Source organism: Natrix helvetica (genome assembly GCF_964273705.1).
Source record: "Natrix helvetica genome assembly, chromosome: 7".
Classification (NCBI taxonomy): domain Eukaryota; kingdom Metazoa; phylum Chordata; class Lepidosauria; order Squamata; family Natricidae; genus Natrix; species Natrix helvetica.
The window spans coordinates 27,269,333-27,336,865 of NC_138558.1; the positions used below are offsets into that span (position 1 = coordinate 27,269,333).

The following is a 67,533-nucleotide window of genomic DNA, read 5'->3' on the forward strand; positions in this document are numbered from 1 at the left end:
TGGCCATTTGTTTTGTAGTTCTTTCCTGTCAAAATGCTACAATACCAATGAACTCTAACCGTCACAACCTGCTGCTGTAGGATTGTTAAAAGGACTTTCTCAATATTCTCTCATCTCATCTCCTAGGATTATAAGAGGAAAATTACTTATCGGATTTGAAATTTGAAGATCTGGCTATACTAATTTTTTTTTTAAAAATGAAGAGCAACCAACTATGTTGGGAGAGCAGAGGGGAAACAACATTCCAATACGAACAAAACGAGAGAGAACAAATTATAGTATAGGTTGTTAGGATAGGGTGGAGAAAAGATAATATATGGAATGGGAGTGGAAGGAAATTACTGCAGACAAAATTAAAGGAAGGGTTGGAATGGAGAAAAGTAAATGAAAATATCAGAGGGGAAAAATATAACCTAAAATATAGCTGTAGGATTTCTGAATTTGAGAATGGAAATAGAACATGTAGCAATTTTATATTTGAGAAGCTCATATTCAGGCCTACAGACGGACAGATGATGATAGCTGCCAGTTAGTTGCTGGGTTAGTATCTTCTCACACTACAGTTTAAACCGGTGTTTCTCATCCTTGACAACCTGAAAATATAACTTCAATTCCTAGAATTCTCTAGCCAGCACATTCACAGTCATCCAAAAGCCAAAGGAATAATATGAAGTTATTTCATGTTTATGGATTTAGCTTTATTTCCTGTAGAGGGAATGACCTAATTTGTTATGCAAGGATAGATTAGGATTTGAAGCAAGAGGTAACATAATCAATTAGTAGCATCATCAGGAATGAGCAGCACAAAGGAAGAAAAGAAAAAAGAAACAGTATATTTAGGCTACCTGATTCAGTCCTTGGCTCATAGGTGATCCCATGTAAATACTACAGCTATTTTATTATTTCACTAATTTACAAATTACTCTGCCATCCCATGTCTGCTAAAAATCCTATTTATATTTTATTTCTGTTCTTCATTAAGCAGACATCCACATTTTTCACACAATGTACATTTGCAGTTACTCCTATCTCTTTAACAGGAAGAGGAAATTAATACGAGAACATTTGCCAGCTTTGTTAACATGGGTGTGGATATGTAGGAAAATCACCGTGAATCTTCTCATACCAGCCAGCCCATTTATAAGTATCTAGTGGGGGAACACCTTTTCCTGGTTGAAGGAGGAGAAATATTTAGGAAGTTAGACAGGTCATGAAATATCTTGTTCCATAAGTCTTGAATGCCTTAATTGACTTTATTCACTTGGGAAGCCTTGTTTACTTTGAGAAATGGTCAGTATGTTAAATTGGCCTGAGAAATCTCACCAAATGATTTTATTTAGATGGCTGAATAAAAATCCATTGGGATGTGATTAGTTCATGGTATTCTTTCCCATAATCTATTTAACCTGACTGGCCATTAACCCAGTGAAATTGCCTTACCACTGGTTGTGGCAGTGCATATGGCAATGCTCACCATATTTGAGAATACTCACTCAATTTCCCTGAAAATCCATCAGCTTCTTTGTAGCAGGATTGCGTGTCCTGAACTTCTTAATATAATTAGATGCTGGGAATTGTGGATTCTTCAGAGTCTCTGTAAATATCCTTTGCTGTTGGATTTGGTGAGATGATTAGACACAACTAAATAGATGGTTCTGCAAATAACCTGACTCTTTAGAGCTTTAGGGGTGACCTTAAATTGACCCAGGAGTGAGTGGGAGTGAGTGTAGCTCATGTAGTGACAGAATAGGACAACTGGCCACAGCCAACCCGCCATGGGACAAATCAACAATTCAATTGAATTATTTAAAATAATTTTAAAAAGTTCTTTTAACTTTTGTTGTTCACATTTCATTTTGTCCTTCCTTTGGAATCATTTCTTTATTGATTCTATTCCACTATTTTTATGATATTAGTGTAACTCTTGTCCCTTGGTGAGCTGTCCTGTGGCAAGTTGGCTGTGGCAAGTTGTCTTAGACCAGGGGTGTCCAAACTTGGCAACTTTAAGACTTGTGGACTTCAACTCACAGAATTCCCCAGCCAGCTGGCTGGGGAATTCTGTGAGTTGAAGTCCACAAGTCTTAAAGTTGCCAAGTTTGGACACCCCTGTCTTAGACATTTGTAGTGATTGACCTGTCCGTGACACTACATCCTAGACAAGCAGCAACTTCTAAAGCTCTTCAAGGGTTGACCACTGAAGAGTCACTGACGTAATCCAGTGAGGTAGTGCTGTGACCAGAAGTTCCAGAATGGGATAATTGATTCACTAGACAATTTGTGTAAAGGCCTTGCTGGTTACACCTATCACTTGATCTTGGAGAATGAGTCACCAATCCAGAAGGATAACCCCCCTCCCCATTATGTATCAACAATATCTGAGACTAATCTCATGCAGAGTCTTCTTCCCCATCTAGAACCTCACAGCCTTCAGGCACTGACAAAGAATCCTGACCACATGACTTAGGCAGCCTTGGGCAGAAATGTATCGCTCAAAATCATCAGCATACTGATGGTACTTAACTCTGCACTAATGAATGACCTCACCTAGTAGCTTCCTGTGGGTAGATGTTAAATAGGAGTGGGGAAAGAATGAAGCCCGGAGGCATTCTGTAATGAAGGAGTCTAGGGCAGGACTTCCTTACCAATGATAGGAACCAGTCCCTGAGTAAGGAAAAAAACACCATAATAGTGTTCAACACTCCCTTCCACCCTAGGAGGACACCATAATTAATGGTATTGAAAGCTATTGAGAGATCAAGGAGGGCACACTACCCCATCCAAGCTATCAGAGGCTATCTGTAAATGTGATCAATGCTATTTTAAGACTAAAATCCAGCAGAAATATTTCCAGATAATCTGCTTCTTTAAGCAGCTGTATGCCTACTATCTTCTCAACAAGCTTTTCCAAGAATAAAAAAAAAATAGAGATTGGATGAAAATTGTCAAAGTCAATTGGATTCAGCTATGGCCTTTTGAGGTGAGGGCACATCATCACTTCTGTCAAATCAGAGACCTATTCATCACTACCTGCTTTCAACCACATATCTCCCAAGTGACTTTGATCAGTCAGGTGCGACCTGGATCTAAGACACAAGAGGCAGAACATAGAGCCCAAGGACCATTAATCAAGACTAATAGGCGTGAATTCCTTCCAGATAATCAAGATAGGACCCGCACAACAAGAATCCAACTCCATGAGGATCCAAGCAACATAAAAAAGTTCTCACAATGGTTTGCAAGGGTTTCCCCAGCCTGCTGTATCTAGAAGGGATTGAATAATCCAAAACAAAGTCCACTATCTGAATATCCCTGAGTGCAACAAGAGCAGAAAAACAAGTAAATGAAACTTCCTTCCTTCACAAGAAAGCCCTCCATACATCCTTGCTAGCTTTCTCCAGCAGCTTTCTGGGCATCTCTTGTGCCACTTCATCTCTTGAGGTTCCTTTGGAAATGAGGGGAACCTCTGGGATCCAGAAACAAAGACAGTCTGCACAGATGATTTCATATAACCACGAACTTATTCGCATGCTCATCCCAAGCAGCAACAGGCTTTGGTGCTTGGGATGAGCACTATGCCACAATTTCAAGAATATCCCAGATTCCCTCTGAAATCCTATTGGGTTAGGGTGTTGATTTGTAGCTAGTTTTGCTAATCGGAGAGGTGAAAAAAACAAAAAACAAGTTCTAATTTGCTTAATTGGAAATTGGAATGGGAAACTGATGAAAAACCTGGGTTGTAGGCTTGAGACTGGAAAAGAACATTTGGGAAAGAGGTAATGGCATGTAACTCTGCAAAGAAAACTATATGGAAAACTATGTAGTCCTTAGCAGTTGGATAACGCTCAGATGAATTTACCTTTAAGTACTCCTGTAACAGGACAATTTTATCATATGTGGAAAAGGGTCAGACTAAATTTAGTTTGTTTGGTTCTCCCACAATATATTAAAATCTTCCTCCCATCCAATTAAAAGTATTGTGGTGAAAGAGTCAGCATGTCATGCAAATTCAGGCCTCACATAAAGTCAGTGTGGGTTGCTTTTTCCATTTCTATAATCTTCTTTCTCTTTCTTTATTGAAAATGAGTTGAAAGCTAGAAGTGATTGTCAGTGTCACTGTTAGATACTTGTTCTAACTAGTGGTTTCCACCAAGGTCCTCTGCTATGGCGGGAACAAAGGTTTAATCCTATTGGTCGAAGGGTCTGACAGCTCCCTATAAAAGGGCTGATGTCAGACTCCACCTTCGCTGGATTGTTCTCACTTGCTGTACTTAATAAAGAGCTGTTGTTACCCTTAAGCCTGTGTGTGCCTATCCATTACCCAATCTAACAGTCACCTTTGTTTCAAAGCATCCTATCACCAATACAGAATAGATTATATTCTGGCCAAAAGTATATTCTCCCTTATGTTTTTATTTCACAATTAGTTCATCTTACCATTATCATGAAGCTTTGAATTTGGTTTTTATTTTCTCCCAATATTTGCAAATGCAGAGTTTGAGTTAGCTCGGATTCAAAAGTACCTTTAAAATTGACAAATGGTAGTCCTCAATTCAATAATCATTGTATAGTGATGGTTTGTAATTACAACAGCACTGAAAAAACAGCACTGATCGTTTTTCACAAGATTGTTGCAGCATCCCCTGGTCACATAATTAAAATTCAAATGGTTGGCAACTGGCTCATATTTATGACGGTTGCCATATCCCGGGTCACCTTTGTGACCTTCTGACAAGCAAAGTCAATGGGCAAGCCAGATTTACCTAACAACAATGTTACTACCTTGACAACTGTAGTGATTCACGTATCAGTGGCAGGAAAGATCATAAATGGCATCATCTTGCTTAGCAGTTGAAAATTCGGCTCAATTGTATTCGTAAATTGAGGACTACCTGTACTTTAACATCTATCTTGCTTAACTCAGATTACTTGAAAATAACCTTAAAACAGGTATGACGACCAATATTAGGAGCCTATGCAATACTCAAAGGATGAATATGCAGCTGTGTTTCTTCTAAGAATGCATTAGCAATGAAGTGGAATTTTCCCACACTCTTTACTATGAAGTAAATCTTAGCTAACAAGCTGACACAACTGCTATCCATCTGAAAACTCTACCCTTGCTAAAAGATGATTCTGCATCGGCAAGGCCTCTCCCAAAATGAAGTCATTATGCTAATGGCTATCTTATCTTTGAAGTAAAATCAATAAGCTAAGTGCATGAAAGGAAGTTAACAGATCACAGAAACATTTTTGCTTCTTCTTTTTTTTGGTGGAATGTTTCCTAAGGTGAGTGACAGCTGACTTTTATATTTTCTCATATAGCCAAAGCTAAGAATGCTAGTGTGAGAAATCAGACCAATAGGACTAATTTTGTTGCATTTTTGGCCTATGTTTCTGCATACTAAGAAGATTACATTTTAGTGTTTCCTTTCTTGTCTAGTTTTTTGTTAACTTTTAACATTTTAATTTCTAATCTTTTAAATGTTTTATTTTATATTGCTGTCTTATGATTTGTAAACTGCCCACAGTTGCTCGTCTGTGAGATGGAGAGCATATAAATTTAATAAATAAATAAAATACTCAAAGAAGAATATGAACGCATGCATTTATGTTTATATCTATCTGTATTTGTGTAGGAGTATAAAATGTTATCTAAGAACCAGAAAATAATTAGGCAATTAGTAAAAATTGGTAATTGGGGCTTCCCCCCCCAAAGAGCAACATTTAAAAATATATATAATTATTATGGTATTCAGTCATCATATGGGAGATGCTAGTTAAGCATTTCAAGAAATCTTCTGAGGCAGACTTTTGAGGATGGAATACGTGAAATTTCCAAAAATATATTAATAACATCTGAAACCTTTAGAGAGTTAAATGACTTAAGAAAATAATACAAAACTCGTTAAAATGTGATCACTATTATGCAGCAGGCTAGCAATAAGAATACTGACATGTCTCCAAACCAAAACCAGGAATGACAAGGAAAATATCTGAGACTATCATAGATTTTAAAGTTTTCTACATAAATTCTACATAGTTATTCTATAGAATTATTTATTATTGTAAAATTTGTAACTTAAAAACCCTGTTAAATTTCTGTAACAATTTAAGTGACAAAGTAATTTGTTGGGCTGACATACTGTATTAAACCATGATTTCTTAAAACAATTTATAAAACAAATCACAATGGGCTGAGTCCGTGCAACACTCTAGGGTCAAAAACTTTTTGGCATTAACAAAGTGGATGTACCACACCAGGATGTTTAGTAGAAAGGCAGGCTTGAAACACAACTCTACCTTCTTTAAAAGAGCCTTTGGCAGTTTTGACTTTGTTCATCGGTTGTTGCCGTTTCCAATTGTAGTGTTTTTGTGCTGTATCCTCTGGATTCGGCTGTTGTTACTTTGTGTTACCATTTTTGTGTGTGCTTGTTTATAAGGCAATTGTGTTTTTAACTTGTATTTCAGATGATTTGTCTTTATGAAACAGCAACCTAATCTGTGTCATATGCTGCTTCCAATCCTGTCTAAACAAGTGTGTAATTCCCCTTCTTGAAATTATGTAGCAATAGATAAAATATTCCAAGTGAATACAAACAAATGCAAAGGCAAATTCAGACTCGTCAATTTTTACATATTCATAAGGCAACCAAGCCTAAAACTAGAAGGGAAAATACCTCATCCAGACTATAATTTCCCTAAAAGAATATGCTATCTTGAATAGTATTTGCACCCTAAACTTAGTTAAAGGTAAAGGTTCCCCTCGCACATATGTGCTAGTCGTTCCCGACTGTAGGGGGTGGTGTTCATTTCCGTTTCAAAGCCAAAGAGCCAGCACTGTCCGAAGAGGTCTCCATGGTCATCTCCGTGGCTGGCATGACTAAACACCGAAGGCACATGGAACGCTGCAAAGGTGGTCCCTATTTTTACTACTTGCATTTTTACATGCTTTCAAACTGCTAGGTTGGCAGAAGCTGGGGCAAGTAACAGGAGCTCACTCTGTTACATGGCACTAGGGATTTGAACCGCCGAACTGCCAACCTTTCTGATTGACAAGCTCAGAGTCTTAGCCACTGAGCCAACGTATCCCTCAAACCCTAAGCTTAAACACCTCTTAAATTTTCTTTCTGTTTTCAGTTATATCCTGCCAGGGACTCTTCCACAAGAAGTGGTTTGCAAGAAGCAGGAACATTGGATAATCCAAGATGGCTATTCCTTATGATCAAAAGACAGGCATTGGGCACTCTTCCCTTGGGCATCTCTTATCTAGTTTCAGAATAGCTTAAATGCTGAATGTACAATGGTCAATTTATCACTTAAACTTATTAATTTTTTTCAAGGCAATTCTTTCCACCAAGGGTCTTAACTAGAATGCCAACCAAAATGCTAAGCAAAATTACAGTGGAAGAATGGAAACATATAGCACAAATCCCATAAATGGGAACTTTATTAAACTAGCAAGATAAACTCAGAAATGTATAAATGGTCCATTAAATACATCCAGTTCATTTGTACATATACTTTTATATAGAAATTTACTTACAGTTTCCAAACAAGTAACATTTACATTATTTTCTCTTTTTAAGATCACTACCATCAAAAGGTAATAAAAATCCACCACCTGCTTTTGCAGATGAGTATAAAATGAATGTAAGTAAAGCCAAAGGGACAGATTACTGCATTTTATCTATGGAGGAGGAAGGAGAACTCAAGAACCTGCTAAAATCAAAAGCAGTGATACCATTCAAAGAGCATTTACCATAAGGAAGTTTGGCCAGACATGCTACTGAAGTGATGGCTCAACTATACACTTGATGGCATTTTGGCAAACAAGCTGGGGAGAAAAAAATAATTCAGTCACAGAAAAACACAATCTCATCAGCTGAAATTGCAAAATTATTCATTTCAATCGTTCAGTGTCTGGGAAAATTACATAGGACTGATGTACATATAGGAGAAAGAGTGGGAATGTTAAAAATGCTAAAAACATGGCTTGATAACTAACATTACTTGCCCAAATATTAATAATTATTTGCGTTTTCACAATATTTCATCAATGAATAAAATGGCAGCTGCTTAAATGAAGAGGCTGAACAGCCACTTTCCCTATAAACCTCACCGCCCAATATTTATTTGGAAAGGGACCAAGGAGAATGCAAAATATACATTAACAGGTTTTTCCTCATTCTCTGTATCTTAGCCTGACCTGGTGTTGTCTCTCATGCAGTGAACTATTTCTCTAACAATAACATACTAACACACACACACACACACACCTATAAGTGAAGTTTAAAAAGGAATGTTAAAACCCACACTTGAGGCAAAAGAGCCTTTTGTCATACTTAAAAGAAAATTTGCACATTTCAAGCCTACTTGTTTTTTGTTTTTTTAAAAGAAAGTGGCATCAGGAAACCGAAGGATTTTCCTAACTGGAGCAGCAATTCAAGTAAGTGGCATAGTTAAAAATCAATGGAAACCAGAACTGGTAGGAAAAGTGCTCTGCAAAAGATTACATCCCTTGCAGGTTTCAAGCTGCAGCATTTGTGATAGGTATCATAAATATGGCACTTATGTATACCTAAAGCTGGCAAGTTTGCACATGACGGAGACAAGCCAAATCAACCATAAACATTTCTCTAACTACTACTTGTGGTTTCTGAGCACCATGGCTTCCAGCTAACCAACTAATTTCAACACCAATCATTCCTTTTTAGTATTCTATTTGTACATGCAAGGCAGCTCTGCTACAGTCACGGATAATAAAAATTCTGCCCAGCAGAGTTTTCCCTCCTTTCAAAAGACACACACACACACACAACCGAAGACATGCTGTACATTCTTTAGATGAAGTTATGTGAAGTTGTGAAGTCACAACCCTTCCAAAGCCAGCAGTGTTCCATTTTTATCGCTTAGTAGGCCAGAAATTCCATGTGTCCAATTGCCAGCAATGGACTCTGCAATAGACACCATTATTCTTGAACTCAAGTGTTTAAAATGACCTATGTGTATTTTTCGTACTTTTTGCAAAAAAAAAAAAAAAAGTTTCAGGACTGCATTCTCAGAAAAGCAGTGACAATACAACAACTGGCCATAATTCTAATTCTGAATTCCCTGCCTTTCATTGCATGAAAGAATTTGTTAGCATAACCGTCCCCAACTTTGCAATATTTTTTACGTGTAATTAACTCTAGTTCATCTCATCTCAAGCCAGCTAACTTGGAGATGAGGTCTTGTCAGGCAGAACACTGAGGAAATCAGTTTTAGCATGCTAAATTCCTGAAGAGCTACTATCTCCCTATGACGAGGGATCTTAGTTACAGCTAATCCATCACAGTAGTTTTGAAATACATTCAATTCAGGCATCCCTCAGGATTCGCACAAGGTACCTTAGTTTCTACCGAATAACAAAATACAGCATGATTGTTTAGAATCTTTTCATAACAAAAATAGTTAGCATTGAGAAACTTGGTTTTCACATTCCATATTGCCAAACGATACAAATGCGTTTATGCTTTAGAAGTGATTGAATAGTTTCCCAATTGTAGTTTGACTCCCATCTTTGAATTTAAAGGATCCTGATTTTTCCATTATTTGTTCCCTCGGCGCAGGGTCTGCTTTAACACTAAGAAGGTCACTGTTGTCAGTGTTTCTTTTGATAATTTTAGCACTGTTGGCTCTTTTCAGTGTGCTCCCACCGTTTTCCTTTGGGTTAAAATCATCAGAGGCGGCTGTTACTTTCATTCGAGGTAGCCTTTGAGACAAAGACCTTGTGAGAGGTGGGGCTCTGGAAGGAGAGGGCAAATCCACCTTTGCGCATTTTGACGAAGAGGCCACTGTGTTTCTTGCAAAACTCGGAACAGGAGCTGGTGCCTTGGGAGCTGTGGCAGATGTGCTTTTGTTAGCATCCACAGGGCCCTGAGATTTGTTCAAAGAACGGCACATTTTTGTTTCATCAGTTTTGGACTTGGGAACATATCTGACTGGTTTGCAGCTGGGCTTTTTGAAAGAGCCTTTATGCTGAAGCTGCTCCTTCTCACAATGGCCACTGCTTGAAGGTGAAGTTCCATGCTGAAATTTTGGCTCTTCTACTGATACACTCTGCCGATAGGGAGGTTTTGGCGCTGCGTCTACAATACCCCGGATGGAGTTACGACGCGACAGACGTGCTTCAGCTACAGCCGTGTCTCGAGATGCAGGCTTAGCCTCTGGTTTTTTGGGGCAACTAGGAGATGCTGGTTTAGTGGACCTAGAAATGGGTACAACTTTTCTCATGCTTGCATTTTCTGATGAATTCAGAGTTCTCACAGGTCTGGGATGATTTGGAGAGGCAGTGCTGGATTTTGTGGTACCTGAAGTTTTGTCTTTCAAGGAATTTCTCTTTGGTCCTACTGTGTCTTTGCTCCTTATTGATTTCTCCTTTGGAAAACTAGACTTATTGCTGCAGTCAGATTTATCATTAGAAAAGATGGCATTATCACCAGTTTGCAGTTCATTCATGTAAGAGGAGTTAGCACCATTTTTGTTATCCATTTTATTGCCACCTAGCTTCGAACTTTGATCTTCTGAGAGATCAAGTGTCAATGAACATTCAAAATCTGATTCAAAGAAAACTGGTCCTTGAGTTTTAGTTCCTGAAATGCTACCATCTGAAGAGATGGGGCTATCGCTATCAGGTTCCAGTGCTTCATTAACGTAACTCATCGTTTTGGCAGAATGTTCAATTGTGTAATGAGTCTTTTCTCTATTGGATGGATCTCCTGTAATGCCAGGAGAGTGTAATGGACCATCTTGAGCATCTAAGCCTTGCATTCCAGCCACAAAATGAACTGGAGACGAATCCTCTACATCATTTGTTTCATGAGAGTCAAACTTATGCAGTCTTGGAATATGTTCATGTTCTTCCACTGATAGATCCCAAGGAACTGCATCCCCGGATTCTACACAAGGCACATTGAACCCATACTTGTCATTATTTGACCTCTCTTGATTGCTATAGAGGTTATCATGGGCAGCATCTTCTACATGTTGAGCCTGAGATGGGAAAAACTGGTAACTGCGGACCTTGTTTTTGGAAACTTGGTCTAAGTGCAAATGGGTGAAACTGACATCCTCAGGCTCCTTATTTTCTGACCATGCTACACTTGGCCTTGTTGGACAAGGATGTTCACGAGGGAGGCTGTTAAACTTGTTCAGATCTTCTCCTTTTGAGGTACCCAGGAAAGTAAAGAGTTCTCTTTCTGCAGTCACGCCCAAGGAATGTCGAGAGCGTCTTGTGCTGGTATTTCTGTAAGAAGGACTTTGGGGTCTTTGTTGCAAAAAGGGTAAAAACTCTTCAAGTCCGCGCTTTGTTAGTGCACCAACATCATTTTCACTACTGCTCCTGCCAAAAGCACTGATATCCGCAGCAACCCACGACCGGCGTTTGTCCTCCAGCTCTTTAAGTCGCTGTAGCTGCTGAAGTTGTTGAACCTCTCTTTCTTTGTTTTCCTGTTCAGAAAATACATATTTATAATCATGGAATTAATTACTTATTTACATTACATTTTCCCTTATATTAATCCTCTTTACCTGTACCCCATCTTTAGTCTTGATTTTTTTAAAAAAAACAAAGTAGCACTGTAATAATTTTCCGTCAGAATACGAAATGGAGTAATAAATATTTTGTGAATGCCTCATTGCAAATACGTAGGCCTAACTGCAAGTGGGTTATTATATGCTCCTCAAATTTTATTCCATTATGCTCAAACATTCTTTAAACATTCAACTCAGTCATAATATTGTCCAGAATTCTAAAGTTGTCATTTAATGTATTAGGAAAACATAAGCAAACCAGTCAAAACAAACAGTAAAATTCATGTCCAGATTTGAATATGTTTTCTATGAATGTGAGCACATTTTAAATGCAAGGTAGGATAATGAACCATGCTTCAGTATACTTAGCATTATTCCCATATTGTTTTCTTTTATAAAGCATTTAAATGCTTTTAATGTGGTACGGCAATGTGATTCTTGCCTTTTTTAAAAAATCTGGGTTTTCTGTGCCATAAAAACACTGCAATGAAAACCATTACTTGCAAGTAAAACAATGCTCATCCACCAGTCTATACTTTACACAAACCAGATTGGAAAGAATTGATAATTCTCATGTACCTGCAGGTTTGGTAGTAGTCATCTGGGCATTCACACATGTGATTACATATTTGCACATTGAAAATCTTCTACAGCTTATAAAAACGCCTGATATAAGTTTTATTCCACACATATAATTCCCATTGAACCCCTTCAGATTCTAAGACTGAAACAGAAGATCTGAGAGATCTTTTGAAACCAAGTCAGCTGGAGGATGAAATGTATGAATGCACATATAACCATTTGAAGAACTGTAATTCTTCATCATTACAGAGACATAGGCAAGTGCCTTACTTGAAAGGGAGTTTGGTTGCCATAAGGTAAATGAAGAGAGGGCTGCTTTCAAGAGACTGTTACCCTTGAGATAAAAGATGCAACCTATAATACTGGATAATGAAGGAGAATAAGCCCATATATCCATGTACCATAAAGGAAACACCCTAGAAGAATGCTTCTGATGTTGACATTGCTGTTAAGAAACAATTTTGGATAGTTGGTTGTGATTACCATTTGGAAAATAATGAGGCAAAAGTTCAGAGTTTTTTAGACAAGGGCCATTAAAAGGTGTGAGAACATTTCCAGTATAAGCGTGACAGACCTCTGATGAATAAAATTATGTTTCCAAAGGAGATTAGAGTTTCGTAAAAGGCAGACAGTGTTATGTCTAATTTAACCAAAAAGCAGAAGTTTAATTTGGAAGGAATGAAATAAATGGATTAAGGACTGATTGTTCAATATAACAAATGTGAAATAAGATAAACTGGTAGCTATATGATCAGAGGGTTCTGACACTATCACTGAGAATGAAAAAGCAGCTCCATGTCAGAAGAAGAAGGATAGCTGGAAGATAGAACAGTGGTGGGCTGCAGGCGGTACGCCCCGGTATGGGCATACCGGAGTCTCCCCGAGCGCCAGGTACCGTTCCGGTATGGTGCTCTGGAGGGCCCCCCTGCCCCCCTGAGCTCCTTACTTGTCCTTTAAAGCCTTCGGCGCTTCCACACACGGCCTGCGTGACGCTCCGCCGAACAACTGGAGTGTCGCGGGAGCTTGTGGAGGCGTCACTGGCAGGTACGACGCATGCACGTGCATACGTGTGTGCGCACGCTGCACACATTCATGTGAGTGATGCCAGGCCCGTTCCAACCAATACAGTTGGAACGGGATCCGGAACCCACCACTGGGATAGAACTATGCTAAGCTGTTCACCAAGCATTAAAATTTGGGAGTTTAAAAAAAAAGGTAACTACCTCATTACTAATTTTTAAAAAACAGCAACCAAGTATATATTTTACTGATGGAAAAGCCAAACTGTTGTTTTACTTTGGGAAGAAAAGCCAAGGTATCCCATTTATTTTTTTATTTTTTTATTTATTTCTTAGATTTTTAGACCGCCCCTTCTCCATGCTATTGTAAAGGGTTCATCTCCTGTCTATGAATGTTGTCTACAAAAATTCCCAGGAAACCCTGGTGGAAATGTTACAAGATGGCAGTAGAACTTGTTCAGATTGTTGAGATTCACCACAGTGGGATTGCAAAAGTAAATCCTCTAAACTGAAAAGAGGAGGAAATAAAATCTGGTAGAAGACTTGGCCTTGACGGTGAATTACAGGCCAGGGCAGTTTGGCAGATGGAGCTACTCTTAAAAGGTGACAAGAAACAATGGGGTGAACTAAGATTGTCAGAATCACTAAAGTGTGGCAAGAATTTATTTTGACTTGCTGGTTTTTGCCAGGACTCTATTTCTCAACATGAGAAATATCAGAAACATATAATATGGATCTGGTCTTGTCAGGTGGGTGGAAAATATTGAAATGGAATTAGTGATGTGTCGCAGAATATCTGTAGCATCAGGTTTTGTGCTATCTTGATTGTTTTTGTACAGGACTGCTACAGAAGTGTCTCATATAATCTACAAAGTGTGGCTGTAGAGGACAGAAGGTCCTTGAAGGAAAAGGAAGAAGGCCTAATTAATGAAAAACTGAGGTAAATAGGGTATAAGCCCCTTCTCCAAGACAATGTTTGAGAAAACATTTCAGACAAGCCCTGAAGGTAAGCTGAGGTAGCAGGATCATCAGTGCAGTCAATTAGAAGAGAACATTTAACTGTAAGCTGCTCAGAGTCATAAGGACCTGGGTAGCCCATAAACTGAATAAATACATCATTCCTGCAGTGCTGACAGGACCCTAAAGCCAAAGGCTGAATATCCACATCAATAAAAGACAGCCAGTCTTCCTGTATCCATGAGAGTTGAGATCATGAGTAGCAATGAAACAAAGTAAATAAAATAAAATTATAATTTAAACAAGTCTGAGGGAACAAGCTCAGAGGTGAATGTATTACTGCTCTGGAGGTCAAGATTAAACAAATAGTGTTCAGCAGGAACTATGCCCAGGCCACATGACAAACGTTTTGCAGGGTTGCCACCAAACAAAGGTCTATAAATTTTAGAATGTTCAAATACCTGCCCAGGTATTAGCAAGTGTTTAGCTATTATCAGCAATATATATAAAATAATATATTTTAATACATTTTCTGTATTTTTTGGTGTATAAGACGTGCTCCCCCCCACCAAAAAGTGGTTCGAAACGTCTGTGTGACTTATAGAGCCCTGTCCACCCTCTGCCTCTCAGCAATTTGCCTCTTTGCAACAAAAAGCAAACAGCCTGGTCAGCTTCAGCACAGCCTGATTTAGCACAACCAGCTGATTGGTGGTTGGATCTGCCTCCCGGAATGCCGCTGATCAGCTGTTTAGGCTGTGGGGATCACCACCCATTGCTGCTGCCTATTGTCACCTCTGCCTCCATACGCCCCATTTTTGGCCTCTGTGTGTCCCATTTTTGCCCTCCATGCGTCCCATTTTCAGTCCATTCCAGGTGGCAGGGATAGGCGCCACCGCCGCCTGGAATGAGCCAAAAATGGGGCACGGGGAGGCCAAAAATGGGGCACACAGAGGCGGCGATATTGATAGGTGGTATTGTGAGAGGCCGATCCAACCGCCAATCAGCTGCTCATGCTAAATTAGGCTGTGCTGAAGGTGACCAGGCTGTTTGCTGTTCGCTGCAAGGAACAAATTGCTGGGAGGCAGGGGCAGATTTTTTTTCTTGTTTTCCTCCCCAAAAGCTAGGTGCATCTTATAGTCCTGAATGTCTTATAGTCTGAAAAATATGGTATATGCTTGGCTTTCAAGCAATGCCTCTGAATTCACATCTCACATCTCAGTGATTGGAGGTCATGGGAATCTAGATGGGGGGAAACAGGCTCAAGTTCAACCCCAGGAAAACTGAGTGAATGATGAATTTAGGAACACTTGTAAATAATTTCTAATTCTGGATGGGAATATACTGCCCTAGACAGATACAAACTGCAATTTGGAGGTTTCCTTAAAAATGGCTCGTGATTGAAGAATAGGCAATAGCTGTAATCGTGAAAACCTTTGTATAGATTTATTTTGTATGCCAGTTGTGCCCATTCCTGGGCCACAACGTCTTACTCAAGTCAATGTGTCCATAGAGCAACAAAGATGATTAGGGATCATCATTGATTATTAGATTATAAAACATATTAATGAAAAGAAGGACTAGGGGAGACATGATAGCAGTGTTCCAATATCTCAGGGATTGCCACAAAGAAGAGGGAGTCAAACTATTCTCCAAGGCACCTGAGGGTAGAACAAGAAGCAATGGGTGGAAACTAATCAAGGAGAGAAGCAACTTAGAACTGAGGAGAAACTTCCTGACAGTTAGAACAATTAATCAGTGGAACAGCTTGCCTCCAGAAGTTGTGAATGTTCCAACACTGGAAGGTTTTAAGAAGAGATTGGACAACCATTTGTCTGAAATTAGGGCTTCCTGCCTGAACAGAGGGTTGGACTAAAGGACCTCCAAGGTCTCTTCCAACTCTGTTATTCTATTTCATTCTAACTAACATGTAACAAAAATCAATTGTAATAATAGAGCTAACATTCAAGCATGTCTTCAGGGTTGCTACTATATAGAAATAATCTATAGGAAAATAGAAGTAGAATTAGTTCTACATCTTAGTTGCTTAGAATAGCAAAATAGTATCCAAAGTCCCTTCTAACTCTCTATTGCAGGGGTGTCAAACTGAAGGCCGGGGGCCCGGATCCTGCCTGGGGTACTTAGATCTGGCCTGCAGGGCCCCCCTGCAAACTGTGAAGAATTGGGCCATGGTGCTTCTGCCAATGAAAACGGAGCTCCGTTTTCACTGGCAGAGGGTTGCAGGAGGCCCTGGCAGTTGAAAACGGAGACCGGGAGCATGTTTTCACTGGTTTTCACTGGTAGAGCACTCAGGCCACCACACGAGTGATGTCGAGCTGGTCACACCCACAGAACCCTGATGCAGCCCTCAATGAAATTGAGTTTGACACCTCTATTCCATTCCACTCCACTCCACATAATACTCAATGATCTTATCATATATTCCCAGCATGTGTTTGAAGGCGTTGATTGTGACCTATAGCGCCTTTCTCCCATTACTTCTGCCTGTCTGATAAGATTTGATAGGGTTGGCATGCTCCAGATCCCATCATGTAAGAGTCCCATCTTGCTTTGTTTACTGCTGCACTTACTGCAAGGTACTGCTTCACCCAAAGCATCCAGATGGCCAATATCCTACCTCCCTTTTGGAAAGCCACTTCCAGGAACCAGGTAGGGAGTTTTTGTGATTGAATAACAGAATTATAAGGGACTTTGGAGGAAACCCTAGTTCTAATCAGGAGAGGGCAGGCAAACACAGGCGAGAGAACAGAGACCATGGCTCCTTGGTAACTCCAAAGGGTGTCATACATCATTTGATTCAAAGGATCACCTGAGATCACCTAGTAATAAAACAGTGTTATCACTTAAGGCCAAAAGATATTTCTGGAGTTTTGGAGTTGTTGTTACCTTAACAGCTTTGTTGAATCTTAAACAAAAATCTCGAAAGATCTGAAAGCACTCTTCCAGTTTCATGGTTTCTTTGTCTTCGCACAAAAAGTCTATAAGGGCGTGTGCTTCTTTCATCAGCTCTCGTTTCCAATGGTCGAGTTCTTTTAATTCTTTAACAGCAAACTTTAAATAAAAGCAAAATACATTAACGGTTATTTCTTACATGCTATGCATGCAGTTGCTAATTTCAGAACCAGTGAAATCCAGAGTGTCATCTGTAGCAAAAGACTATAGACTTCAGCACTGGCACAACAGTTGCTGTGCTCACCTTGGTCTACATATAACTTTTTATCCTTCCAGTCAAACAGGTTTTGCAAGTTGTTGTTGTTGTTTGTTTAAAAAAAAGTATGGCACAAACCTGCGATACAAGTTTATACAAAACAGTAGTAGAACGAGTGGGCACTTCATGAACAATAATATCATTATGCCACCAGCATTCAACATTCAGAAATTAATCAAACTTATTATAACTCTCTTCACAAAACACAGATTCCCAAAGAGCTGCCTTCCCCTTAGTTCAGTGAAATGATAAAGAGGAGAGAAAATCCCTAACCACTGAGATGAGCAACAAACCCCTGAAATAATCAATAAATATATTGTATCTTGCCATATAAATATTTTTTTATTAAAAGCACTAGTCTTCTGTTACAGAATATTTCTCTATGAAAGGAATAGAATATAGTACATTATTTTCCAGGAAAATATTTCATTTTATCTACATTTATGCAGAAGATATCCAACCATGAAATCTCATCTGAAATTATCCCTGAAGAGTATAAAGAGAGAACATCCTCCTATATGTATCAAGAGCTTCAGCATCTGTTCTTATGATTACTATAGCCCTTTGCAACACTGGGTTTCAAACTCAGATCCAATTTAACAGACAACCAGTAATAGATATTTGATTAAGGTAAGGTAAAGGTTCCCCTCGCACATATGTGCTAGTCGTTCCTGACTCTAGGGGGCGGTGCTCATCTCTGTTTCAAAGCTGAAGAGCCAGCGCTGTCCGAAGACGTCTCCGTGGTTATGCGGCCGGCATGACTAAAGACCGAAGGTGCACGGAACACTGTTACCTTCCCATCAAAGGTGGTCCCTACTTTTCTACTTGCATTTTTTACATGCTTTCGAACTGCTAGGTTGGCAGAAACTGGGACAGGTAATGGGGGCTCACTCCATTACGCGGCACTAGGGATTCAAACCGCCAAACTGCCAACCTTTCGGCTCAACAAGCTCAAGATCTTAGCCACTGAGTAAGATGCTGCAATCATGCATTTCAAGAAAATTAAACTGGAACTTTTCCAATTTCTTTTATTATTTTTTTCTTTTTAAAAAACTTTTAACAGAAACAAAGAACTTCCAGTCCATTCTGAACTTCAATTCGTTCCCTAAAAGAGCATTAAAAAAAAAAAGTGCTGTCAGTGCCAGAGGTATATTAAGCTTTATTTTCCTGATGACTTTGCTTACAAAATGAAAGGGAAAGCCTGAAGGTTAAAAGGCATGGAAATATATAAATGCTGTTCTAAGAAAGGTAGATTATCTTAAAGTCATCAGTTATCCAAAAATGAAAAAAAGCTATTTCACTCAGCAAAGCAGTTATGAAGATAACCTAAAGAAGGAGTATGAAAAATTGGCTCCACCTTTCTTATAAGGTAGGTTGTTTCTGAGTCACAATGAGAGAAAAAATTTAAGTCAGGTTATTCATTTTTAGTAAAGATTATATTAGATGCATTTTTAAAATAAAGGGAGACCCAAATCTGTAATTAGTCTAATTAAAATTAATATGAAAATTATATGTCTGTTGTCTCAAATTTTAGGCTTCACTATTAGCATTTTAAAAGGCGGTATTACCATCTTTAATATTGCAGTCTAGGCCTCTTTTTAACATCATGTATTTTTCTTCTAGGTCAAGGCTATTTATTTTTGTATGCAAAAACTCATCTTTTCAGTACTAAACAATAAATAGTGTATTCTGAAAGTCCTTGAATACACTTGCAAATTTTAAGAAAGATACAAAGTCGGCTGGAAAAGAATAATGTAACCCATAAATTTGCTTTGAATGTTATCTAGAATCAACATTTTCTATTGTTCAAGTCTCACATGTAATCAATCTCTTTTATTGTTTGATCGCTTGCTTTCTGACCTATTACATATACTGAACATACAGTATGCTTGGTCTCTTTCTCTACTTTATAAAGAGACTTTGCCTGAATTACTTAGTGATTCACACTTCTGTGTGGGGAAAAGTCTCTTCAATTCAGGGATCAAGTTCATGTCAAACTCAGAATGCCAACAAAAGATTAACAAGGACATTAGGAAAACTTAAACATTTCTCAATACTGAATAGGTGATACAAAATCATTTGTAGTAGTAACTATTACCAATGAAGTACAGGAGTACGTAATGACAGTTGGCACCTGTCATCAATGTAAACTATGATACCTAATACGGTATTCAAAGGCTAAACAATAAATAGTCAATTTAGATAGATTTGACACATGCATCTTTTCTGTGCTTCATATAATTGCATTTGTTGGTTATAATGTTCAGATATAGATGGTAACGCCTACTTAAAGCTTTTGTCTTAAGATCTCATGTGTTGTGGGAGCTTCATCACTTGAGACTTTCAAGAAGAGATTGGACTGCCATTTGTCAGACATGGTCTAGGGTCTCCTGCTTGAGTGGAGGGTTGGACTAGATGACCTATAAGGTCTCTTCCAACTCTGTTAATCTATTAAATCTGGTGATATTATGGTTTAGTGATATTATAGTTGGGGACCCAATTTTGTGACCATTTTTACTGCAGTTAAGTGAATCCAGCTTTCCCAATTGACCGCTTTTTAGAAAGGGAAGCAAGGAAGGTTGCAAAGCATTAATTTGATAAAACCAAACTTCGCTCGAAATGATTTCCCATTTATCCACTCTATAATGATAAGTATTGCCAACTTTTTAAAATTTTAACTTTCTCATATAATTTAGAATACTTTTAGAATCTTTATTTAGTGTGCATATTTAATGTGTTATGTGAAACTAATTTAATGTAAACACCACCCAAGATGTGAATATAGGCCTCTTATTGGACCTACACAACAATGGGTGTTTCAATTAACTAGAGGTGGTCTTCTACTTATGACCATTCATGAATGACAATTCAAATAATGACAACCTCAGAAAAGGTTAGTTATGACCTGTTTTCAGTTACAACTGTTGCATAACCCCCATAGTCACAATTTGAGTGCCTGGCAAGTGGTTCACATTTATGATGATTGCAACGTCTTGTGTGCATGTGGTCGTGGTTTTGCAACCTTCCCTGAGTCCCTTTGCCAAGAAGCAAAGTCAAGAAAGCTAATTAACAACTACAGAAAAATGGTCATATAATTATGTCCCTAACTATAATATCACTAGATATCATAGGATCTTAATTAAGACAAAGGCTCTAAGTAGGTATTACCTTATATATCTGAGCATTGTAAGCAACAAATGCAATTATATGAAGGACAGAAAGGACACATAAGAGTCAAACCTATCCAATGTAAATGCTAATAGTTTTAGTAGCTATTACCCATAAAACAGCAAAACAAAGCATTCATAAAATGCTATTCATAAAAAGTTATAGACTAAAATCAGTGCGTCATTCTCCTAGAAGTAAATTAATTCTTTATCTCAGAAAGCTTCATTCTATAAGACTAATCTGAGAAGCATGATGTCAATTGTAAAAATACTTGAGTTTATAAAATCCAGTAGGACATCAAACTGAGTGAGTATATTAATGAATATTAGAAAACACAACATCTTATCTGAGATACATTAGGGTAGCATGCCTCTAATTACTAATTTACAAAACCAATAAGATGGTAATTCCTGTTGTTCAACAGTTCTGTCCCTTTCTATACAAATAATGAATAAAATACTAAACAGACTTTTAAAAACCAGGATGTTTAAAATAGTCTATAATGGAAGAACTTTTAACAAATAAAACCTGGGATTGTGGGAAAGAATGCTTTGATCATCAGTATAAAGGCAAACAGATAGGTTCAATTGCCTTAAGCATTATACTACTTGGCTTTCATCAAATCGAAACAGTGGTGCAATTAAATGTTTCTATTGAGTTTCAGAAAACATCAGCTCAAAGCTACTGAAAAAAGCACAAACGTCAGCTTCCATACTGAAGTGGTAATATTTGTTAAGAAAAGAAGCCTTTTAAAAGCATTATTTTTTCCGCAAGCAGAGGAAAGTAGGTGGGCAGGAAATACCATTGATCAATCAGTTAGCACTGCTTAAATAATAGGCAATTGACACAACCATTTCACACAAATTAAGAAAGCATACCCTTGCAGGACAACAATGAACATTTAAGTTGCTTTGACTGTGAAAAACAACCTCTTAAAATGCCTACAGAATTTTAGCAAGATTATCACTGAAAAGGGTTTTTAAGAGAAACAAGGGGTTTATTATCTGTTAAGCACACCAGCTGAATTTAAATTATGCCGCTCAATGTATATGTCTAAAGAACAGACATATCAAGCATCTGTAACAAACCTGAAGAAATCCTTCCATCTGCCGAAAGAGTTCTGTGTCCCGGCGAATACTATCCTTTAGAGATTTGGTCTTTGATGACAGGGAGTGAAGTTCAGTTTCAATATTTTCTAGGGATATCCTGCAGAAAAAACAGTAATTTCAATTTACTTTGGAAAAGAGCATTTCCCCATTGAAATGTGAACAACTTAAAAACACACTATTTGCTAATAGCACACATTAGTGAACAGACAGAATCTAATTAAGCAAATCATCAGTCAACATTAAGTTGCACCATGACGTTCACAACACAAGTCAATGTATTTGCATTAATGCAGTATGAGTGTTCTGATTCTTAAGTGGAAGGATACAGTGATGGCAAGCTGTTAAATAATATGATTGTTACGCTAAACCTAACTTTAATCAGTCCATCCAATTGGTTAATAAGTATAACCCAGTAAGCTTTAGTAAGCTAACTGCCAAAAAAAGCCCCTTTAAAAAGAGCTGCATTCAACCTCTTAAACAGGAAAGCTGCAGATATCATTCTTTTTGCTGTGAAAATGAAAACGGTCTATAGTAAATATTTCCTTAGATCTCAAATTTTCATGCCCAAACTCTGCATACCAATTTAAATGCTCCGTGAAGAAAATAAGCCAATGTTTACAGTTTTCTTACTTACCTTGCTGCCTCATGAACATGGTGCAATTTTTCTGAAAAGGTTAGAAGAACTTTATCTTTCTTTTGGGCTTCCTGAAACAGACAAAAAACCCAGTAACATTTCATTCCATTCAACAGCAACCAATGTGGATGTTTCGCCACAGCAGTTAAGAGGTTTCCTGCTTTAAACCTGTGGACTGTGGTTTCCAAAACCTCATTTAAGAAAACTGATAAGGTTCAATCTTAATTGTGGACATTTTTAGAAAGACTGAGTATAGTCTACCACTGAATGCAATCATTTTGCAGAAAGGAAGACCATTAGATAAAGGCCGCATACTAATGCCTTTTCTGAAAATGAAAACAATTAATCCTGTATTTGGATTTACGACCACAATTGAGCCTAAGATTTCTGTTGCTAAGATAGTTGTTAAGTGAATTTTACCCCATTTTAAGACCTGTCTTGCAAGAGTTGTTAAGTGAATCACTGCAGCTGTTACAATTGTTAAAGTGAACCTGGCTTCCCCATTGATTTTGCTTATCAGAAGGTTGCAAAAGATGATCACATGCCCCCCCGGACATTACAACCGTCATAAGTATGAGTCAGTTGCCAGGCATCTGAATTTTGATCGTGTGACTATGAGATTGCTGCAATGATCATAAGAATGAAAAACATAATAAGCCGCCATTGTAATTTTAAATGGTCACTAAATGAACTATTGTAAGTTGAGGACTGTCTTTATAACATTTCCTGCTTAATCTCTTTTTTTGTCCTCCTTCTGGACATTTCAAATTAGCTGTTAAACCAGCGTGCAGGGAAATATTAACAAAATCACTAAAACGAATGCTAAATTTTAGATTCTCAGGAGCACATAGCAAACTGAGCAAAGATTAGGAAAAACAATTTGCTCCTCAATTCTGCACCCTCTATCTGTCCCATAATATCCTACCCATCACCTATTCCTTCTGCTTAGATGTCTATAGTCTGTTATCTCAGAAAAAGCAATTTACATACCAAAGCAACAAAATGAAGCAGATTCATCCCAGGCTTGTTTGCTTTTGTATCTGCCAACTTGAGTAATGAGGATAGCTTGAAGCCAACTGCATTGCCAGCGAAGCCTCCCTATGCAGAGGAGAGGAAGGGGAGGCAGAAGAGATATGGGAGGTCAATCCACAATGCTTGAAATTCTTTGCCCTACTCGCCATCTGCAAAGAGGCTAATCCACTTACTGCATTCATAATATTCCCAGCCTGAAGCACCAAGTGCAATATGGCATGCAACTCTTCACAGCACATCAGCTCTAGAAAAAGACACAAGAAGTATTATTCAATGGCATTTGTTTAGCTATGCTAAAAGTAAAAGTTTGGAGCTTAATTTAGGGTGGGGATAAAAATCTAATTCTTGGGCAAAAATAAATGTAATAAGCAAATAATTTTTTTTAGCTGGAGCTAAGGAAAACCTTATCAGTTGCCTTCTTTGGTCGATCCTTGGCTTATAGTTTTTCTTCAGAGTTTCTTCTGAAGTCTGAGGCTGTACTCTATTAGATGGGCTTCTGCACAGCAGACAAGAAAAGCAAAATATGTAGGATCCATCTTCTTTGCTACAGCTTATGCCATTTAATAGGTTTCTCTAAATATGAGACTTTGGGGGGTGGGGGTATTGGAAGGTTCTATGGAAATGAAATGGGTAACTCATCTTCATTTTGATATTTTATTTGATACTGTGACCACAGTATTCTTTTAAACCAGTTGTGGTGGTTGGGAGTGGGAAGCACTATGCTCCAGTGGTTCATCTCCTTCAACATCTCCTTGGTTGATGATGGAAAGAAGGGAGATACACATTCATGGACCCTCATGTCAGGATGACTCAATGTTCTCCTCTCTCCTTTTCAACATTTACATGAAATTATTGGGTGAAGTCTTCCACCAGTCCAGGGTGTGGTATCATTAGTATGTATGGTAACAATACCCAGTTCTACATCTCAACTCCCGAATAGCAGAGGTGAAGCATTTAATACCTTGACCCAATGCCAGAAGCTGTTAAGGTCTGTATGGAGTGGAACAGATTTCAGTTCCGTCCTAACAGGGCTGAGTAGCTGTGGTTATTTGGACCCCCTCCCCCCCCAGGTCAAGGATATTAACATCTTTGGGTCTTGGATGGTGCTTCAGTTCCCCACTCAATATTGGTGTGCAACTCAGAGGTCCTGCCTGAACATTTACTGCTCAAAGAACAAGTGGCAGCTGTGGTCAGGAGGCCCTCTAAAACAGTTGATACCTTTCCTCAATCAGGAGAACCATCAGAAAATCATTCATACCATGGTCATTTCCCATGCCTGGATTATTGCAGTGTACTCTATATGAGGCTGCCCTTAAAGATCAGACAGAAGCATCAAAATGCAGTGGTGCAAGCAGTGCCCTTCAATGTGCCCATGTGTTGTCACTGTTATATAAGCTGCATTTGCTTGTGGTTGGCTTCTAAGAGCGATTCAAGGTGCTGGCTGTTACCTATAAAGCCTTGTATGCATATGGCCTAGGTACCTGACAGACTGCCTATCTCCAATTGTTTCTGCCTGGCCAGTACATTCCCATCAGAGTGGGTGGACCCCAGGTCTCCTGTATTAAGTATTTCCATCTTGTAGATCCCAGGAAGCATACCTTCTCTCTTGCAGTCTCCACCCTCTGGAACATCCCTCTTCCAGAAATTAGGATGCCACCCTCTCATATGAGGTTCCAAAAAGCCTTAAAAACCTGGCTTTGGTTCCAGAGCTCAGGTGATGCTTTTGTTAGGAAGAATATTTTAATCTGGACTGACTGTTAATTTAATGTTCTTGCTTTATTTTTAGTATTTTTAGTAGTCCACTGCAGATGGGTGCTAATACATTTTTAAAAGATAATAAATTTAAGTAATTATAATTTTGCACCCTTTTCTTTGGGACCACCTATATATGTTTCCACGGTAGTCATAAAATGGGGCAAGACAGTTGCTCAAAGACCCTGGTCTCATGCAAAGAAGGGCTTTAAAGGTGATAACAACACCTTGAATTGAGCTAAACTAAAAATCCTAAACTGTCACAATTTGATAATCCACACCAAAGGAGGAAGGTTCAGCTAAGTGTAGCAAGTTGCACCAGTTCATTTACATGAACACAGCCACTGTTTCATCTTTGTGGAGTGCTTTTCATCTGTGGCATGGATTAAAAGATTTTGGCAGAACTTGAAATGTAACTACCTACAATGCAAATCAAAGTGACTGGAAATTATAAAAGGAAGTGAAATATGGGCCATGTGTTGGAAACCTGAAAGAAAATCCAGTGACGTGCAGTGAGGTTTATGGCTGGTGAGACACTGACCCAGTGGTGGGTTTCAAATTTTTTTAGACTTGTGGACTTCAACTCCCAGAATTCCACAGCCAGGCATGCTCAGTTCCGATTTAAAGCGACAGCATTTGTTTTTCTCTTTTGCGAAAGAAGTTTACTTCTTTCTTTTTCTTCTCCCTTCCCCTCCTTCCTCCCTCTCTCCCTCCCTCCCCCTTCTCTCAAACACTCACACACACACACATACACACACACAGAAGTTGGATTGGACTACACACACTTTCCCCCAGCCCCGGAAGGATCCAGCCCAGCTTCACTGATTACAGGTTTGAAAAGGCAACGTGGCTCTGCCTGCAATCAAATCCTAACCCTTCCCTCCAGCCTTTGCCCAAAGCCCCGCACCAGGAGGATGAAGTTTGAATTCCTCTCCCTCCCTCCGATCCACACGTACCTTTTCCAGCTGTTTCAGAGAGGATTTCAACTCTGCTCTTGCCTCGGGTCCTCTGAAGAAGCCCCGCTCAAACGAGCGCCCTCTACTATGAGGCAGGAGAACTGCGTGCCTCACTTACGTCAGGAATTTTTAGGCTTTTAACCCTTGCTTAACTCTGCTCAAGTGATCATAAAACGCCTAAAGTCAGACTAGATGAGGCATGCAGTTCTCCTGCCTCATGGTAGAGGGCGCTTTTTAGAGGCTTTTTTAAACAGTTAAGCAGAGTCATCCACAGTGAGGCAGCAACTAGATCAGGCTGACCTCAGCTCTCACCTTTTTCCTTTTACATTTTTTTTCTTTTCATGATGACAGTGGTGGGGCTGTGCCTCCCCTGCCTCACCTGATTGCACGTCACCGAGAAAATCTAATAACTAGAAAGTATCAGTTAGCGTATCTTACAAGACAAGGCCATTACATTTTACAAATCAGTCTTCAAGTTACAATAATATTGTGTTGTTCTGGTCATGAATAGGAGAAAATGTAAGACGTTTCCACTTCAAAAAATTCAGACTATTTGTACTGTATTCCTTCATAGTAATCCTATAAATTAGGCTAAAATGAATAATGGAAAAATGGAAGCATCAAAGTTTTGAATAATATGTACTAGTCCTTAAGCTTTGTAAACAAATATGCCATAATTAGAAATTCCAGACTGAATCAGTCTCAATTTGAGCAAATTCTCCTTTTAAGTAAATGTGTGGAAAACAACATCTAAAATATTATTTTCCTGGATTAAATATTTATTCCCCTATAATAATGTTCATCAATCTTCCATTTATGAAGGAATATGCAGAAGGAAAAATGAATTATGGCACACCATAGTCCTTTTAGTTCAGATGTCAAGAGGGCCAACTGCTAATGGGAAAGTTCTACTCTGAATAAAATTACGTATTTTATAGTCAGAGGACCAACATTGTGGAAATTGCCAGAGGCTGATTGAGGAACCCCTATGCATTTAGATGTTTCTGCATGGCTAATAGACAGACAGAATCATTCCTCCGGCCAATAAATGTCCAAGTAGCACAACAGATTTAAGCCAGGGTAAGCAATTATGCCAATCAGCAGCAGAGATAAGAGAAATGCAATATGATTAGATCTTAAGAATCAATGGGTTGATTTATATATTTTTCTAATTCATGCTGTGATTTATATGGTGCAAGATTTGGCAATCGCTGTGATATGCAAACTATAGTTTAGCTGTTTGGGACTCCAGCTTCTTTTAAGTTATTCACTATCAGCACTAGGAAGCCGTGTCATAAAGTTATTCAGTAAACCATGACTAAATGTACTGTAGGTTTAGTATTAGCCTAAAATCAGTGACTACCTATCTGCACAACGCAATGATTTTCATTCAATAAATTAATCACCATTACTCAGTCATAATAGCATTACGACAATGAATAATGCATAAAGGAAAAAAATGAATGCACATTTGTGCTGTTCCCAAGATTTAATAAGGTTATTAGAAAACTCACTGTTATGCAGAGTTTTGGAAAAGAAAAGTATGTGATGTTAAGAAAAGCAAAATCAGAATGCAGGAAAATAGAAAAGGGGGGAAATGATTCTATCAACTTCATAATACACCAAAAATTGTTATACACAAACATACACACTTGATAACATATGTCCATGGCGACACACACCCTTATGGAATGTGTCAGAGCTAGCTTCCTTCTTTAAATAGCTAATAGGTACCTGAAATTCCAGATCTCATCTCTCTAGTTAAGTTGATTAACCTGCTAAGAAAAACAAGATCCTAATGCATGCTGCAGCATGTTTAATTACCCTTTGTAGCCATTTTTATAATTGTCATGTTTTTCTGCAGTGAAGTACATGATGGAGAAAATTCTTTTTTTAACACCATTGCTTCAATGCGCAGGGAATAGCTGAAAATAAACAAAATAAATTTTAGAATTGCGATGCAAGAAATAGTGAATTTAGGGTGAATAACAAGAATTGAACATCTCCTTACTTTGGCACCTGGATTAGCATATACATAAATGAATCTGCTTGACAGAGTTTTGATAGATCGCCACTGAAATCCTTTAATTTTTTTACCTGGGGGAGGGAGGGTGGAATAAAGAAAATAAATAGATCAGAATCGAAGCAAAATGTTAAAAACAGTGAATTTAAGAGTCACCACAGTAAAAATAAAAATGTGAAGTTAATATGAAAATAGTATATGCGATTTAATATTTGGATTGGAAAATAGGTTATGAGATACTATTTAATATTTGGATTGGAAAATAGGTTATGAGATACTATTATCTAAACTTCTCGTCTATTATTAAGGGGGAAAGAATTGATACCAGGACTACACTTTTTGTCAAGAAGTTTCCAGGGCAGAAAAAAGAGGTGATGTGCCCGATTGTTGCTTCCCACATCTTGCCTTAACATCTAATCCCCGCTCAGGATGCTTTGTTTAATATTGTTGAAAAGGATGATAGCATTCACAAATGTTATCTGTGCTGAGTAAAATAACGTCCTCACTCTTATGTCTCCAAATCTATGAAAATATTGTGTAAAAAGTTCAAAACAAGCAACTGTCTTTCTAGGAAAAACACATTCTCCTTTTTACAATAAATAAATTAATTTGACTTCTTATAATCACTGAAAAAAATTCTGTTCAGTAAGCATCAGATATAGAGGTCTTCCAAATCTTTGCCCAAATGCAGAATAATGTACATACACCTGGAGGTTAGCAGCATTCAACGCTATGAAATAGCATGACAGCTTGCCAACTCATTAGCACATAAATAATTAAAAAAACAAGTTGTGTCTCATTTCTCTCTCTCTGTTTCTCCTTTAGGAGGGCAATTCTTGGCCTCTATTCAAATGAGATGTTTCTTTCATTAAGGATTTCTTTCCCTTGACATAGTTTAGAGCAGTGTTTCTCAAACTTGGCGACTTTAAGTCCTGTGGACTTCAACTCCCAGAATTCCCCAGCCAGCTATGCTGGCTGGGGGATTCTGGGAGTTGAAGTCCACAGGACTTAAAGTCGCCAAGTTTGAGAAACACTGGTTTAGAGTCTAAAGGTGGATTTATCATGAAGAGAAAACTATTTTTAAACTAAATAAAATTCCACAATTTGCAGGTGGCTTTGCCAATAGGTATTGCTAGCCATTTAGGGGAAGATCTGTCATATACCACGGTATTTGCCTGAAAACTATTACAAATAATGGGATTTGTAATTCAAACATTTAAAGAGCATCAGATTGAAGAATACTATCTGGCTTAAAAGATATTTCTAAATTTACAGCACGTTTAAAAAAATCGGTAGCAATTAACAATTACTACGCCGCAGAGACAATAACAAAATCACTCCCACATACTATGCAAATGAATGCAAACATATTATGTGTAAGTATTTATGAGACTCATCCGAATACACAGATTCTCTACATACATGGCACTGTAAAAAACAAAGCACTTGCTAAAAACAAGGTTATCATTTTTGTGAAGTAAAATTACGATCGCAACAGACAACAGTGATGAGAGGAAGTTTGCGAACCTTTCTATCATCTCTGTCACCGGTTACAGTTGGAGGTATTTTGATCCATTCCTCTCTACAGAACTGCTTTAACTCATTAAGTTAAAGTAAGATTGTCTTACATGAATCTCTCTCTTTGGATCATGCCACAATGTATGTCAGGGGTGTTAAACTCACGGCCTCGGGGCCGAATCTGACCCACAGGATATTTAGATCTAGCCCACTGGGCCAGCCTGGCAGCAGTGAAGGACCGGTCCACAGTGCTTCTGCCAGCGAAAACAGGCTCCCGAGCTCCATTTTCGGCTGCCATGGCCTCCTGCAACCCTCTGTCAGTGAAAACGCCCGCTGCTTTCCTGAGCTTGGGAGTCTGTTTTCATTGGCAGAGCACTTGGGCCAACACAGGCAGCCCCAACAGGACTGATGTCAAGCGGGCCACACACCCCAAGCCCCCCCCCCCGGAGGTCAAACACAACCTTGATTCAGCCCTCAATGAAATCTAGTTTAACACCCCTAATGCATGTATTTCATTTGGGTCAAGATCAGAGATTTGGTTCAGACATTTCAAAAGGAGACATTTATTCTGTTCCATCCACTGTGTAATAAGATTTACTTGGGTGTTCAGGACTGCTGTCATTTTATATGACCTACATTCATTTAATCTTCAGCTCACTAATCTAGACGCTCCCTTGTAGAATTTGCTACTACCTCAAAGACTGTGAGCCATTTAAGTTCCAAACAATCCAAACCACTCCCAACTCCAATGCTTCACAGATGAGGTGAGTTCTTTAGTTGGAAACCAGCATTTATTTATTTATTTCCAAATATAATATGTTTTCATTAGTGTCAAAACATTTCACTTTCATCTCATCTGGAACAGAGTGTTGTTCCAAAGGCCAGCTGGTCTCTAGTAAGTTTAAAATGTGTAACAACATGCTTTCTGGACAATAGTAGTCAGTGTCTACACAACAGTGAGTGTTATGCTCACCATTGCAATGTTTTCCTTGTGGCCATAAATATTATATAATATAGAAGTATCCTACAGAGCTTATGACCTCAGGATTATTTAGAGTATTGAACTTGGTGTGATTTTGTTGGGAAAGATGTTGTATTTTGTCCATATATGTATTATTTTCCTGACAGTGGATTGATAGAAGTCTTGGATCAGTGATGCAATTCAGTCGGTTCTATGCAGTTTCGGTGAACTGGTAGTGGGGGCGGCAAAAACATCCTGTTTTTGATGCTCCGTGAATGCGCAGAAGGTCCTGCGCATGGGCGGAGGTGGTGCGTGGAAGCAAAGCCAGCATACACACTCACATTTACCAACTGGTAGTGAAGGTAAGTTTATTTCACCCCTGCCTTGATTGATCTATGACACTTGAATGATATCTCATTGAACAGAACAGTTGACTGAACTTACTGCCTTAAGAGAGCTGATTATCCTAGGGCGTCACATACATCTTTCAACAAAGCCTGAATCTGTCAATAAAGACATGACACACTACAATGTTTGAGTATTATTAATCCTCTCTTTATCTATTAATTGGGCTTAGATAAAGCGCTAATCAAATTGTAGGTCACAGTCCTGATAGATTATGGAGAGTTCCAAAAGATTCACAAACTATTTTTACCACAACATGTGCTTCCATAGCAAGAACATTTCAAAAGGTGTAAAACGCAGGTATGAAACAAAATATTATCATTTTTCATTCTATAGTTCCTTACACACAAACCAGTTTCACCATATACATTTTGTGCATGTAATGAAGATTTCTAAAGCTGTGAAATTTTGGTGTGTTTCAAGAAAAGGGAGAACTGTTTCAAGATGACCCTGCTACAGTCAAGCAAAAGCTTCAAGGGCATTAGTTACCTTTTGTTATTTGTTTAATTGCCTGTGTTTTGTTTCATGGATTTTGTTACTAAAGGGTGGTAGACAGGACTGTCTCTTTTATTATTTTCAGCAGTTGTTATGCCTCAGTTTTGTGCACAGCTCAGAGCCCACTGGAAATGAGTGGCCAATAAATTTAAAATAATTAAATACCCATATTTAATTGCCAATACAAAACATTCTTTATTCAAAAGTATGCATTTAATACTTTTAAAATATTTTCAAAGCTGCAGCAACATTGAAGCAGCACTTCTTTTCCTGCAAGTGTTTGAAGTCAAATCCATATTTGCTTTATAAAACTTCAGCAAAACACTGCAGCTATTCAAATGTGTTGCCTATATCACAAAACAAATTTGACCTTCATTTTTAGCTAGTGATACTTATATAGCATCTATTGTCATATAAAAATCCATATATTATTGAAACAGCATTGAAACCATCCACAGTTGCAATCGTATTATACATGTAATGTGTAAGTTAAGTCTTTGGAATATAGTAGATTCATCGTTAAAGATATGAACATACATGCAAGGTAGAATTTAATGATTTTCGATCAGGCATTTTTCTCTTTACTCAGAAATGTGCAATCCTACCCTTTTCTAACTTTTATTTTGCATGTTGTTTAGCATAGGAAGTATGACTGAAACATTAAATAGATCAGCCAGGAAGGTAGATAGTAGTCTAAAGGGAGGGGAAATTGTGAAAACAGACCACAGGCCCTTATTTAAATAATACATTATTATGTCACATTCAAAGAATTTCTATGTTCTGTCATTCAGTACAATATAATCTAACTTCTTTGTTTCACTAATACCCAGTATTACACGACTTATAATTTGACCGAAGAATAACTGTGGGAGTTTAGCAAGTTCAACTGATATGGTTGAATTCACATATCAGGAAAATCAAGGTTTGTTTTCACTAGGATTTGTGGGATAAATCCAATGACCAGATTCAAACATCATAATAACCATAAGTAAGAGATATATATTGCAAGTGTGATTTAGTATAATGCTTGAAATGAGAAATAGGACTTTTTGAGATTTCCTGGCTAATTCTAGTCAAACTTCTAATCATCTAATAATGCAAGACAGCTATTAAAAAAAAAGAGTGGGGTGAAACCAGGAATTGGTCAGACAATCCAGAACTACGCTCCTCATCTCCAAACCCAATTCTAGCTTACTTAGCAACCTTGTTGAAACAGGGCATGTCACTTAGCATGGTGTGTGAACAAAGCCATTGTATTTGACTTCTAAACATTCCCAGCTTTCTTCTATGCCAATTTCAGTACTCCTTAAAACGACTGGGAGATGAAGAGCCATTGAGTGCCCAATTCTCAACTTCACAGATCACTCATGAAAGGGACTTTGTTACTTGAGCAGACGCTGTACAGAACAGCCACTTGAAATAAGAGAATCAAGCTTTCTACTTAAACATAGGAAGCATTTCAAGGATTTAAGCTGTAAACTAGGCACTACAATGACTTACTCTAAATGAAAAAAATCTGTATCAATGTAAACTAAGTAGTGTGCATAAACAACAGTTCACAAATGTAGTCACCATGGGAACTGCCTGGCCACTTTCTAGTAACCCTTCCTATTCTAACTCTTCCTTCCTGTGCTTTAAAGGGCAGTCAAGACCTTGCTACCACCCTGAGCCTAAAATGGGAAGAGAGAGGTTTTTAAATATCTGACTTTATGCTATATTTTAAAAGACATTCCGGTCCCCCTTAGAGTACTGGGTCACGATGAGACTCTCTTTTTAGTAAAATAATTTACTGTGTCTTATGACTAAACTCTGGCAAAATTTGAAATTGGAGATTTAGATTTACGACAAAGTGTGAGGTGCCTTACACAAAACATACTTTCTCGAAAAGTGTGACGTCGAGTGGAAAAACCATACAATTAAATGTTAACATAAGATTATTATTTTTTGTTCCTCCTTTAGAGTTTGAGACATTTAAAAATTCTCTTGTCCTATGTGGGGTCTTAGCAGCAGCCTTAGCTTGATTATTAACATGCCAGTTTTTACTTTGCTCAATTTTTAACTTAAAAAACATTTGTTTGTATCAAAGCAAAGTGTTGTTTAAGGGAGATTTCTAGGTGAATACTTGCATACTTCTAATGTGTCTGCAATGAAGTGTTCAAGTTCAAGCATGTTAATTTTAAGTTAAAAGAAAAACATTCATGACACCATACATATTTACTTGCAGTCATGCTAAATTGAAGTTTTCTCTCATCCTATTCTTACCTCTTCAGCTTCTGGCAATAATTTAAGAAGCTCGCGTAGGGTCTCAGCGCTATAGAAATCTCTTCCAGTGTGAAGATCTTCAATTAGAGAGTCAAGTGATCTTAATGAGACAATTTAATAAAAATACATTTTAGTTTAGGAACATAGGATTTCTATGTTTTAAAACAGCGTTTATCAACATTACACAGAGGGCTTCAATTTTTCAGTTTTTAGAATTCTCAGCCAGTACATCTAATGCTGGTTAGGAATTATGGGAAGAAACCCAGTACATCTGGATGCACTGCTGAAGAAAGAAGACTCTTTTAAAAAATATGTGCTGTTCCAAAACAATGTTCAATAGCAAAAAATAGTTAAATGTACAGCTGCCTCTGAGCAAGTTCATCTGAAATAAACACAACTGTTCTTAAAAAGACATTAATATCAAGATATTGTCCTTACTTTCATGACATTTTCATATTATTAAAAATCCAACCTTTAAGAAAAATAAGTTTTAATTTAAAAGCCAGTAGCTTACTTTAACTAAAATTACCTCTAATTTTGTAGTATTATATATTGATTAAAATTTCAAAACTATTGCTTAAAAGGAAAATGTAAGGCTAACCCAAGTATAAGATAAGGTTATTAACAGTTTGAATATGTTTTCAGGCTAAATTAAGTTTGTAATTACGCTATTTGTAGCTGAATATATCTCTTTTCTTGATGTTATGTTATCATCAGTGTAATAATTACAACAGCAGGAGAATAACTTACTTTTTAAACTGTTTGAGAAAAATCCCAATATTCATACTTCTTTTGGCATCCAAAATATTAATCTGCAAAAAGCAACAAAAGTTATCATTTCAGACAGAGCAAAGTAATCTCAATTGTTATTTTAAGTCACTATAGAGAGAATAAAATTATTCTGCATAGCAAAAGCAAGGATAATTCTAAATAGCATAAGAAAAGGTAAACATACTTCCAAATAATAATACAGATCTGCTGAGAAAGAAATATGGACAAAAATGTACCTGTCAACTCTCAGATCACTATAACGACAACAATTCTGAAATTTCAGTTGGTGAAAATAAGTTAGGCTGCTTACTCGTGCAAGGATATACAATAATATTGTGCCAGTATTTCATTATCTGCCCTGGCTGTATAATGAGGAAAATAGGTGGATGCTAGGATTCATTTTAGTTGTTGTATCATGATGATACCCTACCCCCACCCCACCCCCTGAGGCTCACCTACTTCCTACATTATGTTATTTTTAATTAAAAGTCGTTCTCCTGTCTAGAATTGCAATTCATCCAGAGAAATATGTTGTAGGCTACATAGCAACTGTAGTCTATATACGGTAGAAGAAACGATTGGCTACAGTAAATGTCACATGTAACTGGGAGAGCGACCATTCTTTGATAAATATTTCCCCTTCTCCTTTTCACCTGCTTTCCCCTCCTCTCCTCTTTCTGTCTTTGGGAAAGGCTTTAATGTTTGGAAAGGTGGAAAGAAATAAGAGGATAATCAGCAACAAGGTGGACTATCTCTGTTAGGTTAGGACAGGGACTAGGTTAGGGACAGATAATAGCAATAGCAATTATATACTACTTCATAGTGCTTTACAACACTCTCTAAGTGATTTACAGATTCAGCATATTGCCCTCAACAATCTGGGTCTTTATTTTATTGACCTCAGAATGATAAAAGGCTGATATCTTGAACTGGTTAGGATCGAACTCCTGGCATGGGGCAGAATCAGCATGCAATACTGTATTCTAACCTCTGCACCACCATGGCTTATGGAGAAAAACTATATTTGTAGTTGAAACAAACAAAATGTTAACAAGATATATTTATGTAGCTACTTACCAAGCATCTCTAAATTATATTAAAGTAACCAAAATATATTTATAATTCCCAAGGCATGTCACAACTTTTGAGCACCCCTAATGTTTGAAAATTGAAAGTTGAAAAATTTGACACGCCTTAAATAATCAACCAGTCAATCCTTTGTTCTTTTTCCAACCCATTTCTTTCTTCTAAAAGAAGAAGAGAAAACTGAGATCCTTCAGCCCAGAAATCTGAATAATTCTGACTGAAACCTAGTTGTTATTATGGTAAAAGCTACAGGCAGTTCAAAAGTCACAAACTACATAGGCTACCTAGCAGACTTAACTTACTATAAAACCTTTTTCACCTTGGATGCTAGAAGCATGTGAGGGCACACTGTAGCGCTAGCTTCTGTTCCCAAACTTCCTATTTGCGCGTTGGGTGGTTTTTTGCCCTCCGGGGGCTTTAGGAAGCTTCCCTGAAGCTTCCAGAGGGCGAAAAACAGCCCAACAGCCTAAAATCAAGGCTGAAAATCAGCTGGCCAGCACACGCATGCCTGCTGGAGCCAACAGGGCAACACCTTGTGTGCCCTCAGAAACGACTCCGCATGCTACCTGTGGCACGCGTGCCACGGGTCCGCCATCCCGGCTATAAAACATCCTGGAAAGTCATTGTGTGCTGTGTAATTTTTGTGAATAAAATACATTAGTGCTTTTAACCAAGAAAATGCTAAATTCATTTCTTCCTTTTTTTTCTTCCTCCTCTTCCACCCAATAAACTTTAAGCACATGTGTCTTGAAATATTATAATAAAAGATTTCTTTAAATCCCATTACATCTTTATAATGATGATTAACATCAGTATATCAAGAATAAATAAATTCATAAATTGATGGAATTATAATGCTTCAATAGTGTTATGTGGCCACGGAAGATCTTCCTAATGAAGGATCACCAGGCACTTAGAAGGAACATTTTCATTATCAGGAAAGTCCTATTTGTTTTTCCATTGAGTGACATTATATTTTGTTTATACCCTGAAAGCACCTGACTTTTTTATTGGTTATACTAATAAACAGTTCATTTCACTTAATAGGTACAATCACATGCTATATGTTATGTAAGATAGAAATTGCTGAAATGAAACTAACTGTACTGAAGATAGTTCTAGCACATATTCCTAAGACTTTACACAGGCGATCAGACTGATATGCTGCTTTTCTGTGTTATGTTAATTGTACCGTGTTAACCATGCCTTGTATTTTTCACAAGAATCTATCTTAAAATATTGAGTCAAGAGCCCATCGAATTCTACAAAGTGCAATTAAATCTTACAATACTTTGCAGTAGTTAAATAAAAGAGACTTGTGCTTCTCCCACAAATTATTTAAAATCTGTTTTTCCCAGAGAGTCACATCAAGTCACAACCCAACCAAGTAAGTCATAAGAGTACTTATACATTGGCCAACCCAGTGTTTTGGCAAGAATATAGCTGAATCCTGATGCTGATCAGAGGATTATTCATGGTGTCTATTATTCTCCTGTTTGCTTAATTCTTTAGCATCTCAGCAATTGACAGAACAGGCCTGACCTGTGCTTAGAGTTAAACAGAGCTGGACCTGATTAACACTTGATGAGACACTTCAGAGAACCCCAAAACAGTAGTTAGAAATTTAAAAAAACTTTTCAGGAACATCTGTGCCAACCACTTCTATACCGTTAGTTAAAGCACACTGAGAGCAAGCACAGCTAAGTCCATCTAGTCACCAGGAATTGAATCTATCTTAACATCTTTAGTTTTAGTGTCCAGTAAGATGGCAGTATGTAGCTATCCCTAGCTGGTCTCAAAAAGCTAAACTCTAGTTAATACTTGAATGGGAGATTATTACCAGGAAATAGCAAGATAATAGTCTGGAAGCCAAACCACATCCCAAGAACAATGCAAACCACTTTTGTATTGTTGCCAAAAGAAAAACAAAACAAAAAACACAACGCCACTACATGGACATACCCATGAAGTTACTAGGAAGTAAGCCATGTTTGCAAACTTTAACATGGTACATTCAAATACAATAAAGTAGCCAAAAAAAAAAAAAAAAAACCAATGAGAATTTTCTATTATTTCTTAGGAATAATACATTGAGCCCTCTTGTCTGCTGCTCCGTTCTGAGCAAAACCTCAAAAGCAACAAATCTTTGGTTTGATCTTGAAACAAAAGCAGGAGCTACTCTAGCGTAAGTTGTCTTCTTTATCCTTTCATGTTTTCTGGCTTCCTCAGCAGCAGCCTTTAGCTCAGTAGTGACCCAAGATTTGACAGGGCTCAGATCATTGTGTGTTATCTTTGTCTAACACTAACTCTGCTGTATGTCTTTTCTATATAATAATAATAATAAGCAAATGAGACAGAGAACCTTCATTTATGAACTTTATAGCACCAAAGCTTTATCTGCCAGAATTTTTTGGCAGGCTATTTCCCTTTTCTCCAGGGCTCCCTCCTCCCCTTCTTCTGCTCCCTTTAGCCAGGCCCTGACCCTTTGCTTCCTGATGAAAAGTTTACCCTAAGATGAAAGCAAGCCTTATCTACATTCAAAAGGCTGACTAGTCAGAACTCTTCAAGGTTTTAATATATGGTTTCCCTAAAAGCCTCAGCCAGAATGTATATGGGGACCTATTTTTTAGGACAGCTGCTACTAGGGGATGAGGAAGCTAACTCTCTCACCAGCAATTTGAGCTAATCCATTCTTGAAAATCCTCCCTTGCACTGCGATGAAAACCTAGTTGCAATATTTACGTGAGTGTTTGTGAGAATGAGATATATTCGTACAAGTAGTCCTCCACATATAATCACAATTGGGAGCAGAATTTTGGCCACTAATACAATCATTAAGTGACTTACTAGATGACCAGTATCAATTTTACAACCATGTTTACTGCACTCATTAAGGCAAATCACATGTCATTAAATGAATCTGGCTTCCCCAACTGCAGTTCCTTTTCAGAAACTAGCTAGGAAAGTTGCCAGATGCTGCAGCTGTTATAAATGCAAGTTGCTTGGCAAGCACTCAGATTGAGATCACATGACCAAGGAGGTGGTGCAATGGTCATAACTTCAACAACAGATTGTAGATCATTTATTTCAAGGCCCTCTTTGAACATTAAATAAATAATTGTAAGTCAAAGCCTGCCTATATTTGGGTAGTAAAGCACACTAAAACATCCCAGAGATCTCCCAGAGATGTCTGTATCCCCATCATAGGGATGCACCCTCCAGGCAAGTTTGTCCCCTCAGTTCATTTCCCAACTCTTGCCTAGCAGTAGCTATTAAAATATTTTATTAAAATACCAGAGCCCAATATTTAAAAAGTAGGAATAATCAGTACTCAGTGCCAATTTTAAAGTTAGAATGTTTATGCATGCAAGGAAATAACCACACAATCTCTCTCTTGTTTCATTCTCTCTCACACACTTTGGTGTGCCTAGCTTCTCTTTAGCAAACATGTATCTATAATCCGATCATGGAGCAGTGGTAACAGGTTTATGTGAAGAGAAGAAGAAAAGGAGTCATTATGTTTACCACCTTTGCACTAATGGGGACTTGTAACTATTTTGCTTATCCACAAAAAGTCTATCATCAAATATTCTGTCTGCAATAATGCCAGTATTAAATAGCAAAAGTTGGGAACCACTAAACACCCAACCTAAAGAGCAGAGAAAAGAATGAAACAAGCAAAGACATACATAAAAACCTGTAAAGCTATCTTATAAAGTATACAGCAATTATAATCTGTCCTTTTAGACAGATGCCAGAATTTATCAGTCTGAAATTCTGTTTAGCATCTTTGACAACTATGATTTTAAGACCAGAAACAGTTTTCAAAGCACCTCTTAACTTCTGAATAAACCATACACAACGAATCAAGATAACATTGGTTCATTTCAGTCATTTCTATTAAATATGAAGAAAAATTTAATTTTACTTAATCTGCAAACAAATCCATCAAACTGTTTTTTTTTAAATTGGCAGAGAAAATGCTGTGTCTGAAAACTCAAGTTATGTTTTCCACTACACTTTTTGTGTATTTTTAAAGCCAAACTCAGAATCTACCTGTCCCGATTTTACTTCTTCCATTTTTAAAAAGTTGGACTCATCTTCTCTTTTGAATCACCAAACTTTTTTGATTTACCAAGAGCCATATTTCATGTGCTTCTTGCTATCACCTTACATTCTGATAACCATCTGACATAAGTTATCTGGAAAGAATTTGAGCCAGTTAGTCTTAAGGAAATGGACCGGGTCCTTCTAACTGTGAGCATGGCCATTGCATTCTGCGCCTCTGCTCCCCAATTGCATGAAACCTAATGGGAATTGTTATGTGGTTGTTACAGTTAATGCTTCTCTGTAAGAAGATGAGGTAATGCTTGCCTTGAACAAGACAGTAAAGTCCCCTTCTTGGGAAACCTTGAACACAACAGTGTTGCATTACTCTCATCCAGTCTCAAGTAAAGGTTGTTGAGAGGAGATTGGCTCTTCTGCAGAGAGTCTTGAATGAACTGTATTATTTTAATTTTGTTTCCAGCTGGGCTCAGGTTGGGTTGAAATATGGAGAGAGCATTATAATATAGAGACTGCACTGGTCACACCTGCGAATGACTCTGGAGGGCTCAAGTGGTGCAACCAGTCTGGGCTTTCTGGGTCCGTTGGCAGCTTTTGATACCATTGACCATAGCGCCATCCTAGACTAGTTTCAGGGACTGCGAGGCACTGTTTTGCAGTGGTTGTCCTCTTTCCTCTGCAGCTGGTTGCAGGTGTTGGAAGGGTAGAAGAGAGATTTACTCCTAGGCTCTTGCCAAGTGGAGTGCCTTGGGGTTCAGGTCTTTCACCACTGTACATGTACATGAAACCACTGAGTGAGATCATTCAACAGAAAGGAGTGCAGTATCATCCGTATGCTGATGATACCCAGTTATGTTACTCCACCCATGGCTGAGCAGGTGATGCTATTTCAGTACTGACCCAGTGCCTGGAGGCTGTGAAGGTCTGGATGTGGAAAAACCAGCTCTAACTCAACCCAAGCAAGACAGAGTGGCTTTGGGTTTTGGCTCTCTTGGGAATGGTGATGTGTTTTCTTTGAGTATCAATAGAAGAACACCATCCAGACCCAGCAGTTACACAATATGGTGATCCTTCCACAGTTGTGGCTCCTGGGGGATCAGGTGGCAGATAGAGTAGTAAATGTGTGGAACTCCCTACCTGATCCTGTTGTTAGTTCCTCTAACCCCCATACCTTTTACCTTAAACTATCTACCATGGACCTTATGCATTTCTTAAGAGGTCCCTAAGGGGGCGTGCATAAGTCCACCAGCGTGCCTATTGTCCTTGTCCTACTGTCCCATTTATATGTACTCTTTTTGTGTGTTTATGGCTATGTTTTGTTTGTTTATATCCATTTATTTGTGCCATTTTTCATGTGTTTTCATATTTGTTGATAAATAAATAAACAAACAAACACATACATATGGCAAAGGGATTGTTCAGATACATCTTATGGACATCCTGTTGGACTGCAATGTGCTCTTCATGGGGCTACTCTCGAAAACCATCTGGAAGTTATAACTGGTCCAGAATGTGGTGGAGTACAGTGTTTTGAGCTCCTCTCAGTTTGCCTGTATCACACCACTGTTACATAAACTATACTGGCTTTCCAGTTTTTCACCAGGTAATTAAAGGTGCTAATTGTCTTCTTTAAGGCCTTTTTAAGCTGCTAATTATCTTCAAGACTCTACTTGTAGGACCGTCTCCCCCACTCCCGGCTAGGTCAGGTAGGATCCCTTCCCTTAAATACTGTTATCTAGTGGGACCTATGAAGTACACCTTTCTGTAGGATATCTGGTCATGTGCAACACTTTTCCCGCTGGAATCTGTTAAGCCCCCACCCTTTCAACCTTTTTGAAACCCATAAAGGGCTGTTTTTTCACCTCACATGTTATACAGGTGAAACTCGAAAAATTAGAATATCGTACAAAAGTTGCACGATATTCTAATTTTTTGAATTTCACCTGTAGGCTGCAGCTGAAGTCTGAGAATTGCATTGCTTGATGGATTAGAGACCATATTTTAGTGTTTCTGTTTTTTATCATTGTCGTGAGCCACCTAGAACTGTGTTTCATAAAATTGTAAGACAGATCTTTACTTCCAGAATATAAACAAGTGTTTCTTCAGGTAGCAAAATCTAAGAAGAACCTTCCTCCATAGAGAAGGTATTTATCAACCAGTCTTCTTCATCTGCAGTACACACTTTTAACAGAATAGTGTGAGAGTTCATTGTTACACTGACTACACCTTCACTACGGCACATTTTTTTCTTCTGCACAAATACAACTTATCTTGTAATCAATTTATTAAACTCTTGGAGACTTAATTTAGACCATATCTTCATTTATCATTGAACATAGTTCAATGGATAAACAATGGATAAGGGCAATAGTTTAAACACTTTACTTCTTAGAATAGCTTATATACATCATATAATTTTTTTGTTCATTTTTTCCTTTTGGAAGGTTGGGTCATCCTACTTTTCTTATGAGAATACTCTCAGCTTGGAATTCAAAGTATCACTAGAGCCTGTAATTAATTTTCTTATAGAAACATAGAATAAATAACGAAGGAGGATTGTGACTGACCAAACCCAGCAGCATTCTGTGGCAGCCACTTTTCTCATATTGCTAAGATACAATATAAATGTTCCTGTGAAAGTCCGAAATCTGGTGAATGACATTCACATAGTCGCTTGGTGTATGTCCTTATCCTCTCGACACCCTTACCCTAATACCCTTACCCTAATACCTCGGCTCCTCGCTTCCTTTTAAGCGTCTTCTATTCGCGGACTTTTTTTTTTTAAACCTGCGATCCTGCGCGGTTAGAACGAGTAGTTTCCAGGACCGCGAATTGAAAAGCAAAAGTAAAGCGTTACGCTGACTCGTTATATATGTCACCGTGAAAGACCGAAATTGGTATGTGTCGACATTCACCGGTGAATGTCGACATTCACCAACATTCACCGGTGAATGTCGACATTCACCAATTTCGGTCTTTCACGGTGACATAAATACTGTCTAGAAAGACCTATTGATTATAGCTTCAGAGGTTCAATATTTCAGAAACAGGCTGAAATATTAATTATAGGAGGCATGGTGGTGCAGTATTGCAGGTTAATTCAGCTTACTGCCATGAGTTTGATCCATCCTTCCAAGGTTGGTAATATGAGACCCAGATTGTTGGGCAATATGCTGATTCGGTAAACCACTTAGAGAGGGCTGTAAAGCACTGTGAAGCGGTATATAAGTGTAAGTGCTATTGTTATTGCTAAAGTCATAGTAACCCATAGTTGAGCCATGTTTTTCAATAAACCATTACTAGCTGAGTTACTTCAATACATTAAGTATAAAGCATGGCTTACAAACCACAAGAATTTCCAACCAAAGAAATACTAAGTCAGTAAACTATTATTAAGACATTTCTTTAGATAGAATTATTGTGAGCCAGGATTCATTCTGAATGTGCTGTACTAAGTCAGCCAATTATGTAGCAATTTTTGTAGCTTAGTTCTTACATTACAATTGAAATATCAATACAATGAATCAGTCCACATAATATGAATAGAGCTTTCCTATATTATGTTTTCCAGAGCCATTGAATGTCAATAGCTATAATTCCCTAGACAATACAGTCAACTGACATAATATTATGTGACATTTATAGACCTAATCCACAATAAAGTACTTTGATGGTATTTGCTAAACTCAATTAAAAACTCTTAGATATCTATCTCTTAATAAGTATACTGTCAATGTCAGTATAAGTATACATTACTTTTTTGATGTCTTTTTCAGTCTTAACCAAAGTATAAGCTTAGACCATATTGATTCCTTTGTAATTTTAATAATTGCTATATAATAGCAATCACTACCTCCCAATTTTTTTAAAAAAAGTTTACTTCTAGGATTAGAAGCTATCTTCTCCTTTATTCTTATATGCTTAAACATGCCTTTTTAAAGAACCCACGTAATTTTTTTAAAATTATGCTTGCACACAATCTTGGATGCTTTTCCCAAACCACAGGATAACAGTTTCCTGAAGATGCAAATCCTGAGAAAACATTAGCTGAGGGTAAATGTAAGCATTATTATCGTGTTGAAATAGAAAGAAGTGAAAGCTTTAAAAAGTACAGTGTAAACATATTAGCTTTTAAAAATATTTTATAGCTCCCATGAATATGATAACACATTTTATAAGTATAATACATTGGGATTCCCTTCCCCCCTCTTTCCAAAATAGACTTTTTTGGTGTTTGTCTTTTAAAGGTACACATTTATCTCAAGTTGCTTTATATCTATTTGGTGAAAGTGATTAAATGGATTTTAATATTTTAGATATATCCACTTTCCTCCATATTGTTAGAACCTCATTGTGTTTAGTTGGAAAGCAAATTCACTGAGCTCAAAGGGATTCAGTCAGTTAGGATTGTCATTTTAATATTAAAAAAGCAAGAACACAGTCTGGTTTATGAGGAGGGAAAAATAAAAATAAACTCAAATCCATATTAAAGCAGTATTTCTACAGTATTTCTACAAAAAGATAAGCCAGATCTAACACTTAGTGCCTACGGCAGGGGTGTCCAAACTTGGGAACTTTAAGACTTGTGGACTTCAACTCCCAGAATTCCCCAGCCAGCATGGCTGGCTGGGGAATTCTGGGAGTTGAAGTCCACAAGTCTTAAAGTTCCCAAGTTTGGACACCCTTGGCCTACGGCATGCATGCCAGAGGTGGCTCTCAGCATCCTCTCTGATGGTATGTGAGCCATCACACCAGTTCAGCTCTGCCACGTATGCGCCTCCCACCAGCCAGCTAGTCTTTGGGTCTCTGCCGTGCATGCACGGGGGGCTGTGCGCATGTGCAAGCAGGGGCACATGCGGGGGGAGAATGTACAGGCTCAGGGGGTGGGTTGCATGCACAGGGGCTGCGTGCATTGCATTGCATTTGGGGGTACACGCACAGACACACACACGATCATGCTTTGTGCACTCAGTCTGGAAAAGATTAGCCATCACTGACTTAGTGCATAAGGACTGTATTGCACTGTATTTTTATTTTAAAATTATATTTGACTTGCACATCCTCGTGTTTGTGATTTATTTTGGTTCTATGATTGCTGAACAAAACAACAGCAAAACAGTATCTACTCTTTCCAAGACAGAGCTAAAAAGGAGAGATGGAATTGTGTTGTTAGTTTGTATTTGGGCCACGCTGGAATTCAAGGCTACAGAAACATTTGCTTTGCAAACTTTCTAATAAAGGAAGCTAGAAAACAGAAACAATGCAGAAACAGCTCAGCCCCTTTTCCCTCACATCCTAACTTGGTAATATTGTTGAAGAGTTTGTTTTATGGCATCTCGTCCAAGCCTAGACAGAAAAGTTCACATTGATAACATCACTCTGTATTTCTGAGATGTAGCAACAGGCAGTTCAAGGACAAAACTCTTTCTTTACCTTGCAAGATCTAATAGTTACAATATGCAGCCATAAAGCAGTCTCTCTGCACTCATGAAGACTAGAAACTTCTCTTTTTAGCAGGAAGATACCTTCAAGTTTGTAAATACTTAGTTCAGCAGAAAACTTTAAATATAGTCCTATAAAGATTATAGGGAGTATAATTCTAATACATGAAAGGCATGTTTTCCCCCCAAATGCCCAATTACAGTATGGGTGTGCAAACTGATTACCACTTTAAAATTTGTGATGACAATACATTTTGCATTAGTTTTACATTAATAACGTCTGATAACTTGAAAAAGGCAACATTTTCTTACATAGAAAAAGTCACTTTAGTTTAAAAACATTAAAGAAAAATTTGGCTACCTATACGCTCTACAAAATCTTCTATCTCTGTTTGAAGAGGTCACAGAAGAAAGTTACAGTACAAATCACATACTTTTACTTCATTGCCACAAACTTGATGTGTGATTATTGCTGTTATTTGACATACAGTACATTTACATTTAAATGAAGTCCATTTTGTTCTCCATCAGAAAGAGATTCTATTACAAGTAAGATGCACAAGTAATTAAACCAGGCTTGCCCAAATGTGTGCCCCCTAGCTCTGTTGTACAACAACCCCAATCACTGCTGCCGAGCAAGAATCATGGCTAGCTGAAGGATGATGAGAATGGCAACCTAGCACTTCTAGAAGGCTTGGTAGATGAGTATTGCACACTCATATCTTAGCAAATAGGCTGCCTTTAATAAAAATTAAAAAATAAAATGCTTCTTCCCATGTTGATGCTTACCTCTTGTTTGGAATCTTTAAATGACCTTCTTAAAGATCTGCTTCTAGTTTCTAGTGGAGCAGGTTCTTCTTGCTGACCAAAGAATTCCTCAATTGTCTTTGTGTCGATTTGGTAGCTCTGCTTAGCACCAATAGTCCAGATATTGTTTTTACCACGGACTTGTTCTTCAGGGATCGTTTTCCAAAAGAAACTACGTATTCGCTTCTTCTTGCTCAGGTGGCCGTGTCCATTCAACAGCTGGGATACCGAAGATCTGCTTAGATTGGGGGGAGGAGGGGGTGGCGGCGGCGGCACTTCTGCTGATAAAGGCAATCCAGCTTCCTCGGAAAAGCATGGTGGAGGAAGAGGTGGGGGTGGAGGGGGTCGCTCTTCTGGTTCGTTGGTATCGGCAATCATGAATCCAGCTTCGGCTGAAATTGCTCCATTTTCTTTATCATTGACCAAGGAGACACAATTCATAACATGCATTTTATAGTCTCTCTCTCTGGAGAGACAGACTTAGTTCTGTGGAGGTGCATATAATGCTTAGCAGCTGAACAACGTATGACTTCCTCATCAAAATTTTGGTTTACCATCCGTCAATGAAATTCAAGAGATCTGTGTTCGCCCCTGAAATCTGTAACAGAAAAACAAGAAGGCTAGGTCAATGTTTTTGCAAATATGGGAAAGGGTATGACCAAAGCACCAATTTGTAGACTATATTCCCGTGATGGTGAACCTATATTTGCTGGCATGGCAACCCTCGGCAGCCCTCAGCTCTGGCACTCATGTGCGTGCTGGCCAGCTGATTTTTGGCCTTCTGCAGGACCGGGAGAGGCTGTTTTCACTATCCCAGGGCTTTAGGAAAGCCCCCGGAGCCTAGAGAGGGTACAAAACAGGCCCAACAGCCCAACCGGAAGTTTGGGAATGAACTTCCGGTTGCCCCGTTGGGACTGTTTTTCGCCCTTCCCAGACTCCAGAGGCTTTCCTAAAGCCTGGGGATGGCGAAAATGGCATCCCCCAACCCTCCGGCCTCACCGAAGCCATTTTCACCCTCCCCAGGCTTCAGGAAAGCCTTTGGGCGTGGGGGTTGCTTGCACATGCACGGTAGGGGGGTCGCTTGTGCATGCACGATGGGGGGTTGCTTGCATATGCGCAGGTGGGGGTTGCTTGTGCATGCGCAGATGGGGAGGTCACTCACGCATGCGCAGGTGGGTGGGCATGCGCACACGCACAATAGCACACACACACAGTTTTGGCACACCTTTGGAAAAAGATTAGCCATCACTGCTATATTCAAATGATTCCACCAATCCAGACATACCAATTAGTAACTCCATTTTATATCTCTTGTAATGTATCATACAACCTGAGTAAGCTTTGTAAACAACACAGTCAGAAGCCATTGTTTATAATCATGCCCAAAGTATTTAAAACTGGACTACCTGCCTGCAGACCTAATTTAAGGTCAACCTAAGAATAACTTCCAGGGCTGATCCACATCTCCAGTATGAAGATAGCAGTGACGTGCAGTCAGGGGAGGCAGGGGAGGCACAGCCTCACCGCTCTCATCATGAAAAGAAAAAAAAATTCTCCCTTTTTCTCTTTCATCTCTTTCTTGCACGTGCAAGCAAAATACCCCAAGATCACAGTGGCGGGGACAGCAACTCCTTTTGCTGCGCTGCGGAGAAGAGCCACAGGAAGGAGGGGAATGGGACCACGTGTGCAGGAGGCAGCCCTTCATGTTGGCTCAGGAAGGAGGGGAAGGGGACCACGTGTGCAGGGGAAGGGGACCACAGCTCGCGCTGATCTGAGGGCTGCCTCCTGCACACGTGGTCCCATTCCCTTCCTTCCTGTGACTCTTCTCCGCAGCGCAGCGGAAGGACTTGCTGTCCCCGCCACCGTGATCCTCGGGTATTTTGCTTGCACGCTTGCAAAGATCAAAGTTGTCACAGTCCTCCCTTCATGATGATAATTTGATGACGTCACCAGCCTCACCAGCCATAAACCTCACCGCACATCACTGGAAGATAGGATACTTGCCATTTTGCTAAGGCAGTAATGGATGATGTCATCCTTAGCCCATAGCAATTAATCTCAAAAATTGTTCCCCAACTGATGATACTTACTCTGCATCAAAACTAGTGGTTTCTTTTCCTCCCCCAATCAAACAAGACAATCTCTTGCTGCACCTCATTTCATCTTACACAACTCCAGTCCAGGTGGCTGGTGTGTGTTCTGGCGGGCAATCCCAATAGTCCTCACTCTGTGACTTTAATGACCTTTTGTCTTGGGCTGCTTGGCTGCCTGCCATGAAAGAATGGGTTTTTATTTTGTTTTTATATTTTGTTCCAGATTTAATAGTGGAACAATGAAATGTTGGCTATTTTGGGTTGTTTTTAACAGTTTCAGCAGAAGGATTATAAAAATTGAAATCAGCAAGAATTTTGTTCTTTCCCCTTGAAGACTAAAGGGACAGAGAGAAGAGCAAAACTGTTAATCCCCCCCCCCCCCGCCACAAACCAGATCTTCTGTGCCTGCAGAAGGGAGAGCAATTGGCACATATTTTGCTAGTATGGGAAGGAAAAAAAGATGCAGGATTAACTATGGTCCAGACAGAACATCAGGTCATCGCTGTGAGCAAAGTTGAGGAAGCGAGTTAAAATCAAGAAAAGGATTTCTTAAATCAGCTTCGTTTATGTATGGGACGCAAGTGAAGGCTAGAAAGGATTTAAATTGAGCTAATGTAAAACATTTGATTTACGCTTCTGGCCAAATCAATCACACCAATATTTAAAATCGTATTTGGGCTGCATCACAAGGTTTGTTATGATATGACTACTTTAGATTAAACCTATTAACATTAACTCAGTAAGCATCAGACTACATAGCAACACGTGCTTTATTTATTATATTGTGCTATTTTTAATTTCTATCCTTCAATTCAATTCAATTTTACGCATTATGTGCACTAGGACTCAAAAAGACACATTCAATTTATTGAATTTATATAGTTCCCCCCTCCCCATCTGACTTGCATATAGTTCTGAGTAGCATACACAATTAAAATTCACTCAAATGCTTCTCAAAAGTTTGCTATAGGAGCTTAGTGACAAAAGAAAAAAATAGCTACCTTGGTATAGCTTGTAAACTATATTATACATAATTTTGACTTATTGTGGACATACATTCTTTCACTTTCATGGCTAAGCAATCTTTCAGTGATACAGCACATAATTTTATCTCTACTTGCATGGTACCAAACAACTCATTCAATCATACCATATTTTTTTATTATTTTGGCTTACTTTGACTGCCAAGCTTTTTTGAACTGTGTTTATTGGGGGACAATTATGCATGTACACCACCAATACATTCTCTACATTTGATAAATTAATTCATTACCTGCACTTTGATATGAATATTTTATATCTTATATCAGAACAGAAAAATTAAATGTGAGCAATCTAGATTAAAATCAGTTTACTATATTGTGATAACACAGTATGTTTATTATTAATAAGCATGCTATGTAAACCCAATGTATTGATTTTAATCACAACCATTACATTATTTTATTTATTTCTTAATTTTTCTTATGCTGACCATTTCCCCCATAAGGTGACTCTGGATGGCTTAATTAACCAACCATGATTAATTAATAAATTAATAAACCACAACCATTTTGTTTCATATATCACATTAAATCAAACCAAATGAACCACATCATGGTTTATTGCGATGTGTACATTCAGTCATATATTTTTTCAGACTGATAGTTGTGTGGAATACAAAAAATATCTTTTAAGCATTTCTTCTCTGCATATGTGCAGACCCACAAATTGTAATCACTAAAATTAATATAAACTTTTCCTGAATTATCATCTTTTGTAGAATGTGAACATTAAATATCATAGTTGAAGCAACTTTTAAATTACTGATATTCAAATTCAGTTTAGTTTTACATCAAAAGTCTCAGAACATTTGATCAATCTCATCTATATCATAGAATTTGAAAATGTAAACTAAATTTGTTTACCAAATAAGTCAGAACATCTTTTTTTTGTTGTTGCAATATAGATGGATACTTTAAGTTGGACTCCCTGGGTTAGTATTGTAACAAGCATAAACAATTAAAAGGAAAGGAGAAGATGCATAACTATGCAAATGTGCAAAACTAAATATTTATATAGGCAAATGAATATGTCCAGATTATCTCATACTGGGATGATAGGTACCATATTTTTCGGAGTATGTGATGCACCGAAGTATAAGACACACCAAGCACCAAAGCATTAAAAAATCACAAAATTTGAAAATAGTACGCAGAAAATTATTTAGAAAAAATATATGTCAGTATATGTGTGGAATATATTGACCAGTCATATTTTAAAAGACAAGATACCATTTCTGCTCTCGGTATATGGTAAAAAAAAAAAAAGATAAAGAAAGTGAGTTTAGGATTGAAGCCTAATGGCGCAATATCAAATTATATAGCCAATTTAGGAATGAGGCATGTAGGAACTTCAATCAGTTTCAATACTCCATAAAGTCTAATACATTTTATAAGTGCTCTGAGATTTTAGCAAGGTAAAGATTTATACATATTGGATACAGCTGAGCTTTTTCTTGCTATAATGTGATACTTACAGAATTATGGATACTACATAATTTATATACACACCATCAAGGTTTCAAGATACACTTCTATTAAAGATTAAGAGAAACATGTAAAAACCATTAATCCCAGCTAAAAGACACATATTTTGATTTAATTGAAAGAAAGCCATATTGCTCCCTCTTGCTGACTCTCAATTTACTCACTTGTTCTTTATTGGCCTTTGGGTTTATTATTGGTAGATGCTAAGGACAATAACAAATCAAATTACTCATTCAAACTACTTCTACCACAAAAGAATAATTTTATTACATGATCCTATAACGCTGCTTTATAGACCTTTAATACATTTTTACTTTTCTATCAATATCAAAAATTATCACAGCAATTTCTTTCTTTTCCCAAGTTTCACTATTTGTTTTGTTTTTCTGAATGAAAACTTCATGTAAAAGTAGACATGATATAGGAGCCTTCTCCATATTGATATTGCCTAAAGGATTATGGGGCTTGAAATCAACATTCATTCATTCATTTGTTCATTTCAGTGGTGGGTTGCAGGCGGTATGCCCCGGTACGGATGTACCGGAACCTGCCTGGAGCACCTGGTACCTTTCCGGCACGGTGCTCCATTGGGCCCGCCCACCCGCCCGAGCTCCTTACCTGTCCTTTAAACCTTCTGCATTTCTGCGCATGCGCATGGTGCATACAGCACCTGTGCGACGCTCCACTGAGCAGCTGGAACGTTGCGGAGGCTTGCGGAGGAGTCGCAGGCAGGTACGATGCATGCACGCGCTCACGTGTGTGCGCTCGTGTGGTGCACGTCCATGTGGGCGATGCCGGGCCCGTTCCAACCGTAACGGAACGGGATCCACAACCCACCACTGGTTCATTCATTCATTTAAAAGATTTGTATGGCAACTTATCTTAAAACTCGGAGTGGTTCACAATATAGCCATGGTGGTGAACGTATGGCACGCGAACCATCAGCTCCAGTGCACATGCACACGTTGGTCAGCTGATTTTCAGCCTTCTGGAGGGGAGGGGGAGGCAGTTTTCCGCCCTCCGCTGGCTCCAGGAAAACCTCCAGAGGGTAGGCCTGTTTGGCCTGTTTCTTACCCTCTCCAGGCTCCGGAGGTTTTCCTGGAGCCTAGGGAGGGCGAAAACCGCCTCCCGGGCCCCTGAGGAAATACCAAGCTCAGCTTGGAGGCGAGCAGTGCGGTGTGTATGGGTGGGAGTGTGTGTGCACATATGTGCATGTGGGACTGTGCTTTCCTTTATGGGTGCTTGCACTCATGCGCACTATCACACACTCACATTTTTGGCACCCAACAACAAAAAGGTTAGCCATCACTGCAATATAGGGTGAACAAAACATTTTTTTAAAAAAGAAACTTGTTTGAAGTTTAGTGGAATATGATATGGAAGGAATAAAATATAGCTAGAGTCCTTATCTATGGTATTAAAGCCAATATTCAAGTCCAAGATACAATGAAATATAGAATATTTTATATATATATATATATACCAGGGGTTGTAACACAAATACATATATATATGTAAATGCCTAAGGAAAAGGTGTAAAGCTTACAATTAAATTTATATTCTGCTGAACAAAAAAAAACTGCAGCTACTGCAACATAGAAAGGGAGATAAAGTCAGTGACAGAATCTGACAGAAATTATACAACTAAATTGTATTGTCAGAACAATATAGGCCTTTGTTAAAGAAATACAAAGACTAGTAAGCTTTCAAATACGGTTCTTAAAAATGGAAAGGTTTAAATATCTTCATGAGAAGGAACAGTACTATCCAAAGTGTGGCAGATTGACATTTATTAGGGATTAAGCAATTCAAAAAACAGCATTTTTTTCTTATTATAAACAAATTGGTTTTCAGCATTATAAAAAAAATTAAAGAACTTTAGTTGCTGAGGAAAATTAATAACTACTTTATTTTGCAAAGCAATATATAGGTGAACTTCCAGATCTGCATCAAACAATCAATCAAATAACTTGGCAATTAACAGCAAGAGAAATGCCCATTCCAGAATATCATTTACAATGCAATATTTACATAATTAATCTGGGTGTTTATGATCCAGCTAGCTACTGAATTAAATCCCAAACCTTTTTAAAAAACAAGTATGTTTGACAGCTTATTCAGGAAATGATAAACCTGTGTTCAGAATAATACATCTAATTTGAAATATATTTTCTTACTGAAGGAAAAACTGTATATGTGAAGTTATTGTATACTGGACCAACCAGTTTTGAAACACTGAAAATGTTTCTTAGGAAGTGACAATTCTAAATGCACCATGTACATGCATAACATTCATAAAAGCTCAGTAATCCCAAATTGCCACTTACATCCAAGGTAAACATGAATGCTACAAACTGGTCTCTCTTCTAGCCATCAGTTAAGAAAGCAGCTAATGAGTGGCCCAAAAGGAAGTGATTAATACATTCTTGTATTACCCTTTTGGGGCAGTGAGTAGACGTATAAGGAAAACAAGAGATATGGAAAAAATTGTTTTAGCAGAATCGCTTCAAGAAAGGGTGAAGCAAGATAAGTGAACATTACTAACTTCATTTTATACATGCAAGTTGTCCTGATTTAAGTGAAGTGAGAAGCAATTAATACAACCGTGAATAGATTCTGATGAAGTCAGTATCACTTTGTGCCTACAGCAACCTTATATCAGGTTGATGCTCTCAGGATGGACAGGTGTCTCTGTTCTTATAATAACTGAATCAGAAACAGCCATGTTGTTTGAAGGGATAGGAGCCAAAGACCAATCAAGTGCAAAGTCCCGAGTTTGGGAAAGCTGTGTAGAGAAATTAGAGAACTTAGGAAAAATTAAGCACACAATAAGAAAAAAACAGATAGAACCAAAGTTATCACCTAATACACTTCCCCATCTAGGAGGTAAGAAAAGATATGTGCAAAGAGGAAAACCACACCAAGGGATCTTATCTTATGTTATTGGACATAAGCACAAACTGACAGAGAAAATGCCTTGTCACCATTACCTTTTTTCTTTGTATATTTAACTGCGGACTTAAAACATTTCAGAAGGTCTCAGGTGTAGGTGAACATATCTAGCTTTGCACCAAGAAACTTGTTCCAATTGACAGGGGCTTACAGAGATTCAGCAGGGTGCCACATCACCATTTATACTGAGTAAGAATCAGGGTGCATAAACCATTTAAGCCAGCATCCTCCTTCAGAGAATGGTTAACCAGACACCTGCTCAAACAAATGATGATTTTCCGGAAATGTTTTGTCCTCTTTTTTCCAGAAACCTTTGAACTGTGGTGCTATTACACATCCCATGGACTGCAAAAATTACAAAGAAGTCCTAAACCAAACCTCACCAAAAGTATTACTTAAAGCCAAGATTGCCAAACAGAGACTGTCACACTTTGGTCATGTCATGAGAACTGTCTCACTCGAAAAGTCTGTCATGCTGGGAGTGATCCGTGAAAAAAAGGAGAAGGGGCTGCCCTAGTACCCTCTGGCTGGACACTATGAAGGATGACACCAGGAGGCGAATCTGAAGGAGGCGGTGTGAGACAGAAAAGCATGGAGAGTGCAGATCCATAGAGTGGCTAAGGGTCGGACATGACTCAATGGCTGATGATGACGCATGGCCATCAAAAGAGGTGTACATTAGAATATATAACTTAATCTTACATGGACTATATAGATTACTACTGACAATTAGTCAGAATTCTAAGCAATGATAATGTAATATCCAAACACTGGGATTAAATGTCAATATTACTAAACTTTGTTTAATGTTTCCAGTTTTAGATCCCTAAATCACACTGGCTTCATTTTTTAAGCAATTTTAAGCAAAATTCTATATTTTGTTAATCTAGATCTCTAGATTAAAATCTCAATAAAAAATGGGGGATGAGTATCGTTGCCTCTCACCTAAAATGTGGAGGTTTAGTTACCCATTTTAAAGAATAAGATACCCATTTATAGGAAAAGGAAGAATTGAATAGTTTTAATGCCATCAGATCAGTGGTGGGTTCCAACCGGTTCGGACCAGTAGTAGCTTGGCAGCCTGGAACCGTCAGCAAACCAGGCCTGCCACACCCCCGAACCAGTTTTCCTGGTGCTGCCGTAGGCAACGCCATTTTGTTTTTTGCTTCTGTGCATGCACAGAGCAATTTTTGTACTGCGCACATGTGCGTGGCATGCCCTTGAGCAAACCAGCAGTAGTCTCTGCCGGAACCTACCACTGCATCAGATCAGTAGTATTCCAAATTTTATTTGGACTATAGTTCAATTCAGGTAAATTTTATGTTGGACAGGTTTCTTTGGGAAAGAAACTTTGTTGTTCGTTGTAGCTTCCCCCTCAGCTATCTACTCCCTTCTTATTGCCTCTGCTTCAAGCGAGGGTGTACACTTCACCTTGGCAATGGATGGAAACCAACAATTGGGGAAGAAATTAAATGGGCTTTTTTGGATGCTGACTTCTGACCAAGAGCTCACTTTAAGGCATGTCCACACACAGTCCCTACTTATTAAAACAAGTCATATCACACGAGTGTCTGAAAAGTTATTGCTCAATTTGCTTCAGCAGATGTCTCCAGTTTATAACCTAGTGCAAGAATAAAACTGGAGGCTATTACCACACATTTTGCTGGATGTGGGATTACATCCTGAACAACTAGTCTGAAGGAAACTGGAGTTTTAATCTGAAGAGGTCTTAGGTTCCCACACAATCCTGGTGTTCAAGTTACACAGGGTATGGATGGGGTGTGGTACTGAGCTGCCAATAGACCCTGATTCACAAGAAAGGGTGTGAAAGAATAAATGTGTACGCCTAAGGCATACTCTCACAGCCCCATTGTATAAATAAGCCATGCACCTGTATTTTGCACAAACTAACACTGAGAATTACTTTACACAGAAAAGTAGATGTGTCAGTATAAAGTCCTAGAGAGGAATTGAGAGGTACAGATATTTTTGTGTGTGTACTAGAAGTACAAACAGAGTCAGCCCTTCCCACATCCTGACGTTTTTTTCGAGAATGTGAAAATGTGAATCCAACGGAAAGGTGAAGAAACAATATCGGAAATACCATCACAAGAATAGTTGCTGATGTGTAAATTCACATCGGGTCTCCAACAATAAGCCCACCAGGCAAACAGAGATGTTTTTAAATATAAATGATACAGTAGCTGCTGTGGTTTAACTATTTGAAATTTTCAGAAATTCAATTCACAATTAACAATATAAAAATCCAGTCATATCTAAAAACAGTACGTTTCTAAGAAATCCACACTCACATCCATGATAATAAAATAACAGACATCATCACAATGGATAAAAAAATATTATTGACTGGAATTCATATTCTAAGACAAATTTCTATATCAGAATAGTGATGCTGCCAGTTTTCACCTGCTACAAGCTTTCAGCACAATGCTCAGATGTCAACATGTCTGATAATGTTTTAATATCTACACAGTAATTGCCCTACAAAAAGGGGAGATTGAGCAACTAACCACAAATACTACAGCAGTAAATTTTGGAGTGTAGAAGGCATTTGAAAGGCTGTTTCGTTTTGTTTTCCTTAAAAATCAAACATGGGTGTCTATTGTTATTTGGAACACAAAAACACAGTTCTTTTATATTTTTAGGAAACCTAAATTATTTCTAAGAATTAGCTTCCCCTTTAATGAAGAACATGCAATGTGGCAGTTTACTGCTTCTCCTTTGTAATCACAATATTCATCCCTGGCATCCAATCCATTGCTTAGACTTACAATTCCTTAGATCAAAAAACACACTGTTTTTTCCCGTTACAACTTGATAGCCATAATGACACATATCTTACAAATGAAAACTTTGAGCTCACTCTCTCTTATGTCCCAACTAGTGAATGGTCAATACTGGATAGAAGCCAAACCATTTCTCTTCCTTTATGACTGAATTTAAATTATGTACCATTAATGCTTGACAGGGGACAGCAGCGTTAAGCCATTCAGGCAGCAGAAATTTTAGTATCTCAAACAAGTTTGATACATTTCATGAGAACATGAAAAAGTTGTTACTGAGCATTTTTTATAAATCAAACCAAGCACGCACAACACATCTTGATAATTAAACTTAATGCCCTACTAACAGCCAAAATGCAATTTTAAGGTATGCTTAAAGCCTCAAACTCTTTATAGATTAGAAAAAACAATCATTTCCCCCTAGTCCTCATTTTCCAAGCTTAAAAGGTTTGCTGTCTTAAGTTTTTTAAAAGTGTGGGAGTAGGCACATGTGAATTTGGAATAATAAAACTGCCTTCTGCTTAGGAGACCACCCAAGTGGGGGCTGTCCCCTATGCTACAGCAAGACGATCATTTAAAAAAGAAGTTAATCTAAGTTTGTTCAGGTTCTCATTTGATTAACGTATATCTGACATTAGAAACTTAAGATAGCGGGTACCTTATATTAAAGGTCTGTTTGATTAACCCCCCCCCCAAAAAAAAAACCTGCAGGAACAAATTCCCTGTATGTTGTATACATCTCAGATCAATGGTGACAATGTGAAATGCTCTGCCTCTATTACTCTCTTAGGCGCTAGCTAGCTGATGCTATTACTGTATTATTATTGTTACGCTATTAACCTGCTTGCTTTGTTTCTGGACAAATCCTAAAAAAAAAACGTGGGGAGGAGGAGGAGGCCAATTAAAAATAACAAGCTCACTAACAGCCAGAGTCGAGGTGAAATCAGAGGAGGCAGCCGTCCCTCTTGATACCGTAAGGGCGAGGCGTTGTGGGCTGCAGCGAAGATCGTCCCCCCCCCCAAAAAAAAAGAAAAGAGAGAGAGAGAGAGAGAGAGAGAGAGAGACAGAGACAGAGACAGAGAGACAGAGAGAGAGAGAGAGAGAGAGAGAGAGAGAGAGAGATGCTGACGCCAAAGCCACCTGCCTGTCGATTGCAGTGGCAGAAACAGCAGCAGAGATGGTGGATGTGGCGATAAGGGGTCTCCCCCCCCAAGAGACATTTCCTAACCATTCCTGTTCCAAGCAAACGGAGCCCACCTCTCACCCACCCGCTTTCCTGTCTCCCACCTGCCCGACTTGCTTCTTCCCGCGGGGCACGAGGCATCGCTTCCCCGCTCACGGGCCGGGCCCCCTCAGAGCAGCTTCTGTACCAAGAAAGCCCATTGTTTCCATGGCTGCGCCTCGCTTGCTCCTGGCTGCTGCTGTTGCCCCAAGAGACCCGGCCTCCCTCTCTCCGTCTCCGCCGAAAGTGCTCCGGGCTCCCGCGGGCATCTTGCGACGCCGCCCGGGAGGGGGGTCGCTGTGACGGCGGGAAGGTTATCGCTCCTTCTACTCCGGTCTTTGTAATCGGAGGCGGTGTCCCCCGTTCCCACCCGCAGTCCAAGGGAAACGCTGACCGGGGAGGCCGCCATCCGGGGATACCCAGCGACTCCCACCTCAAGCGTTTTCGCACTCAGCCCCCCTCCCCCCCCCGCTCCCCCAGCTTTTAGTTCCCAGGAGCAGGAGAGGAGCTACGGCTGCCTTTCGGCTTCAGCCGAGCGATCCGGAGCTCCGCGTTTCTCTCCCGTTTCTCCTAGAATATCTGAAGAAGGAGAGGCTGAAGGGCGTTTCTGCCTCCCTCCCCTCATTTTGGCCCTTCTCTACTTACTCCCGGGGAAGCGGGGGGGGGGGGGGAGAAGAAGCCATAGCCTTGCTCGACACAGCCCCTTCCCTCACGCTGAGGGAGCCCAGTCAGTTCAAGTCACAGAATGTGCCGCTTCGGCAAAGCTCCAGGTCTACAACTTCTGTGGGAATTCAAGTCTTTCTGAAGCCACCACACCGGAGAAGAAAACGAACAGAGAGAAGGGGATTTGCGCCGCGGCACCGTCTCTCTCTCTCTCTGTCTCTCTCTCTCTCTCTCTCACACACACACACACACATTACACATATTATATTGAACCGGGAGTTATTGTCTTAAAGTCGCCTTTTCCTCCAGTGTGTGTTTGTTTGTGTGTGTGTGTTTGTGTGTGTGTGTGTGAGAGAGAGAGAGAGAGAGAGATTTGAAGGAGAGGTGGAGGAAAAGGCGACTTTAAGACAGTAACTCCCGGTTCAATATAATTCAATATAATTACCAAGGCAAAGATGCGAAAAGATGCCGGAACGGCGGGAATGTGTCTTAATTTCATTAGGGGAGGGGGGAGAGAAATCTAAGCGAAGCCAATGACCCTCCATCCCTTTTCATTCGAAACGAATACACAACCGCCTTCTTCGTCCCGAAATCCCCCCCCCCCCGCCTCCCAATGGTTTGGCTTTCCCCGAGACAGGAGTCTCCCAACACCATGGGGCATCCTTTCAAGTGCCCAATTAGTACACCTGCTGGCTCGGATGATGGGAACTGTAGTCCAACGCCTAGATAGGAGCACCGACCTTGGTGCGGGGGGGGGGGTCGATGTTTCTATGACTAGAAGGGGCGTCAGGCAAAGCGAGGAGAGAAAGAGGGAAATTGGATGCCGGGAAAGCCGGCTTGGGGTGCGGGGATTCCCTTCGAAGCAAACGCAAGGGGACACTCAGGAAGGAAAGGGACGCCTGAAGTCTTCGCTGACCTCCACACATCGGCCCGTGTGACCTAGACCTCCGATCTGTTGGGAGGACGGCGACCCCCCCCCCCTGCCAGCAGCCGCTCCAGCTGCGCCTGGTGGGAACTGTAGTCCAGATAGAGACATCGAGGAGTTGCGCTTCCAAGAGACACCGAGCCGAGGAACGCTAAAATCCGAGTCCGGAAAAAACAGGAGCGAACTTGGATCGACCTACCTGCCTGCAACCCGGGGCTCCGCCAGCGAACCCGCAGCGTCCGGACGCCGAGCGGGCGGACTCCTCAAGCCTCCGGACGCCACCGCTGCCGTCGCCGCCGCCTCTTTCGCTGCCCAGGATTAAGCCGGACGAGGCGGAGACGCTGCGCAAGCGCAGCTTTAGGCGGGGCTGTTTCAGGTAGCAGCACCAGCCTGCTCGCCAAGTAGCAATTAAGGCGGAGAGGCTCGTCGCCTTCGCTCGCGCTTTGGGGGTGTTTTTAGAGGGCCCTCCCGGCCTCTGACTTCGTCCCCGCTCTTGTGGCCACGAATCGCGAAGCTCGGAGGTACAGAATCGGCCCTGGCAGCGCCTTTCCCCAGCAGCCGCAGCAACGGACGCTCCGAGAGAGTAATCCCATTAAACCCCAAAGAGCTTCCTGTCGAGTGGACGTGCCGAGAATTGTACTGCTGCACCTGCCCTCCCGCCCACGCTCTCTTGGGAAACGGTAGCGCAGGTAGTCCTCAACTTACAGCAGCTGATTTAGTGACCGTTCGGAGTTACAACGGCACCCTCCAAAGTGACGGCGGCACTGGGAAAAGTGACTTATGACCAGGTCCCACACTAATGGCGGCGGCGGCAGCATCCCCGTGGTCTCGTGATTTACATTTGGATGCTTGGCAACTGACTCACATTTATGATGGTTGCGGTGTCCCCAGTCATGTGACCCCCTTTGCGTGTCCCCCAGTCATGTGATCCGCTTTTGCGACCTTCTGGCGGAAACCAGATTCACTTAACAACCGTGTTACTAATTTAAGAACTGCAAGGAATCACTTAAGTGTGAGAAAAGTCATAAAACAAGGCAAAACTCAACCAACGTCTTAGCAACATAAATTTTGGGGTCGTAAGTTGAGGACTACCTATACACAGTGCAGTGGTGGGTTCTGGATCCCGTTCCATCTGGTACAGTTGGAACGGGCCCGGTGTCGTCCACATGGATGCACGCAGCGCGCTCATGCGTCTCAGCGCTTCTGAGAGCCTCCGCAACGCTCATTTGCTCAGCGGAGCATCGCGCACGTGCCATGTATGTGTGCAGAAGCGCCGAAGACTTAAAAGACCGGTAAGGAGCTTGGGCGGGTGGGTGGGCGCTCCGGAGCACCGTGCCGGAACGGTATCTGGTGCTCCAGGCAGGCTCCGGTACACCCATACTGGGGCGTACCTCCTGCAACCTACCACTGACATAGTGCCAGAGCCAAGTAAGGAAGGTTTATTTCTTCACGTTGTGCACACCCTGCCTTTGTTGGACCTGTGACATGCAAACAAAAAGAGAGAAAGCGCAAAGTGGATCCTGGCAGATACCGGGAGGAGGAATCCCCATCTTAACCAGTTTTTTTGATATTTTAAGAGAACTGATGAATCAAACTTTTTTATTCAAGGCAGTAGGACTAAGTCCCTAGGAATTTCTTAAGTATCTTATATTCCCCTCCCCCCTTCCCACAGTCTCTGGGCTCCTGGATCACTGACTTCTAGAAACAAACAAACAAAAATCAAGGGAGAATAATATGCAAGCGCTGTTGGATAAAGTGAGACTAAGGAACAATTTATCATTAAATCTTTAAAAGGACCAGGGACAAAGAGCAGGCTTGGATCCTCAAAGATGGGAAGACAGTCTGGATCTTCTCAAATCCCTCTTCTGGACATTCATCTTAACCTCCCCTAAGAGGCGGGGGTGGGGATACGAAAAAAAATCGGTATACAAAGATCAAGTCTCTGTGGGAAAACAAGTCTTCTGTGACCCCCTTTAGTTAATATTAAAAGATTCTCAATTTGCACAACATGCTCAATTGAAACACAGCTGCCTGGTTAGTGGGACACTGTTTAATGCAACTAACACAATAGACAGGATTCTCATGTTATGCCAAGGTATAATGAAGCTTGCTTTTGCCACAGGCTTTAGCCTAATATTAAGCCTAAATGGTGTGATTCAATTACCTGCAGAACCAGTTTAATTTCGCAAATAACAGGTATTAAGGGTTAACATTTTGTGAAAATACTGCTTCAATGTAATACAGGGGTGTCCAAACTTGGGAACTTTAAGACTTGTGGACTTCAACTCCCAGAATTCCCCAGCCAGCATGGCTGGCTGGGGAATTCTGGGAGTTGAAGTCCACAAGTCTTAAAGTTCCCAAGTTTGGACACCCCTGTAATATGTAAAGCCAGTTGCTGGTCAATAAAAATAATGGCTTGTTCAACAATTCATAATACATAGAATCGCATATTACACTTTGATATGGGCCCAAGGGCTAATCAAAAAAGTAAAAACGTATTACACTAAGTCAAATCAAAATGTATTACATTATGGCTTAATAATGCAATATAATGCAACATAGGAACCTACTGTAAAAGAACAGCTCAAACTCTACTTCCACGTGAAACTTTGCATTTGAACTGAATTAACGCTCGATCTAAGAAATATTCTATCTCATCTAGTCTAATATTCTGTGGTTGTATCCATAATGCTAAAACGACCAACCATGATTAACATGTCACATTGGTTATGGTTACCCACCATAACCAAAGCAAACAGGGACTATATTCACAAGGGGCAGTAAAGCTTACCTGGTAATACTGGATTAAAGTTTATGATGTTGAGGGCACAGAATCAGATATAATAAACTGTTTTGCACCCAGTTGGACTCAATTTGGGTGTGATTAAAATAAATTCCCTATCCTCTTTACATATTTGTAAGGTCAGAATGCCAACAAAAGTGTGTATAGTCAAGGCTATGGTTTTCCCAGTTGCAATGTATGGCTGTGAAAGTTGGACCATAAGAAAGGCTGAGTGCCAAAGAATTGAGGCCTTTGAATTATGATGCTGAAGAAGACTCCTGTGAGTCCCTTGGACTGCAAGGTGATCAAACCGGTCAGTCCTAGAGGAGATCAACCCTGACTGCTCTTTAGAAGGCCAGATCCTGAAGATGAAACTCAAATACTTTTGCCACCTAATGAGAAGGAAGGACTCACTGGAGAAGAGCCTAATGCTGGGAAAGATTGAGGGCAAAAGAAGAAGGGGACAACAGAGAATGAAGTTACTGGATAGAGTCACCGAAGCAATAGGCGTGAGCTTGAATGGACTCCCGAGGATGGTAGAGGACAGGAAGGCCTGGAGGAACATTGTCCATGGGGTTGCGATAGGTTGGACACAACTTCGCAACTAACAACAACCACAAGGTCAGAATCCACTCTGCTGCTTTGTGCATATAAGACAGAGATGAATCTATTACTGCTGCTGAATTTTAATTAGTACTTCAAAAAGATAACTCTTGAAAACAGAGCAAGAAATACTTCATCAGGGGGAAAAAACATTTTTCTAGCCTCCAGCAGGGTTGGTTTTCAACTTCCCAAATGCCTAACCAGTTGTGGCATTGAGTTGCCCAGCATTTAAAAAATAACTAGGGCAAAATGGCAATTACTCGGCAAGAAGAAAGCAAAAGGGGGGGGGGAATCAAAAGGATTTGAATGTGAAGGAGAAAAATACTTAATCCCCCCAAAGTAAACAAACACAACAGGTTAAAAATTGCCCAATGTGAAGATTAATTGTGTCTTTTGATACCTGCTAACAAGGCAGTTAAGCAACCATTTAAATTCTAATTAAGATACGTTCCTGACATTCCACACTTTTTACTCAATCATACTTATATATCCATAAAATAAATGCCTCGGAAATATACAGGCTACTCTTGTACAAAGGGATCATTAGACAAACTTGAGCCAGAGGCCAACTCCTTATAGAGGAAGACTTTTCTACTACAACTGGTCTATGGGTGTACATAGAAGACTGATCTGAAATAGTTCTACAAGTTCTGTTCCTGGCTGATGTTTTCTCCCTGTCGGTTTCATCCGCTGTTTTCACTAAGAATTTGTGCTTTGTTACATCTTGATATTCTTTCTCCCCCCACCCCTTTCATTGTTTTCATGTGAGATGGTCTTGCTTAATAACTGCTTGGAAAGAGAATTTTGTGAAAGAGATTTTGAAAGCATGTAGTGTGTGGAAACTAGGGGCATCACTACTCTAATGTGGAAACTTACAAATATTACTCTTACTAAAACAGTAAAACACCCTTTCTTCCTTCAGATCAGTGGTGGGTTCTGGCAGGTACGCCCTGGTACGGGCGTACTGGTGCCTGCTGGGAGAATGGTGCTTTGGAGGGCCCACCCACCCACCCGCCCACGTTTCTTACCTGCATTTTAGTCAACCGGGCCATTTGCGCACACGCACACAGTGTACGGCACCTGCGCAATGCTCCACCGAGCAGCTGGAGTGTCACAGGGCAGTGGGTGCGCATGTGTGCACAGCGCAGGGGCACGTGGTGGACGCCTGGCCCCATCGCAGCATACCAGTTGCAACGGAATCCCACCACTGCTTCAGATGGAGATCACTATCAAATGGGGCTATCTATCTGCTTAATAAGTACCCTTATCAGAAGTGGTATTCACCGGTTCTGACCGGTTCTCGTGAACCGGTAGTGGAAATTTTGTGTAGTTTGGAGAACCGGCAAATACCGCCTCTGGCTGGTCCCACTCCTGATCGATTCGCTGCCTCCTGAGCCTCAGCTGATTGGCTAGGTCTTCTTTTGGTGTCCTACACAGGAGAATGAAGCTGGGAGGCAGGTTAGTGGGGTGGGGAGGAAATGGGGATTTTGCAGTATCCTTCCCTGCCACGCCCACCAAGCCACACCACGCCCAGCAAGCCACGCCCACCAAGCCACACCACACCCAGCAAGCCACGCCCACAGAACCAGTAGTAAAAAAAATGTATCCCACCACTGACTCTTATAAATTATTATAAATCTTTACTGCCCATGGAGAACTAAGGCAATGGGAATGGACGTTTGGCTAGGAAAATACTACTGAAATGATTCTTTGGAGGAAGGTTTGGTACCATTAAGACAATGGTTACTGTTAATGTGTTTTCATTCTATGTGTTATATAAAACGCAACTATTCTGAATGTGTGTAGAAAGCTAGTTAACTGTGATTTATTAAGTAATCTAGGACGGAATATAACATTTGAGTATAACCAAAGGGGATTTTATTTTGCTCATATCTGCCATTTTTGAATCATCTTGTAATAGTGACTTTTCAGAATCAAGGGCCACTCAATGCAACTGGCTGTGTATTGTCAGCTTCCCAAAGATGGATCATCTTTGTTTGGATTAAAACTCCAAGCATTCTCATCACTGCTTACTACTGTATTTCAGTTAAAAGGATGCACCTAACCCATGACACATGCAAACATATACAGCATGTATTACTATACCTAGGTTGTTTAAAACAATGAACTACATTTAAAATTATACTTTGATTAATTAAACAAATTTTCTTGATTTGTACAACGTACTAGCTTAAACTAGTTTTACTTGTAAGAATACAGTTTGTAGAAAGCAACTAATGGTGCATTTTTATTTATTGAATTATTGTGAATCACCCTGGAATGCATATTCTAAATAAAACACAAACATAAAATCTTGACATCTGCCAGTGATCTAACTGCCAAGAAACAGAAAACTATCAATTCCCCCCCTCCAACTACGTTTCTTAGAAAGTTGAAGAAAGAACAAGGAATTCTATTTTTTTGACATTATGATATCAAGGGATAAAGGTTTTTGACAGGTTTTACTCCTTAAGACAGGGGTGTCCAAACTTGGGAACTTTAAGACTTGTGGACTTCAACTCCCAGAATTCCCCAGCCAGGCTCCAATTCTGGGAGTTGAAGTCCACAAGTCTTAAAGTTCCCAAGTTTGGACACCCCTGCCCTAAGACTTTACTTGGACAGCCTTTGCCCTTTAAGCTTTGAGAATACCACAAAGATCCTCAGGCAACATATTTGGGACACAGCTCTTCATATTCTAAGTCTAGTTTCCAGCCTTCCAGCCTCTGGGGCTCTTCGAAAGGATATTTGCCAATCTCCTATTTCTCCTCTATCACAGTCTTGCATTGTTGCTGGAACTACATTTTAGCCAGATGGGAGAAGTCTGAAAAGAATATATAAGCAGAGCTCTATTAAATAATGAAAAGGGGGGGTGGGAGGAATACGTATACTTAGGAAATGCAATTAGCAGCACATAACCAAAGTGCAAGGCAGGTTCCAGAAAAGGTAGAACTTGTGTCAGAAAGACTAAAACTTGGAATCAGCTGAATCTTGTGAGAAATTAAGAATATTATGAAAACGTTTCTTTGTATAACTTTTAGGGAAAGGAAGTCCTGTACACATAAAATCCAAAAGCAAACGTAGTAAGAAGGTAGCTGCTTGTAGCTGCTGTTTTTGTATCTTTTATCGTTGTTATTCATCAGGAAAAATAGGGATCACTTTGGTGGGAAGGTAAAAGCATTCTGTGTGCCTTCAGCGTTTAGTCATGTCGGCCACATGACCGCAGAGATGTCTTTGAACAACGCTGGCTCTTCGGCTTTGAAACGGAGATGAGCACCGCCCCCTACAGTCGGGAACGACTAGCACATATGTGCAAGGGGAATCTTTACAGATTTTCAAACGTTGGACTTCAGGTGTTAAGAGTTGCTTGATAGTGAGATGGGTGGCCTATAAATGAAATAAATAGTTACCATTTCCCACTAAGTTTAATTCTAATTCCTCTAATCAGCCCTGTGATTCAAACCAGATCATGCATCATTCTTTAAGTCCCTACCAATCTGTTTCACATAAAGTGTAATACATAAGTATTGCATCTATGAAAGTTCTAGTACATGGTGGATAAAAGATTAGCGCACTTACAGTCCACTGGCAGGAAGAGCTTATATCTGCACTCATTGCAAATTACAAAATATTTTGTCCGTGCAGCTTCATAAGAATTCAGAGGTTTCCAAGAGCAATGCAATCGTGAAGTGAAGCCTGAAGTACCCCTGTATTATAGCAATAATGGCAAAAACCATATATTATCTTTTCATTTCTATTCTATTAAAATACAGCAAAGTTGCACCCCAATATCTTATATTGGTATAAGCTTCCTTTTATGTGCATGCAATACTTTTAAGAAAAGGGAATGGAATTTCAATCATGTGGTTCAGTGGTGGGATTAAAAAAGGTTTACTACTGTGGGCGTGGCTTGGTGGGTATGATATGGCTTGGTGGGCGTGGCAGGGGGAAAGGATACTGCAAAATCCCCATTCCTTCCCGATAAGCTGGGACTTGGGAGGCAAAGAATAGATGGGGGCGAGGCCAGTCAGAGGTGGTATTTACCAGTTCTCCAAACTACTCAAAATTTCCACTACCAGTTTTCCAGAATTGGTCAGAACCTGCTGAATACCACCTCTGATGTGGTTGCCCCGTGCAGTCCTAATTTTTGACTCTTCCTGTAGGTATCTTTTTCCCCAGACATCTTTGGGGCTTAGTGTTTCACACTAAGGGACTGGAAAATTTACTGGAAGAAGTCAAATTACTTCTAAACTCAAGAGAACTGTATGGATTTGTCCACGGGGTCACCAGCAGCTGACAGTTTTTCTTCTTGCTTTTCTTAATAAAAAGAACACATTAAACCAAAATTTTAATTTGGATAATGTTTACTTTGAGTTCATGCCCTGGGCTTACATGTGGGATGTGTACCTGTTTAATAAAGTTAAGAGTGTGTTAAAAATACTAAATGGCTGAGCTCCACAAGTCACAAATGTTTAACTGTTGTTGACAAATCTCGAGAGTATCCAGGAGGTCAGAGAAGGCTACAGAGAAAGCTGAAACCCATTTCACTGCATCTATTGAAAACAAAATGAGAAAGATCAACATTTTGTTAGCTATGTAGGGACTCCTTGCGCTGTTTCAGAGGAGGAGATAGTTCAAGATGAACTGTGGGATCCTGAGGTTTGGTTGTTCTGTGTTCTGGCTGATACGAAGTGGCTTCTGAAAATGTTATCTTCAAATTTCTTGATTTTTTTTTTTACTTCTGATCTAAAAATCTACATGTGTATTCCATTCAGAGCACTGAAACAAACCATATCCTCAAAGATGCTATAAAACCTCTCTGAAGACCATCAGTGGCCATCCTTCTAGATTTTGATTGAAAGGGACTATGTTTATATCAATATTATTGTACTGCCAGTATAAACATCATGACATAAACTCAGAATTATTACTGGGAAATTTGTACAATTGAGCTTGAGGAAATAGAGCCCTGATGGCGAGCCGTATCTGAGAGCACGCAAGGCGTTGCCTTTGTCAACTCCAGGCCGCATGCGTGCTCCGGCCAGCTGATTTTTGGCCTTCCGGAGGACGAGGAAGGCCATTTTCACCCTCCCCAGGCTCCAGAGCCTGTGGATAGCGAAAAAC

The 67,533-nt window shown here is 39.4% G+C and overlaps 1 protein-coding gene across 2 annotated transcripts; it reads right to left on the reverse strand.

The window, feature by feature from the left end:
- Nucleotides 1-7,420: 7,420 nt before the first annotated feature.
- Nucleotides 7,421-59,382, reverse strand: FHDC1 (FH2 domain containing 1). Of its 2 annotated transcripts, none has more exons than XM_081959603.1 (12): nt 59,227-59,382; nt 45,823-46,438; nt 34,421-34,482; nt 33,671-33,770; nt 28,018-28,103; nt 27,831-27,931; nt 23,472-23,542; nt 23,257-23,364; nt 22,267-22,337; nt 21,612-21,729; nt 17,034-17,198; nt 7,421-11,487 (listed from the first exon to the last, which is right to left on the reverse strand). In XM_081959603.1, the coding sequence occupies exons 2-12, from the start codon at nt 46,288-46,290 to the stop codon at nt 9,514-9,516; spliced, it is 3,324 nt and encodes a 1,107-aa protein (XP_081815729.1). In that variant the 5' UTR covers nt 46,291-46,438; nt 59,227-59,382; the 3' UTR covers nt 7,421-9,513. The 2 variants fall into 2 exon arrangements, with proteins under 2 accessions (XP_081815729.1, XP_081815730.1); XM_081959604.1 differs by lacking the exon at nt 59,227-59,382 and adding an exon at nt 57,505-58,036.
- Nucleotides 59,383-67,533: the final 8,151 nt, after the last annotated feature.

What these genes read in the sequence shown, in the direction of transcription:
- FHDC1 (XM_081959603.1), bottom strand. Translation starts at nt 46,290, where the DNA reads ATGCATGTTATGAATTGTGTCTCCTTGGTCAATGATAAAGAAAATGGA. An exon ending in TATTGCCAGAAGCTGAAGAG is followed by an intron (nt 28,104 to 33,670) that starts GTAAGAATAGGA and finishes TCCCTCCCCCAG; the next exon opens with GTAAAAAAATTAAAGGATTT. An exon ending in GATTCAACAAAGCTGTTAAG is followed by an intron (nt 11,488 to 17,033) that starts GTAACAACAACT and finishes TTTTCTGAACAG; the next exon opens with GAAAACAAAGAAAGAGAGGT.